The 71211-nt window shown below is 49.7% G+C and overlaps 4 protein-coding genes across 4 annotated transcripts in view; all 4 read left to right on the top strand.

Moving 5' to 3' along the window:
- Window positions 1-5214, top strand: part of LOC149329564 (uncharacterized) — a 6151-nt gene extending 937 nt beyond the window's left edge. Inside the window, exon 2 of the mRNA XM_089560304.1 lies at window positions 3871-5214. Within this exon, the coding sequence (XP_089416430.1) occupies window positions 3871-4974 (1104 nt within the window). The 3' untranslated portion in view covers window positions 4975-5214. The remainder of the gene's footprint in view (window positions 1-3870) is intronic.
- A 14204-nt stretch (window positions 5215-19418) lies between these two features.
- LOC149329563 (uncharacterized) lies at window positions 19419-41277 on the top strand. Its single transcript, XM_089560303.1, has 2 exons — window positions 19419-19992; window positions 39924-41277. Exons 1-2 carry the CDS (start codon window positions 19723-19725, stop codon window positions 41031-41033), a joined length of 1380 nt encoding a protein of 459 aa, XP_089416429.1. The 5' UTR covers window positions 19419-19722; the 3' UTR covers window positions 41034-41277.
- A 6087-nt stretch (window positions 41278-47364) lies between these two features.
- LOC149329562 (uncharacterized) lies at window positions 47365-54373 on the top strand. Its single transcript, XM_089560301.1, has 2 exons — window positions 47365-48222; window positions 53020-54373. Exons 1-2 carry the CDS (start codon window positions 47953-47955, stop codon window positions 54127-54129), a joined length of 1380 nt encoding a protein of 459 aa, XP_089416427.1. The 5' UTR covers window positions 47365-47952; the 3' UTR covers window positions 54130-54373.
- Window positions 54374-61571: 7198 nt separating this feature from the next.
- Window positions 61572-68014, top strand: LOC149329561 (uncharacterized). The gene is made up of 2 exons (XM_089560302.1): window positions 61572-61856; window positions 66661-68014. The coding sequence occupies exons 1-2, from the start codon at window positions 61587-61589 to the stop codon at window positions 67768-67770; spliced, it is 1380 nt and encodes a 459-aa protein (XP_089416428.1). The 5' UTR covers window positions 61572-61586; the 3' UTR covers window positions 67771-68014.
- Window positions 68015-71211: the final 3197 nt, after the last annotated feature.

The following is a 71211-nucleotide window of genomic DNA, read 5'->3' as shown; positions in this document are numbered from 1 at the left end:
TATTTCTTGAGTTTGGTTTATAATTTTTATAAATACGATACATGCCTTCTCTCTTTCTGCGTTAAAAGGGAAATCTACGTGTTTGAACTTTTCTCCGCAATTTTCAGCGGAAAGCGATAAGATTCATTTCCAACAAGCATGCCGTCGTTGCTATTTTTTGCCCACCGCGGCGGCCCTGTTTCGAAATGCGCATGGTTTAGTAATGAAACTGGCACTAGCAAAACCACCAGAACTGCAATCAAGGTCTCCATAATCAGCGACCTGTTTGGCGGTCAATGCACAGCTGCAGGTACTCCAGGATCAAGGGAACATATGAGCGGCGGGCTAATTGCATCGTGGCGCGCTCTAGCGTCGGATTAGTTTACTGGTTTACTGGGGTTTAACGTCCCAAAGCGACTCAGGCTATGAGGGACGCCGCTGTGAAGGCTGCGAAAATTTCGACCACCCGGAGTTCTTTGAAGTGCACTGACATCGCACAGTACATGGGCCTATAGAATTTCGCCTCCACCGAAATTCGACCGCTGAGGCCAGGATGAAACTTGCGTCTTTCGGGTCAGCAGCCGAATGCCCTAACCGCTCCCTTATAAAAATGGTCTACAGACAGTCAGTATACTTCTTATAGACTCTATTGCCTTCCTATAGATATTTATTTTTGTCTATTCATAGTCTATATACTGTCTTTAGAAAAAACTCTTAAAAGTTGGTTTGGTTTATGGGGTTTTAACGTCCCAAAGCGACTAAGGCTATGAGAGACGCCGTAGTGGAAGGCTCTGGAAATTTCGACCACCACTGACATCGCACAGTACACGGGCCTCTAGAATTTCTCCTCCAAAGAAATTCAACCGCCGCGGCCGAGTTCGAACCCGCGTCTTTCGGGTCAGCAGCCGAGCACCATAACCACTTAGCCACCGCGGCGGCCCACTCTTAAAAGTGTATGACCATCAATCTATAGATTATCTATAGGCTGTCTATAACATTTGTATTGCCTATGGATGGTTTTCGAGTATTTGTCTATAGAGAGTTTATAGACTTTATAGACAGAGCCTATGGATATATAGACTGTCTAAAGAAAATTTGTAAGGGCTCACCACCACGGCGGCCCTCTAGCGTCGGAGCAAGAAGCTAATTAATGCATTACCGTTAACGTTCACCTTATCGCTGACACGGATTTATTAGCACTGTTTCTTTAGTCCAATTTAAATCAACGAGGAAGAGAGATAGATTGCCCACCAAGGACACCTAACAACGAACGGAATCTGTCTACTGCCAGAACGTCGCGCTGAATCCCACTGCATCCGCAGAACAAAAGCGATGCCAGGTTAGGGGCTTCACGACATCATGAAAAAAAAAAAAAACAGTCCGACGCCCTTTAACTCGACTGCTTACCGCCGCGGTGGCTCAGTGGCTATGGTGCTCGGCTGTTGGCCCGAAAGACGCGGGTTCGAACCCGGCCGCGGCGGCTGAATTTCTTTGGAGGAGAAATTCGAGGCCCGTGTACTGTGCGATGTCAGTGCACGTTAAAGAACCCCAGGTGGTCGAAATTTCCGGAGCCCTCCACTACGGCGTCTCTCATAGCCTTAGTCGCTTTGGGACGTTAAACCCCATAAAAACCAAACCAAACCTTTTAAGGGAATTTGTCGCTTCCTCTTGAGTTTCTATCCGACAGTAACAAGGCGAGTCATGTGCGCGATGAGATCACCTCCAGGCGGAGCGGTAAAGACGCCCCTTATGCGTGCAGTTGTTCTCAAGGTTATCGCACTCTTGTCGCAGCAGATAACGCGAGTGAAAGCGCGAACCGTGTGCTTAGCAGACAAACTCTTTCGCCAAGATAAAGGCGAACAATCTATTCTTGCAGGAAGCGTCAAAAGGGCTCCTGGAGCGCACTGCTATAGAAAGCAGCACTGCTTCGCCGGGGCCAGTGATAAGGCGAACGTGAAAGATAACGCCCGGGCCTGTAGGATGTAGCGCTTGAGCCTTCACTGTATGCAGCCAACTGCTTGCGAGTCCGCTGCAACAGAAAGTGTAGCGATGCAATTTTAAGGCGAAAGCCTTTAATGACTCATTCTGTCGTCCGTTAACAAAGCGTGTCACACGCGTTTAACCCGGGAACTAAAAAGATAGAAGAAAATCAATGGTTGGTTGGTTTATGGGGTTTAACGTCCCAAAGCAACTAAGGCTATGAGAGACGCCGTAGTGGAGGGCTCCGGAAGTTTCGACCACCTGGGGTTCTTTAACGTGCACTGACATCGCACAGTACACGGGCCTCTAGAATTTCTCCTCCAAAGAAATTCCAGCCGCCGCGGCCGGGATCGAACCCGCGTCTTTTGGGTCAGCAGCCGAGCACCATAGCCACTGAGCCACCGCGGCGGCGTAGAAGAAGAAAATCAATGGTTGCTTCAGATAGAGGAGGGAAAAATGAACCTAGAAACCAGGTTTGATGACTGTAGAATAATTAGTTAATTAATTATAGGCAAAAATGCCGAAATTGCGTCGAAATAGCGCGGACGTCGGTATAGCCACGGGAACAGTGTGACGTCACATCCACCGGAAGTTGTCACGGCATAGTTAAAATTGTCACAGAATGGTCGAAAAAAACGTCGGATTTGTGTCAAATTAGATGAAAAAATGTGCAATTAAGCGTAATTAATACTTACGATCCCCGAAAGGTGTATAATTTGGGCATCGATATAGCCACGGGAACGATGTGACGTCACATCCAGTGTCCTGGGCTTTCGCCTCTTAACACTTTAGTTGCCAAAGTGTCCTCGCAATTTTTCACACCACTAGCACGCTCCGTTCACTAAAAAAACGGGTGGAATGCGCTACCCAATGCACCCCTCTTTAATTAACACATACCTCTGTGCCTAACCAAAGGATCACTTAGATGAAAGTTCAGTAGTTCCAGAAGCGCTTCAGCTGCATTGTCGCACGAGTTATCGAAAGTCAAAGTGCCAGACTTCTCAGTAGCTTCACTGCTGTACTTTTGTCCAAGTTCTACTATGGTGAGGCAGAGAGATGTTTGTTATTTACAGAGGGAGGTTATTTGTATCGGGTCGCGCATTGCACTCGTTTTATGTGAAGTGTTTTTAGCTAGGCTCGACTTCGTTCACATGTCGGGGTGCCTCACTTGTATGACCACTTGCAGTTACATAATACAGTAGTTTTCTCGCATGCGGGTGTAAGGACAAGCGTAGGAAATTGTGTTAATTTTTGTGTTAACACACACACACACACACACACACACACACACACACACACACACACACACACACACACACACACACACACACACACACACACACGCACACGCACACGCGCACGCACACACACCTGCACACACGCACACACACCTGCACACACGCACACCTGTAGACACACACCTGCACACACACGCACTCACACACGCGCGCGCGCGGCGGGTTCAAATAGAAGCTGGCGAGTGCATACCTTTCAGTGGACTTCAAGTGGTCCCAAATATGGCTGTTAAAAACACCACGTGTGTTCCAACATCGTCTCTCGTAGCCGTCTGCCCGTTTGTTCGATTTAAACTATTTCACATGACAGGGAAAACGAATACCTGTCTCGCGCCGCATATATTTTTCCCGGTATCAGACTCGCAAGGTGTTCCCTTCTTTTCCGGGTCATGATCCCTTATTAAGCGTGCTGCACGCAAATCTTAACTTCTTGCGGGGACAAAGCATCACTTGAACATCGTATTCCAGCACTCCTTTTCATCATGTGCTAAAAAGAACGCCGCCTACTGCAGGTTACATTTTGTCTCTGATTTGGTAGCCCCTGAAGATGGACAAAATAAGCCAACGACATTTGCATTTCGAGACATTAATACGGTGACTATTTTGCGTTTTCCAGGTCAAGTGCTGGAACGAAGAAAGCGGGTGCCAGTATGTTGCGACGGCTTCAGGAATCGTCCGGCATTTCCAGTGCGAATGCAGACACCATCCCGTCTGCTGTCCCAAGTGCTCTGCCACCGTCGCCTGCTCCAATGTGATCGCTCACCTCACATCGGGCCTGTGCAATCCGGCGCAGCTTCTCAGATCTCAAGTCGCAGGTCGATCCGGCCACAACGACGTGGCTACATTGGCTGCGTCCTTCAGGGGCGCGCTAGAAGAGCACGCGGGCGAAATCAGAGAATTCCTGGGCCGAGTTGTTGACGATATAAGCGCGCACGGCGACCGCCTCAACGAAATCTCCCACGCCCTAAACTCTTTGAGAGAAGCTCAAGTGACCGTGGGTGAAAGTCAACATCAGGACAGCTTGACACAAATCCAGGGTGAAATCCACGCGTCTAAGGAGGAACTCAAGCAATTCTTGACTGAAACGATCGGTACGCCTAATATTTCGGGAAGCATTGACAGACTGGAGAAAACACTCAAGGATGAATTGATAAGCGTAAACAGTCAAACCAAAGGCTGCTTTTCACAGATTCTAACTGCCATAGATGCACTCAGGGCTGCGTCGAATGAAAACAGTCAGGCGGCAGTGGACCACATCAAAACCTTTCTGCGACACACAAAAGTAGGCTTTTCCTACTGCAGGTTTCTTGTAAAAGATGTGAAATCCCTTCAAGCGACCGCAGTGGAGGAAGGCTCGGATCTCTACAAGAGCGAGATGGTGTACTTGCGGGGTTACTTTATGTCCCCTGGAATTTATCTGAAAAAGAACGGCAAATCTGTGCTACTGCATGCTTGGATGCGCTTGCACAAGAGTGATATGGACGACTTTGTTCACTGGCCATTCGAGCACATGGTCAGACTCAGCATCCTACATCCCGGAGGAGGGGCAGATCGGGTGGTTGAAGAGCTACCTGCTCCTTCTTACGAAAGATTTCAAAGGCCGACAACAGCAAGCAACTTACCCGTTCACTTCCAGGCATCGCTTAATCTGAACAGCCTTATAAGCGATGGTTACGTAGAAGACGACCAGCTTCATGTAAAATACGAGCTGCTTCCATGATCCGCCCCTACTTAAGACATGTTGTAAGAGCCTAAAATCATTTTTTAGGTTAACAAATGCTGGTTTAGGGCTGGCGGTGCTTATTTCAGGATCTGCATGCCTTTGATCAAAGTTAAGTAGCAGTGAAAAGGCTCGTCATACAATTTATTTATGACAAAGTTTTCTCGGTTCTCGGTCATGTATTCCCGGATTTGTTGCGGCAAATGTTTAAATACCTGGAATAAAAGAGTTTTTTTTAAACTGAAATGTATTATTCATCGCTGAGAACCGTCCAAGGTTCCCGGGCAACCATTAGCAGACAGCTAGAGCAAAGCAAGACGATGAGAAGCCTTAACTAAAAGTCTTCGATCTCTTTACAAAACATTCTGAGCAAATTAAGCCGAATGTCTTCGAAAAGTAAATGGCAGCGAAGCAAATTGCCGAACTTTCCCTCCGTCGGAATGTTTACCTTTCGTGTTTGCCTTTTCGTTTGCAAGTGCTGTTTTTCATGAACATGTATGTATTCTATTTTCTTTATATTCTGTCCGCTTAACTTCTTTTGTTGGTATTGGGATGTGTTCACAACTATATATAGGTACAGTTATTGCAGACACATTTTGAAATCATACGGTGTTTATTTATTAACTTAATTGCAAATCTGCTACTGTATAACTCATTGTTCTTTACATTTCTTGATGCCAATTAATATGGACACTACCCGTAGCTGTAACAATACTATTGCCTTGTAGAAGGGTTCATGGGCCTAGTCAAGCTGTCGAGACAGCTTTTAGCTCTTGACCCTTTCCTGGATCCATTATTTCTGGAAAAGTGAGGAATTGGATTGAATTGGAATGGTAGCAAGCCGAGAAATACTTTCCACACTATTGCCCCTGGTGTGATTCGAACCAGCGTAAGGACTGAAAAAGGAATTTCCTTTTCCGATGCCTAAGACAACTCGGCCAACACCACCTTTCTTTTTTTTAAAGCGAAAGCTGTACTGGCCTAGCAGGCGCCAAGGTCACTGGGAGGCCACATTTGACCTCCAAGCGGAGGAGTGGTTGGGGGTGTGTCTGTCACGTCACTACCCACGTGGTTCTCCGCGGCTGCAGTCACGCGCCCGCCACCGCCGTTTTGCCGACCGTCGTCTTGCCAGCTGTGATCACGTGACTAGCCACGTGACTTCGTTCGCTTGAAAAGGCGAAGGCGCCGCTGTCGCCTGCGCGCCTGCCAGTTACTCGCTACGGACGAAGCGAATGGGTTGGAGCCGACGTCTTCTCGTAGGCGGCAGGCCCAGTCTGATTATCCGGCTGACATTGGCAACCGTGCGAGGAATTTAGCGAATAGAAGGGAGCGGAAAAGTGCGAAGCTGTCGACAGAGACCAACGAAGAGCGTGAGCATCGCGGCATAATAAAGCTTTCGCTTGTATATCCAGCACAGCTGAGTTAAGCATCAGCCAATTTTTTATTGCGAAAGCAATACTACTCGCACTTTCAAGCCTTCGCGTGACCCAGCCGCAGTTACGTTTGACCTTTAGCGGAGTGAATATTGGCGACCAACTAGCTCCTTCAGATAGCCCGGCTACAGTTACGCCGCGCCGAGCACCTGCGGCGCTACTGCCGCTGTGACGTCATACCAGCTGTAGATTATGTTTTCTTTCTCTCAGTCGAAACAACATAAAATCAAAACATAAAGGTAGGTAGGAAACACTTTTATTGCTCTAGAAAGGCGCTAGTAGCAGACGAGACAGAAGAGGTCCATCTTCCTTCTTCTCACAGGGTCGGTGCCCCTATTCCAGGGCTCCGCTGAGCTTCGCTGCTCGTTGGGCGTGCTGGATCAGACCTTGTTGGCAACCCAGATCGCCGCTGGAGAGCCGGCTCTCCCACTGTTCTGCACTCGGGTCTTTGCGAAAGCTGTCGTTCTTACTGCATTCCCACGTGATGTAGTACAACGATGGTTTGCTGCCACACCACGGGCAAGTGTCCCGATATTGCGTCGGGTAAATCTTGCTAAGGATATGCAGGTTTGGGAATGTTCCTGTCTGCAATCTTCGCCAATACACTGCCTCTAGTTGATTTAGATCAGGATGAGGCGGCGGATAGCGGATCCGTACCCCCTTATAGTAGTTGAGAATGTCGCAGTACGTAGTACGTATACGTAGTGTCGTACTACGTAGGGCCGACTCGGTCGGGTATATCGTCAGATTGGGAGGAAGCTCGGCTCGTATACACTCGAGCTACCTCGTCGGCGCGTTCGTTCCCCGCTATGTCGGTGTGTCCTGGCACCCAGTAAATGCTATGTGTGACTTTTGGTGGGGTCGCGCTCTGGAGGAGCCGGAGCGCGGCGCGACCTATGCGGCCGTTCATGTAGTTACGGCATGTTTCTCTCGAATCTGTAAGGATGGTAATAATAATAATAATAATAATAATAATAATAATAATAATAATAATAATAATAATAATAATAATGGTTTATTATGTGTTGCTTCGATAACCGGCTACCGCCGCTAGAGCTACGGCCAGCTCCTCCCCTTCGGTTACCGTGCAATCCCTGACTGAGGCGCTAGCTAATTCCTTTAGGTTGGAATCAATAGCTACCGCCACTGTGTTGTTCTGTGAGCTTCCTGTATACGGAGCCGCGTCCGTGTATACCGTTGCGGATTTTGTAGCTAGATTTTGTTGTACATACCTCGCCCGGGCTGCCCTACGGGCCGCATGCAGGTTGGGGTCCATGTTCCGGGGAAGGGAGCGAACCTTTAGCGTCTGGCGAATTGCGTCCGGTATGCTCGCAGTACGATTCTCGAATTTCGCAGTTCCGCCTAGCCCCAGTCGCCTAAGGAGCGAGCGCACCGTAGGAGTCTGCTGGAGCCTAGCTAACTGCGTGACCAGTTGGGCTTATTTGATCTCTTCGAAGGTGTTGCGAATTCCAAGAGCCAGTAGTTTTTCGTTGGAGGTGTTCATTGGTAGATTCAGGGCTGTCTTGTAAGCTTTGCGGAGTATGGTATCTGCACTGTCCACTTCTCCTTTGTTGAGGTTGAAGTACGGGAGGGCGTAACCCACGCGACTGACCACCAGGCTCTGAACCGCTGCTGTTCCCTCGTCGTTTTCCTCATTTTAGCTTCGGTAGTTCAGGGCTTCGCTATTCACCCGGCGTCATTATCTTTGCCGCCGAGGCCTTTCCCCCGAGCAGGTTGAATCAGGAGATTAAAAGGCTCAACTTTGTCGCCAATGGCAGCTTCATGAAGCTGCACCCCGAACATTCGCTGACAATGGATTTTAATAAACCACATCTTACATGTTTTCGAAAAAGAAAGAACATCACTAGCGGGGAAGGCATTGAATTCTTTTTCAGTCGCCCCCATCGCAAATTGGAAAACGAGAAGAAATCCAGTTACTCAATAGAAACCTCCCGATCAAGATGAAGATCGAAGGCAATATCAAAGAGTGGTCGCCCAGGCCAAGCATGTCCATGTACGAGCAAACGGACAAACAAACACGAAAAATAACTTGGGGAAAGTGCCCAGCTGGGGTTGCAATTGCACACGGAGCCCCTTCCCCTAATAAAAATGGTCTATAGACAGTCTATAGACTTCTTGTAGACTCTATTGCCTTCCTATAGATATTTATTTTTGTCTATTGATAGTCTATAGACTGTATATAGACAGAAGTCTACTGAAAGTGTATAGCCCTATATCTATAGATTGTCTGTAGCATTTGTATTGCCTATAGACTGTTCTCTAGGATTTGTCTATAAAGAATCTACAGACTTTGTAAGGACCGAGGCGTTGTTGGGTCGCTTCGGGTTCACTGTCGTCACTTCCGGTTTGGCGACACCACAGGGTATGTGCTATCAAATGACATGACACGTTTGTCATGACCACGCATCACGTTTCGTGCTTAGTCACCCACCTTATCACATACACCGACCATGTGTCACAGGAGACAACACTGACGCCGCAAAAGCAGCTTAACGGTTTTATTATGCTTCGCATAGCTCTTGGAATCGGGCAAGGTTTGACATACACCGCCAGACGGCTCCATGAACTCTTTATGTTGCCGCATAAAAAGAAACGGTATGCTATGGTTTTGAGGGGTTTAACATTGGTTGGTTTAAGCGATTTAACGTCACAAATCGACTCAGGCTATGATGGACGCCGTAGTGGAGGGCTCTGGATAATTTCAACCGCCCGGGGTTTTTTAACGGGCACTGACATCGCACAGCACACGAGCCTCTAGCATTTCGCTTCCATCGAAATGCGACCGCCGCGGCCAGGATCGAACCCGCGTCTTTCGGGTCAGCAGCCCAGCACCATAACCACTGAGCCACCGTGGCGGCGTCTTTAACATTCGAAAGCTGCACATTTGCTCTGAGAGAGCCGTAGTGGAGGGCTCCTGATTAAATTAGGCCAACTAGGGTTTTGTAGGGGCACTGAAATCGCATAGTACGCGACCGTATACATTTAAACTCCATCGAAATGGCCGAAAACGTCATGAATCTCAAGCAGCCGAACGACACCACGGCAGGTGTCAAATATTGGTAATGGCTTAGCTTGGCTGTGCCAGGATATACGTAGCGAAAGACACAGCTGGCGAAGTGAGCGGAGGCCAGCACAACGACGAGGCATGCGGTGTGACGTCATGCCAGATGGTGCGGCGAGCGCGCGGCGAGCGCGCGGCGTCTGCCAGCTGCGGCGGTTGCTAGGCAACAGCTCAAGGTCGGTCTCTGTGCCTCCTCGGAGCACCGCCACAGCGAAATCGCAAGTTCGTGGCCAATGTAGCTATCGCTACAAAAATTTGAGGAAGAACTTTAACTCCGCGTTAAGTCTATGACGCGATAGTGTAATGGGTTAATGCCCATATATCCAGAATTTCATTCTCTTCTTTACATTCATACATCCGTGGGTATCCACTATCCTGCGATCTCAGGTGCTCCCAGCGGCCGTCCTTGTGCGGCGCAGGTTGCTCTTCCCGATCGAAAAATCACTAACTGCCACCTGCCATCGTGTGCAGGTTGTGATGACGCCGCAGTGTCACGTGACCTAGGTGGCCCACTTTCCAGAGTCTTGCTCGTACAACGCTGAAGGCGGATTTTCTGGATAACGGGGCCTTGGACCTATACAGTTATAGCGAAATTTTAACCACGCAGTTTCAGCTGTTCAAGTCAAGTGAAAGTATTTTATTCAGGTATGTACAGATGCCTAGGAGGCAGACATAAAGGCTGCCTTTATGCTATGTTCAATAGTTTAGTTTATTGGGAATTATTTGTTTGGTTTAATGAAACCCTATCCTGGAATGTACATGTTTCAAAGCTAACTACAGAATTAAGTAAAGCTGTTGGATGCCTGTATAAAATTGCACCTCTAATACCTGTTTGGCTTAAGCAAGCAATATATTATGCCTTTTTCTATTCCAGGCTATCGTACTGTATTTTAGTCTGGGGAACCACGACAGCTGCTAACATTGAAAAACTTCACACACTCCAAAAAAGAGCCTTGCGGGCATTAGAAGGATTTTATGGCTTACCGTCAAATTTGCCAACTGCTCCACTCTTTAGAAAATACAGTCTACTAAACACTAAGCAGATGTATAACTTTCGCCTGCTGCAGCATATACACAAAAATCGATTATATGATTCCACCAATGACACCCCGACAATGAGGTACCCCTTCCGCAAAATAATGAAAGTAGTACCAAGAATCCGTACAAACTACGGCAAACAAAGTTTGAATTATCAGGTACCAACTGTTCTCAATGTGTTTAGCGTTAAAACTGAATTTACCATCTCTCTAAATAGTTTTTAGAAGCTTTTGTTAGAAACTGACTCTCTACTAACATGGAAATTTCTTAAGGTCGTCTCGGTTTTGGCGTACATTTTGTTCTTACTTTTTTACTGCATACATGTTACTTGATTAAATTACTACGCTTTTAGTCTTTGGTAAATATTTTTTGTTTACATGGTTTATGTTTTCTATGTTACATGTTGTTTTCATGTTTCTATGTGCTGCGCACCGCTGCCCCTGCTCAGGTGCCGGGACCTCGTCAGGTCAATCGGCCTTTTGCCCCGGCTCCCTCTTTCTGTAAAAGAAACAAAATAAATTTCAATTTCAATGACGTGCCACTTTAGGTTGTAGCGATTCGCCAACAATATGAATTACGAAAGTTTGCGCGAATAAGTTAGAGATGGCCGCCAACTCCAGCTGCTCCGCATCCTTCTAATCCGCGAAAATATTTAAAACGGGAATCCTTTGAGTATATGTGATTACCGATGCACACGATGAAAAAAAAAAGCTCAATGCCGAGTTCACTGAACTTCCTTTAATGGGTACAAGTATACAGCTACTAGCGTTGCCATTAACTACCTCTCGGCGCCAGTACCGAAAGAAGCAGGGACTGTAAACATTGTTTTTGGCTTCATTGTGCTGACAATCTAGAATTGTGCTTTGAAAAATTGGCAGTGGCTTAGCTCTGCTATGCCAGGACATACGCAGTGTGAGGTGAGGGCGAGGTGTCCACATCTCGGTGGACACCTGAACCAGAGGGAAGACGTTAACTGCCCTCTTGGAACAGTGGACACCTCAGCCGTGCTTTAAGCTACATGGCGGTAGTGACAGATGTGCGCTGCACGCGTTGGCATTGACAACGCTCTACACTCCGAGGCCCGTCGCGTCAGAGCGGTGCAGACGTGCGTCGCATGCGCTCCCGCCAAGCAGCTGTTTTTCGGCGTTCAACTTGGGCCTGCGGGCCGGAAACTACCGCGAACAGATCCGGATTCTCCCTCCGTGCAAGGGGACACTGGATTTCGGGCAGACGGTGGACTATTTCACATTTCATGGGACTTTTCACCTCTCGGACGCGTGAGAGCTAGCTAGGCCTAACGCCCAGACCTAGCGTAGCTACCCGTGCATCGACGGGAGCCGGCCCCTGGGGCGGCCCCGTGACCACCACGATGATCAACGCCGTCGACGGAGATGAACTGGCACCCTCGGAATTTGAGAACGGTGAGTGGGAGACCGTTCTCAGCATGCACGACCGCATGAAGAAAAAAGGCGGGAAGCCTGGAAACGCCAGCGGAAACGCTGGCACGAACGCCGCCGCGAATTTCGGCGGGAACGCTGGCGATCACGGCGCCGGGGTGAAGAAATCGACTGCCACTCAGAAAAAGAGGCAAGACCCGAACATCCGAAAAAGGGCACCAATGCCGAAGCTCCCGGAGAGCGACTATAAAATAATCTTCAGGCCCAGAGGCTGGAACTTGAACGATTACGTGCCACGTCACCTACTGCAGGCCACCTGCGCGGCCGCGCAACTACCATACGGAGATGTCCTGGACGAAGACACTTCAAGAATCAACTCCGTGAACAACACGTACACGATCAGCACACCGAATCGTCAACGCGCGAGCACCTACGCGAGGATAAAGACGATAGTTATCGGGGAGAAGACCCTCGCCATGGCACCCTACGTCGCGGCTCCCGACGACGCAATTAAGGGCGTGGCATACAACGCCTATGATATCGGAACACCGGAAGAAGTCCGTCAAGGATTCATCAAACGCAACCCGGACATCGAAGTACTCAACGCCAGAAGAATTGGCAAGTCCAGATCTATTCTCATCACCTTTGGAGAGAAAAAGCTTCCCAGACAAGTCTTCTACTGGGGATCAGTGTTCATCGTCTACCCGTACCGAGAGCGGGTAGAGACCTGCTACAACTGCAGGAAGACGGGACACAGGACGGATGTGTGCTATAAGCCATGGGTAAAGCGTTGCCGCAGATGCGGCGAAGACCATCCAGACCCACCGGAGGGAGAACTGCCGACATGCAAGCCCGAATGCATCGTATGCGGGGGGCCACACAACACCGGCAGCCGGAATTGCAAGTATCGGCTGGCAAAGAAAGCACCTTTTAAAGCCAAGAACGACCTGGGGCAACTTGACTCCGGACACCAACCAAGACCGAAGACCAGGGACCACAGCGGCACCCGCCAAGGCCACCGGGGGAGAAGCAGATCGAGCTCCTTCCCACCATTACCGGGGACCGGAGGCGCCAGCTCGGGTCCTGACAGAGAGAGCAGCTCGAGCAGAGGAAGAGGCTCAAGCAAGGACAGAGACGCGGGCAAAAAGGTGAGCTGGCCAGATAAGGCCTCTTCTTGGGAAACCGCTCGGGAGAAGGAACTGGTAGAGCAGCTCGCTAAGAGGGACAGAGAGCTAGACACCTTAAAGAAGGAAATGGCGGAGCTGAGGAAACTCATTCACGCTAACACAAAACAGCCGAAGGTGGTCGAAAAACCTCCTTTGCAACAATCACAAAACGCGAGTCAGGCGCCCCCGCGTGACACATATGAAGGGGGAGACATTCAAAACGCAATGGATACAGACACCAGAGTCCCCTTGAAAAGACCTCTACCCAGAGAGGAAAACACAGACGACAGTACTCCCAAAAAGGCGGCAGAAAGTCCTAACGAGGACGCATCGGCTAAAACCCACATGAACGTTAGGCCGGACATGAACACACTATTGAAGCGGGTTGACGCTCAAGACGCTAGAATTGATGCCCTTACCGCTAGGGTAGACAAAATAGCCGAACGTGCTGACAATCTGACGGCGGAATTCGTCACGTTCAGGGAACGAACCATGGGTTGCTTCCAGCAAATTCTGGAACAACTAGCAAACATAGAAGCCAGGCTTCCCCCTGTTGCCGGCAACACCCTCCCCTCGCTGCAACCGCAGCAGCAGCCTCTATAGGACATCATGGCCCCTAGCCAACAAATTAGAATCTGGCAGTGGAACTGCAGAGGCTTCCAGTCCAAAAGATGGAACCTGCAGGCACAAATTCAAAAAAACATAACCACACCGGACGTAATCACGCTGCAGGAGGCAAGCGGCATGGTCAAATTAAATGGCTACGCCGCGTACACCCCGCTAGAAGTGCAAAAAGAGCACAAACCCAAGTCGTTCACGGCCACGCTAGTGCATAGAAATCTAACGGCAACACAACACGCACTCGAAAACACAAGCGAGGACTACGTGATGTTAGAAATAATCCCAAACAGAAAGGGGGACAACAGTCTCTTTATTCTGAATATATACAACTCACCGAAAAACCGGGGCACAGGGCTGGCGGACCTATTACGTAAAGCCATTAGACTATCTTATAAGAAGGGATTAGTAATCACGGGGGACTTCAACGCCCCGCATCCGGCATGGGGATATCGAACGGCCTCCCCTAAGGGAAACAAACTATGGACAGAAATCCAAAACTTAAGGCTCACGCTACTAAACAACCCGCAAGACCCCACGAGGATAGGCAATAGCGTCAGCGTAGACACGTCCCCAGACTTGACGCTAGGCAAAGACCTCGAGGGTGAACGATGGTCAAACACAGGACACACCTTGGGTAGCGATCACTACATCATAGAGATTGAAACACAAACCAGGCCGATGAAGGGGAAGCTGCGCGAAACGAAACTGACAGACTGGGACACCCTCCGAAAAGTCCGGGACAGAACCGCTCCGAGGGAGATATTGGATCTAAATCAATGGGTTGAGACACTCAAAAAAGACGTAAACAGTCACACTAGACAGACCCCAACCACCGAACATGACATCACAGACTCGAGGCTAGCCCACATGTGGGAAGCCCACGAGAGCCTCTTGAAGAGATGGAAAAAACAGAAACACAATAGAAGGCTAAAGAAGAGAATATCGACACTCGAAAAACAGATAGAAGACTACACAAACGAGCTTCAGCGTCAACACTGGGGACAAATTTGCGATGAAATGAATGGAAAGCTAGGGTGCAAGAACACGTGGCATCTTCTTCGCCACTTACTAGACCCAGGACAAACAAAGTCGGCGGCACAAGGGCAGCTTAAACGATTGATTCACAAATACCAGGGAACAGCCGCGGACCTAATAGAGGAACTGAAGAGCAGGTACCTTAACACAGACAAAGGGGGTTCATCTCCAGCTTACCAAGGAGCAGAGAACACACAGCTAGATGAGGACATCTCGATAGCGGAGGTATGGAGAGCAATGAGTCAACTAAGAACCACGTCGGCAGCGGGGGCAGATGGGGTAACCAACAAAATGCTAAGGAACCTAGATCTAGTCTCGGTCACGGCAGTCACAGATTACCTAAATGAGATATGGAAACGAGGTAGTCTACCTTCACAATGGAAACATGCCAAAGTAATCTTTATTCCAAAACCCGGGAAGAAACTTGAAGTGGGCAACCTCAGGCCGATATCGCTAACGTCCTGCCTGGGGAAGCTGATGGAACATGTCATATTAAACAGACTCCAGGAATACGCAGAGGAAAGGGAGGTATTTCCTGAAACGATGCTAGGCTTCAGGAGCAAGTTGTCCACGCAGGACGTCATGCTCCAGCTCAAAGCAGACATCATAGACCCGCCCAACAAAGGGGGCGCCAAAACTATACTGGGCCTAGACCTACATAAAGCCTTCGATAACGCCAAACACGAGGTCATACTAACTAATCTGGCGGAGATTACCCCTGGAAAGCGGACCTACGATTACGTAAGGGACTTTCTAACCGGAAGAACCGCAGAAATAAATCTAGGAGATATCCAGTCAGAAACTATTAAGCTGGGAGATAGGGGAACTCCGCAGGGCTCAGTACTCTCTCCTTTCTTATTCAACCTGGCGTTGAAGAACCTACCGCCGCTATTGAAGACTGTCGAAGGTATAAACCATACGCTATATGCGGATGACATAACAATATGGACGCATACAGGAAACGATGGGGAAATAGAACAAAATCTCCAACACGCGATCGATATTGTCCAGGAATACGCAGAATGGGCAGGACTAAAATGCTCGCCAAGCAAATCCGAACTTCTGGTGATCCGGGGGGCTAGCAAACGCGATACCAACGCAGGAGACATTCACGTACTGGTAAATGAGACTCCGGTAGCCAGAGTTGACAAAATCAGGGTCCTAGGACTTATAATACAGGACAATAGAAAGAACACAGAGACAATAAACAGGCTTAAGTCCACAATTAACATGACAACCAGGCTCATAAGGCGAATAGCTAACAAAAGACGGGGAGTCAAAGAGAAAGATCTCTGCCGAATGGTTCAGGCTTTCGTGATAAGCAGAATAGTTTACGCCGTTCCCTACCTCAAGCTAGGGCTGGCGGAACAGAACAAAATAGATGGGATCATAAGGCAGGCATATAAAGCAGCATTGGGGCTGCCCCACTGCACTCCTACGGAAAGACTTCTTAAACTGGGGATCTACAACACCACCACGGAACTATGCGAGGCACATATATTTGCGCAATTAAGGAGGCTTGCGACCTCACCCCCGGGGAGAAAGATCCTGAGCAACCTAGGATTACATGATAAAATTCCGGAAAGAAACGCGCAGGCAAAATTACAGACCAAAGTTAGAAAATTACTCACTATTAAACCACTTCCAAAAAACATGCACCCTGCTTTTCACGAAGGCAGGAGGAGAGCCAGAGCAAAGGCCCTTGAAGCCAAGCTCGAAGGCTCGGAACACACAACCTATGTAGACGCGGCGGAATCAGGGTTGCCAGATGGCTCCGACCTCAGGTAGCCAAATTGGCCTCCGTAGTAGCCCAAATGTAGCCAACAGCGAAATTTTTGCGTAGCCCAAAAGTAGCCAAAAAAATTTGCTTTTTTGACGACATTTCTTAAGCATATTGAATTAATTTTCGGCAAGAATATTTACATATTAGATTTCTTTCCCGCAGATGATGTCTGAGGGGGTGCACACGGCGTGTTCTTTCCGTTGTTACATTTTGCATCCGTCATGCGCGCTAACCAGTGCGGCTAACAGGTGCGCTAACCAGGTCCTAAAGATGGGGCCGCAGTTCCACTTTGCAGGCGCGGCAGTAGGCCATATCACCTGAGGCGGGTGACGCCAGCCAGTCTGCACGTGGAAAAGAACGGCGGCGCTAAAAAACGCAATCGCAGCTCTAGTTTAGGAATATTTCACCTTTTAAATGTTCGCGCGCAGATTAGACACGTCGACAGTGAACATACCTTACTGTATACTTACGCAGCCTCACTTTCAATTGCATGCTTTAAGAGGAAGGTTCTCACAGAGAGCGTCACCTCAAAGCATCGAGCATGCGCCTTTTTGAAGCTACATTCTACGATATGCATGAGCTCAGAATAAATCAAGGATATATGCCATTAGATGATAATCTATGTCGATTTTATCTTCAGTCTAACAGCACCTTCACAATGATGAGAAAAACAATTACCCTTGAATTCCGCCTCCTTTTTCCATTTCTTTTTGTAGTTCCGGATGTACATCTCCCACTTGTCCATTCTGAAAGTTCTCGTAGCGACGGATCTAATGCCATGTCATGCCACTAACTTCCGCCGCCTTCGTTAGTTACAGTGCGTTCCGCACCGCGCCGAAGGATGGCTCCACGGCTCCGCATAAGTGCACACAGATTACGCAACGGACACGGCGCTCTCGCGTCGCTTGCAATGAATCTCGAGGGTTGCACGTGTGCCGCTTGAGGCTGCAGAAAAAGCGTAGGCTCTTGCGAGTGGCACGCTTGCTGTGTCCAGCACGAGAATAGGAAGAAACAGAAAAAGACCTTATTAATGCGTAAGCATTACTTGCCTCATGCGCGAATCTTGAGCATAATGTGTCCGCAGAACCAGAATGAACAATACAAGAAAAGAACATGCCTGGCGGTGGGTTTCCAAACAGCCACCTACCGCAGCCGAAGCGGACGCCCAAACCACTAGGCCACGTCTACGAAACCAGGCAACAGAAGCGAAATAGTAGCATTTAATGCTTACGCATTCGCACCACGTAGGGAGACTTCAGTTATCTTAATGTTTTCTCTCTATTCTGGTACCATGGTTGTCATGGCCACCCGAGGTGCACCGTCAATGGGAGAACGCTCACATGTGCAGACGGCAACAGTCTATATTCAATGGCGCGCGCGCGCGGGTGACGTTAGTTCGCGGATTAAGTGGAATCTATAGGCCGTGAAGTGTTTCCGCGGGGGCAACTTTCACGTAGTGTCAACTCTTTATAAAAGAAATCGAAAGTCCATGATCCTTGACCGCCTGTAATACAAGTTTTCTCGAACGCAGCGTTTACAAATTGTCATTTTGTAGCAGACGCGCTCAATTTCTTTAACCTTATATAGCGTGCATTTTGATTCCAGCATGCCTTTTATTTCTTTCACTGTATAATTGTAACGGAGCACATTATAACTACTTTAACTTTTTTTTTTCACGCATGAAAAAGATGTAGCCCAAAAGTAGCCACATAGCCAAAACAAAATTTCTGACGCCAACTCGGACAACAAGTAGCCCAATTTGGCTATTAATAGCCCAATCTGGCAACCCTGGGCGGAATACGAAGGAGGCGACTCCTTTGTGGTCGTGGCCGTGAACGACTCGGGTGAAACATTAACGGCCGGTTCGGTCAAAACAAAAACTCAGGGACAGCGGAGGAGGCGGCTATCGCCATGGCAATGGCCAGCACCAAAGCAGTCACCATAATTAGCGACTCCAAGGTGGCTATCAACAATTTTGCGCGGGGTATGATCTCCCAGGAGGCAGAACGAATATTAAGACATAAAGACTGGGACCAAAGAGAGGTGGAACTAATATGGGTGCCGGCACACTCGGGGAACAGGGGAAACGAGTTGGCTCACAGTATAGCTCGAGGTTATGTCAGCCGAGCAGTGAGCCGGGTCGAGTCCCCAAATTTCACGAGAGATGCATTCATATCATTTCACGAATACACCAATCAGTTTAAACTGGAAAGGAGGATCTATCCGCCACCAGACAAAAAGCTCGACAAAAGCCAGGAGGTAACGTGGCGTCGGCTCCAGACGCGAGCCTTCTTTAGCCCGTCGAGACTAGCACACATGTATCCAACACAATACAACGCTACTTGCAAACAATGCGGCGAGATAGCCGGATATGACCACATTTTATGGAGCTGCAAAAAGGCGCCGCCACCGGCGGACCTACTACCAGTCCCTTCTCTAGAGCGGTGGGAGGCTATACTGGCCAGCTCAGACCCGTTGATGCAAGTCCGGGCCACTGAGTGGGCTCACAAGGTCGCCAAGAGCCATGGGCTCGAAGCCACCTTGTTTAATGCCCACTAGGGCTCAGTGCTGACAATAAACGTTTTCCAATCCAATCTACACTCCGATCATTTTAAGGAAAGGAAGTGTGCATAATGACTCCCTGGGTCAGTGGACGCCTGAATCGCGCTTATAGGTACGTGGGGTGATGAGAGAGAGATGTGGGCTGCGGGCATTGACAAGGTTGTGCCAGAATCGCCGCGCTGAACCCATAGGCCATCGGCGTTCGTTGAGTTATTGGCGTTGGCGTTGTCGATGTTATACACTCCGATCATTTTAAGGAAAGGAAGGCGAGTGCATAGGGCGAGGCACGCCAGCTGCGCGTAGTGACGTCACTTGCTCCTTGCGCAGCACGGCTCTCCAGGAGCCACGCGAAACTGCTCAACCTCGGCCAGTGTAGCCCAGCTACAAAAAACGGGCATGAAGAATTACGAAAGGAAACAGGATACAAAGCGGTATAGCACCGGCAGAACTGATAATTCACAGATAACTTTCTATCGCCGCGTCACGTGCAAATCGAGATGGAGGAGATACGTCCGCGACTGCCGCCTTGACAACCAGCGACGGGTTGCAAAGATAAGAGCGGGCCTTGCGAGGGGCCCGCTTGGGCTGGGATTCTTTCAGTTGCAGGTAGCCGCGTAAGGTGCTTGGAAGCATGCAGTACACGCTGGTCGGATTTTCAGCGGAGCTCGACTGGAAACCCCTGTGCTTAGTGAAGCCTCTTCCACCGAACAGGGTGTGCGGTGGGTGTGGTTTGGTGCGCCCGAAGTCCGCGCTGCTCCCGTGCGGGCACATGCTCTGCAACTGCTGCTACGAACAGTGCGCCAAAGAAAGCCTACACATCTGTCCTTTCGACGGCTATGAGTGCGAGGACGAGGACATCGAATGGAGGGAATTCTCAGTCGAGGAGCTGCTCAAAAGACAGGTAAGCAAGGGCGGAAGTGAGCGTTTTTGTATTGATATTACACAGTTACACGGACACCCTTACTGCGTGCTTAGTGGACATCGTTGGCATGGTAGCATATCGAAAATGAAGTGCCTATGTCGGGGTGGCCTTATTTCTCATTTTAGATTAATATGCAAGGGTATCGAGTTGCCTCTCACCGGCAACGGCCACTTGTTTTCTTATAGAGGAAAAGATTGCTCAAAACTGACTACATGGTAGAGAACACTTACAATACACAATAAAAATACCGCAGAAACAAGGAATTAGTAATGTGAATAGAACGTTAAGAGATCGGAAGCGGGCGGAGTGGGTGAGGGAACAAACGCGCGTTACTGACATCCTAGTTTAAATCAAGAGGAAGAAATGAACTTGGGCAGGGCATGTAATGCGAAGGCAAGATAACGGCTGGTTAAGGTAACGGAGTGGATTCCAAGAGAAGGCAAGCGTAGCAGGGGGCGGTAGAAAATTAGGTGGGCGGATGAGATTAAGAAGTTGGCGGGGATACGATGGCCGCAACTGGCAAAGGACAGGGTTAATTGGAGAGACATGACAGAGGCCTTTGCCCTGCAGTGAGCGTAGTCAGGCTGATGATTATGAATGTGAATAGCCAATGCCAGGAAAGAGAGCAGGCTATTTCAGTTTAAAACAACAAACTGTCAATTATTGCTATGCAAAGGCAACTCCGTGTGTGGTTTTACTGAGAATATCCTGTCAGGGATCGCATACTGTGCCTTGGCATGACAACATAATCCTTGGTGTTGACGGGGGCTGGGAAGTCGTAACAGCTATCGTCGTTTCATGTCTTTAGGAGCCGGGAAGGTGTTCCCAGAGAGCAGTGACGTTTTTGCCTCAATACATTCTGTGTTGAGTGCCTGCTGCTTCGTGCTGATCTTTCCTACGCTCTCGCACCAGCGTGACCTTCCTAGCCCGAACCTCGCCCGAGAAGGGAGTTGCCGAAGTTGAAGGTTCGCCTTTTGCCCGCAGTCGCCGCTGCAAGCACTTCGTCGTCCGCCGTTCCTCGGTCTGCCTGCGCCCCCTATCGGCGTCTAGCTCGCTCGGCGGTGGTGAAAAACTTTTATCGATACGGAGGATTAAAGTAATGACAAAGCTCAATTGGATCTTGTTTACCGCGAGCCTCGCGAACGCGACGAGTGTCCACCGCATCGCCCATATATGACTCCGGTATGCCATCTGCTGCTCCATCTTCGGTTTATTTTGTTTCTCAGGCCACGCGCCTTGGGAATATTGGTTGTACTCCCTGTTACTGAGCGCTACGTTTCCGAGGAGCAGCCCCTCTGGGGTACACAAAGCATATTGCCACGCGCCTAACGAGCCGCGCGGCCTCCGCGCTGAATCGAAGACGACGACGAAGCGGCGGTGGCCTCTCGCGGCGCGCTTGTTCTGTTTGGTGACGTGGAAGCTGGCTCTATAATTAAAAGAAGGCTCCCAGTTTTGGGTTCTTGCCGACGCCTACCTTCGCGGCTCCTCTGGTCGTGACACTGGTGGAGGTGCGACCGATGCTCCCTACTCCTGAGGACGACTCGACTCGCCCGCCTCTTGTGACCACCCCCGTCCATCGTGCCAGCCGGAGGATCCGAGGCCTGTCCCCCGAGGCCCTCCCTGTTGTCAGCGCGCCTTCAACTACCATTCCACTCATGGCGACGCCACTGCCCGCCCTGCCTACTACCGTCGCTGCAGCCAGCCCCACCTATCTCACCCTTCAGACTCCACGCACGCCTAAGCCCTTTCACGGTGACCTGTTTGAAGATGCCGAAGACTGGTTGGCTCACTACGAACGGGTCGCGACCTTTAACTGCTGGGACGACGCTACAAAGCTGCGTAACGTGTACTTCAGCCTTGAAGACTCCGCACGAACGTGGTTCGAAAACCATGAGACTACTTTCTCTACGTGGCCGGACTTTCGACGTCAGCTCCTGAGTACGTACGCCAACAGCGACCGCCGGGAGAGCGCAGAGCGTACACTGTCCTCTCGAATTCAGCTTCCCAATGAGGGTGTTGCCATGTACGTCGAGGATGTGACGCGTCTTTGCCATCGCGCCGATCCAGCCATGCCTGAAGAAAAAAAGCTGCGGCACCTGATGCGCGGCGTAAAAGAACAGCTCTTTTCCGGCCTCGTGCGGAACCCGCTCAACACCGTCGCGGAGTTTCTGGCCGACGCCGTGCACATGGAGAAATTGCTGCAGCAGAGATCCCATCAGTACGACCGGCAACTGCGTCAAACTCCGACTCTATCAACGTTGGACAGGTTCGACCATGAACCCAGGCCGAATCCGGACTCCCTTCGCGAACTCATCCGTTCCGTGGTCCGCGAGGAGCTGCAGCACATTCAGGCCACCTTTGCCCCTCGCGTCGATTCCGTCACCAGCGTCATCCGCGCGGAAGTCCGGCAGGCACTCAGGGCACAAGACGCTGCAGCTGTGCCGGCGCCGCAACCGACCCCATACGATCCCGCGCCGTACCCGACTCCTGTCCAGCCAGTCACGTACGCGGACGTCGTGCGCCGCGCGGCCCCACCTCCTGGGCCTTCGCCTTACACCGCACCATTGGTCGCGGTGCACTCTGCCCAGCCGACTCCTTACTGGGCGGATCGGCGCCAGGCACCGCGGAAGACTGACCTCTGGCGGACTCCGGATCAACGCCCGCTCTGTTACCACTGTGGTGAGGCCGGCCATCTCTACCGGCGGTGCCCCTATCGCGAAATGGGACTACGCGGTTTTTCCATCGACAGCCCCCGTCCACGCCCTGGAGAGCGCCCTCAAGACATCGCTGAGTATGTCACCCGCCAGCGTAGTTCACCGTCTCCCCCGCGCCGCGAGTCGCGATCGCCCTCTCCACGCCGGTCTTCGCCCTCGGGGTCCCGTTTCGCCCCAGGACAACGTGGTTCCTCGAGCCCTCGTCGGGAAAACTAGCTCCGGCGGCCTTTGGAGGCGAGGCCGCCGAACGCCGTTCCGACGCAAAGCTTCCACCGCCGCAGCAACTGAATCGCCCCGACGTCGCACGCCGCATCGCTGCACAGTTTTCCCCGACGCGCCTTTCGTATCGCCGCGATGCCGCAACCCCGATCGCCGACCCGCTTCCGCCGCCGCACCGACCCAATCGCCCCGACGCCGAACGCCGCATCGCCGAAGAGTTTCCCCCAACGCACCACTTGAATCGCTCCGACAGCGCAACCCCAGTCGCCGACCAGGTTCCGCCGCCGCACCGACTGAGTCCTCCACAACAGCCATCGACGGGCCGTGCTGAAGGCAGGGTCTCCTTGGATATCCCCGTTCTCGTCGACACAAAGGAGGTCGGTGCGTTGGTCGATACGGGCGCAGATTACTCTATCCTTAGCGGACGGCTTGCGACGGCCCTGAAAAAAGTGACAACACCCTGGGACGGCCCCGACATACGCACGGCAGGCGGACATCTTGTCGCACCACTCGGCATGTGTGCGGCCCGGGTTACGGTTCGCGGCTGCACATTCGTTGCCACTTTTCTCGTTCTCCGCGAATGTTCTCGCGATGTCATCCTTGGCATCGACTTTCTTCGCGAGCACGGTGCTATCATAGACCTGCCGAACCGCTTGGTGACGTTTTCTACCGCAATGGCCACAGAAGAACCTGCGCACCAGGGTTCTCGGTCCGCCCTGCGAGTCGCCGACGATAACGTTACGGTGCCACCACGTGCCAGCATTCTCGCTAGAGTTACCTGCGACGAGCCACATAGGGGACTCCGGGTTGTCGAGCCTAATGTCTCCCTCGTACTCACTAAGGGGGTTGCGGTGGCACGGTGCCTTGGATCCCTTCATGACGGTTGTACAGAGGTCCTTGTCACCAACTTCTGCAATGAGCATCGACATCTGCTCCGTGGCACAGCCATCGCTTACGTCGACCATGTTCAGGAAGTGGCCGAATGCTTTGCTTGTGCGGAGGACACACCTGGAGCTGACGCCGAAGCGGTCACCAACGTAGACATAAATCCAGGCCTTCCACCGACGGAAAAGAGGCAACTCCAGGACCTCTTGCGGGAGTTTGGTGCGTGTTTCACGTCGTCGTCTAAAGTGCGCCAAACGTCGATAGTTAAACACCGCATTATCACGCATGAAGGAGCCCGCCCCATCCATCAGCAGCCCTATCGTGTGTCTCCTCGTGAGCGAGATGCTATTCAAACACAGGTCGAAGAGATGCTCACAGACGGCGTCATCCAACCGTCAAGCAGTCCGTGGTCGTCTCCTGTCGTCCTCGTGAAAAAGAAAGACGGGACACTACGGTTCTGCGTAGACTACAGGAAGCTGAACAGTGTGACCAAGAAAGATGTGTACCCGCTCCCGCGTATCGACGACTCCCTCGACCGACTTCGTCAAGCCAAGTACTTCTCTTCGGTCGACCTCAGAAGTGGTTATTGGCAGATAGAAGTTGATGAGAGGGACCGCGAGAAAACCGCCTTCATCACACCGGACGGGCTGTATGAATTTCGTGTCCTCCCATTCGGGCTCTGCTGTGCTCCTGCCACGTTCCAAAGAATGATGGACACCGTTCTCACTGGTTTGAAGTGGCAGACCTGTCTTGTTTATCTTGATGATGTCATCATTTTTTCCGCAACGTTCAAGGAACATCTGCACCGCCTCAGGACTGTCCTCGAAGCCGTTCGATCCGCCAACCTCTCCCTCAAACCAGAAAAATGCCACTTTGGGTTCACCGAATTGAAGTTCCTCGGGCACGTCATTAGTGCTGACGGAATCCGCGCTGACCCAGAGAAGCTTGCTGCCGTTGCTGCCTTTCCGGTTCCCGCCCACAAAAAAGCAGTCCGACGCTTCCTGGGCCTGTGCTCCTACTATCGCCGCTTCATTAGAAACTTCGCCCAGCTCGCCAGCCCCCTGACACTCCTAACCCGTGATGACACGTCATTTTCCTGGGGCAACGAACAGCAGACTGCCTTCGACGAGTTACGACGCCGACTCCAATCGCCGCCCATCCTGGCACATTTCGACGAAGATGCTGACACGGAGGTGCACACGGATGCGAGCAACGTCGGTCTTGGCGCTGTTCTAGTACAGCGGCAAAATGGCGTCGACAAAGTAATTGCCTACGCCAGCCGCGCACTGTCGCGCGCTGAATTGAACTACTCTACTACGGAAAAAGAATGTTTGGCGGTAGTCTGGGCCGCCGCTAAGTTCCGCCCATACCTGTATGGTAGACCGTTTCGTATCGTCACCGACCACCACTCGCTGTGCTGGTTGAAAAATTTAAAGGACCCTTGCGGCCGCCTAGCACGTTGGGCATTACGCCTGCAGGAATTCGATTTCACCGTCACCTACAAGTCAGGCAGGAAGCACACCGACGCTGACAGCTTGTCACGCGCTCCCTTCGAACCTCCTCCAGAAGGCACCACCGATGATGATAGCTTTCTTGGAGCGGTCAGCACGTCTGAGCTCGTTTCCAGACAGCGTGCCGACGCCGAGCTTGGTCTCCTCATCGAACATCTCGAAGGCGGGCGCCCTGCAATACCACGATACCTAGCTCGTGGACTATCATCGTTCTGCCTGCGGAGAGGGGTGCTTTATAAAAAGAACTCTACTTCAAGTCCGACAACTTACCTGCTCGTCATACCGTCCGATCTCCGGGATGAAGTCCTCCTTGCCTGCCGTGATGAACCCACTTCCGGCCACCTTGGAGTTACACGCACCTTATCCCGAATCCGGAAGAAATATTACTGGCCCAACCTAACTTCAAGTGTCAAGCATTATGTCCGGACATGCCGGCAATGCCAGTGGCGGAAAAAACCCGCGCTCAAGCCTCCTGGACTGCTTCAGTGCATCGAGCCACCACAAATACCATTCGACAAAGTCGGCATGGACCTTCTGGGGCCATTTCCTCTCTCGTCGTCCGGCCACAAGTGGATCGTAGTCGCCACAGACTACTTGACCCGCTACGCTGAAACAAAGGCCCTTGCTCGAGGTACTGCCGCCGAAGTTGCCCACTTCTTTATGCACGACATCGTGCTTAGACACGGCGCCCCATCGGCCATCATTACTGACCGAGGCAAGGCGTTTACAGCCCGACTTCTACGAGACGTCTTAACGCTTAGCCATACTGCGCATCGACCAACAACAGCGTATCATCCCCAAACCAATGGTCTAACGGAACGGCTCAACAAAACATTGGCGGACATGATCTCGATGTACGTCGACGTTGAACACAAAACCTGGGATGAGGTCTTGCCGTACGTCACCTTCGCATATAATACCGCGACGCAGGAAACCACCCAGTTCACCCCGTTCCGTCTCGTGTATGGCAGAGAGGTCCGCATAATGCTAGACGCCATGCTGCCGTATGGCGACGCAGAGCTCCCCCCTGAAGCAGGCCACTTCGTGGAACAAGCAGAGCAGGCCCGTCAGCTGGCCCGCTTGCACATCAAGGACCAGCAATCCGCCGATGCCCGACACTATAACCTTCGGCACAGGGACGTGCACTACGAGCCCGGCGACCACGTGTGGGTGTGGACACCCGTGCGCCGCAAGGGATTGTGCGAAAAGTTTATAAATAGGTACTTTGGCCCGTACAGAGTCCTGCGCCGCCTGAACAGCGTCAACTACGAAGTTGTACCCCATGGAACTGTGATCGTCGGCCCTCAGCGTCAACGGCCTGAAATTGTGCATGTAGTGCGCTTAAAGCCGTACTTTTCGCGTGACTGAGCGCTGCGTTCACGCTGTGTTTCTTACCTTTTTCCCCTTACCCCACGTGTGACCTTGACTCTCGCCGCATTTCATTTAGCGCACGTTGTATAGTTCACCTCACCCCTATTCTTCTTGTTTTTGCTCCTCCTCCTCTCACTGTACATACCCCATTCCACATCGAGACGATGTTTTCTTTCGCGGGAGGGAATAATGCCACGCGCCTAACGAGCCGCGCGGCCTCCGCGCTGAATCGAAGACGACGACGAAGCGGCGGTGGCCTCTCGCGGCGCGCTTGTTCTGTTTGGTGACGTGGAAGCTGGCTCTATAATTAAAAGAAGGCTCCCAGTTTTGGGTTCTTGCCGACGCCTACCTTCGCGGCTCCTCTGGTCGTGACAATATAACTGATTATATCGTTTTATTGTGAAAGCAATACTACTTGCACTTTCACGCCTTTGCCGTGCCGCGGCGGCGACCACCATTGACCTTCATTTGACCTTGATTGCATTAGATTGGATTGGACTGGACTGGATTGGATTGGACTGGATTGGATTAGATTAGATTACATTAGATTAGAGTAGATTACATTGGATTGGATTGGATTGTATAACCGATGCATCACCACAAGTCTAACCACAAGCACCACCACCAGCTACACTACCAGCTGAACCATGGCGTAGGTACGGATATTGGTTTCGCAGTTACCCGGCTTAACCAAGCTAAGCCACAGAGAATATTTTTTTTCTATATTGGCTAACAGTGTCGATGACCTTCGCGGCGGCGATAACGAGCGCGGGAGGGCGGAATCGCTGCGCGCAAGGTAGTTTTCACGGCTATAGCCCAGAAGCTTGAGATTGAAAATTGATTGAAAATTGGTTTCCGAGGAAAGATAATGGCGCAGTATCTGTCTCGCATCTCGGTGGACACCTGAGCCGCGCCTTAAGGGAAGAGATCAAGGAGGGACTGAGAGAAGAAAGAGAGAAAGAAGTGCCGCAGTGGAGGTCTCCGGTATAATTTCGACCACCTGGGGTTCTTTAACATGGGAACCCGTCGAAAATAGCGAGGGCGACGAAATGTAGTGGTCCGTTACGTTGCCCACTCCCACCCGAGCGACGCTTCGGACCGAGGTTGCGTGTGGTCAAGACAAGAGAGAGAGAGAGAGAGAGAGAGCATTTTAGTGTGTGAGGGTGTTCAACCCATGGAGGTAAAAAAAACTAGGAGAGAGTGCGCTCAGCCTCTGCAAGCCATCCTCCTCTGACGCCGCTGCCGAGGGCCCTTTTGCGCACTGACTCATGGGAAATAGGCCCTCCTCCACAGTTACCAGACTGCCAGCCAGCGGTGCTTTTTAGTGAACGTCCGTGCTCCGAAGTAGCGCAGAAGCGCAGCGCCTGTGTTGCAGCTTTGGCGGAATGCGTACCGAGCTCGAGGTTGTCTGAAGGCTCCGCGTCTCTGTTGATTACACTCTTGAGTTTTTGGGTGCACTGTAGAAAACTGCAGGTAAACTTTTCATCAAAGGGTGCGGCCGCGACCTCGTCACTGTTCAACTGTGGTTCATAAAGAGAATGGAGAGGAATTCCTTTCGTCGTTATACTCACATACGGAGCGTTTATTTCAGCGCATGCTATAAGCGGAGAACTGGAGAGTAGACGAAGAAACGAGCCTCTAAAAAAGGGCGCAGCGGCTTCCAGAGCACTCACGGCGGACGGACGTGTTTGACGAGCGCTTCGGCGCGCTGCGCAAGATTCTATTTCTCAGGCGGACTTCGGCCCGCCCATGGGCCCGGCACAAGTCGTGACGAATACGCTCGCGCACATACGCGGTTCCGACGTGAAATGCAGCAGTGAAGTATTTCTCTCTCTCTCGCTGTCGAGAGAGTGCCGGCGGCTTTACGTCTGCCCCTGCGCGGGGTCTGCCGGCCACTGCGCACAATCACTTACAAAAAGAAGTAAACTGTATGTATACATAGCCGCGCGCTCGTAGCGTCCTGTCTCGGACTAATCGCGCGCGCGGCACACTGCACTAGCGGCCGGGGTGGGGCGCCCGGCCGCGTATAACCGTCCGAGGTAGCACCCACGGAGCGTTCGTGTCACGGGTGCACTACCTGGCGAAGAGCAAGCGGGAAGTCAAGCCCGCCTGCTCGATGAACGCACAGAGGCTCACCATTGTTCTGTCACGGGTGCGCGCACTGCCGCGCGGCCACAGGAGCGCTTCGAGACTGTCCGGGATGATTCCCAGCGCCCTGCAGGCCGCGAGAATCTCGCGACGCGGCACTGCAGAAGCGGCACAACGAAGGAGCATGTGCTCCAATAGACACTTTTAGTTGGACGTACGCAGTGAGCTTGCGTACGCAACGACACCGCGGGTAACGAATGCGCATGCGCAGAACGCAACGTATCTAGCCGCGCGTTGCGTACGCCCGCCCGCTGTAAAGCATAACGTAGCGTACGCAACGCGGGACGCTACGTGCTGCGTAGAGAACATGGCGGCGACCATCTCGCCCGCTTCGGACCGATTTCACTTCGCCGCTGCTTTCTTCAATGCGATGGCTCGCTCTAAACTGTGCTGTTAGCTTTTATTTTGTCTACTCTCACCCACACGCCAAAATATTAGGGACAAATGCCACTTGTTTTTCAGATAATGAGCCGATTTTTGACCTTTTAAGCCTAACTAACGTTGTGTACGTTTATCGTCATAGCAACCGCACCGGTCGAATAATTTTTTTCAGCCATGTGCCTACTTTTGCACTTCATTAAACATTATCAATTTTTTCCTCCATTAAAAACAGTAATATACTATTCATATTGTCAGAAACTGAAAAATGTTGAGCCGAGCGCTACAGCGCTTTCAGTGTTTGTCACTAGATGGCGACACAACACAACGCGCTACGCACTGCTCTGCGGCGGTACGGCCAACTATAAGTGTGACGGGGGTGTCCTTTACAGCGTACGGAACGTAGTGAGCGTTGCGTACGCATTGTCGCTCGGGGACGGTGGCCGCCAACGTTTTTAGATCCCTTTCAGTTCGAAAGCTGCGGTGCGCGGATTGTCGCCTTCCCGTTTCCTGCCGCGCGGTGGCGCTCGCCACGCTGTTTGCCCGACCAGCGTGGCCCTTCGCGCCTACGCCATCGTCGCCGCCGCCTGATTTGGAGCAGCCAGCAGATATCAGCATGGAAGATATCAGCTCTCCTGTGCCAGTTGTTGGCAGTGACGCTTATCTTACAGTATACAAAAGCTTCAAGCAAGGGTGCTTAAAGCATCCCACCAAAAAGATGCTAGAGTTTACCAACATTGTAAACTAAGCAATCTCGAATTCTTTGAAAGAAGGTCCCGTTTTTGGGGACATTTTTTGGGAGGTGCTAGACGAGCTGCAATCTCAAAACCTTGCTCGGCTTGGATGTGCAGAGCATATGGCCACTTTTACATGCCAACTGCTGCATTTTGTCATAGTGAAACGCATGCACTTCTATGCGAGAGACAACCGTCGGCTGGAGAACAGAGAAAAGGTTATTGCAAATTAAAAAGCTCGCCTTCTGTAGCCATTCCCTCCGTTCCGTGCTTCCGATTTAGTGTGTCTGCATTTAATGCTTGTCTGTGTTCAATGAAATTAACATTCTAAAAATGAAAGTGCAGGACGCTGCTCCCGTCTGTGCGATCATTGCAAATAAAAAGCTCTTCTATAGTTATTCCCTCCCTGCATCCAGCTAAGTGTGTCTGCATTTATAGTTGTGTTCACTGAAATTGGCATTCTAAAGAACGTGCAAAATGCTGCTGGTATGTGCGGTGCTTCGTTGATAATATAGCGCGGAATTTCGTGACTGATCTAGAAGTGGAACGTCGCTAGTTTTAACCTTTCATTGATGTTTCGTGCATTCTACCGAAAAAATATTGATAGCTTTACTCCAACATACGCATAGCGCTAAACGTCGCGAACGCGATGCGATAAAGCGCAATGCAAACGATTGGTATTTTGCGAACTGGCATCACCCTGCGCTTTATCGCACCCTTACTAGCCAGGCGAAACATTTATTTAACCATGAGACTGAAGTTTCAACGTGACAGCTACAAAAGTGCAGCAAATTTGAGTTCGACGTGTTCGCTCCCAATGTTATCGCGGATGAGAACAGGCTGTTACAGCAACTGCCAAGCGCGAGCGCTCCGGCGGCTCCGGGCCGACAGCGACAGCAGCGCCGCGTGGTGAGTGGAAGCGGACGGGGGCCGCTTTCTCGGGCTCGGCCCGGGGGAGCTTGCAAACTGAAAGGGATCTAAAAACGTTGGTGGCCGCTGCGGCGAGCGAGCAGTTTGCGCTCACCACGAAGCCGTCAGTTAACACAAGCAGATGGTCGCGCAGTTGCTCGTAGAACGAAAGAGCGAAACCGAAACCGAAATCCGGCTAAGAGCTACCATGGAGCTACCACTGCCTTGTCCCGTGAGGGCCTATTTGCCATGATTCTTTCCATTATATTTTTTATGACTAGGCTTCAAGATTGTGACGTCATGCTCCCTCCTAGTTTTTCTTCCTCCATGGTTCAACCCCAGCCAAGCAAATAGACGATATGCGAAATGCGCAGCGCCATCTCTCGGCGCTCCGGGAACTAAGTCCTCCATGTTGGCACGGTACAGAAAACGAAACCGCTGCCCAGCGTTGGGTTAAAACGGCTGCGCTTCGTTTGAAAAGTAAAATGCCGATGCAGTGTTGCGCTACCCTCTCCACTGTGAAAAGACACTACGATGCGTGCCAGAACTAGGTGCGTTCAAGCTTTTCACTTTTCTATTTTTTTTTTTACTCCGTCCCAACGTTTTAGTAACACAAAACGCCATGCGAGGTATCATGTGTCAGCACGCGGATCAGTGCGCAGCTTTCGCTTTCTGCGCTGATTTTTGACAAATATCTCGAGGTGATTTGCATTTAAATTAAGATAAGGACCACAGCCTTTGTTGTCTCTGATCAAAATTAGAAGCCGATTTCGTGCATTTATCAACTCTCCGGTCGGGCGTGAATATATACAGACTTGAACAACGTAATAGAGAATGTAATTTTTTTGAGCGGGCCAATCGCTTGTGCCGTGGCGAAATAAGTTCACTCGAAGAACCATATGCCGATTACTGCTTAGTTTGCTACGTGTTCAGTTAAGTTTTTCCCGTGTTCAATTAGTTTTAGAAGGGCGAGCAAACTCTCTGGACCATATACGCATATGTTATACGCGTTAAGGAGTCTTTGTGAAGCAATACACCCTACGTATAAAAACTAAGGTGCGAATGGTTTATTTCTTGAGGATTCCTATACCTTCGATATCTGCGGCGACGAAAATCTAAAAAAAAAAAGAAGCGAATAATATAGCTACTTGAAGGAGGGACGCATGTCTAAGCTAGAAAGTACGTGCAACAGTGTTCTGAAAACGCTTCAGGCCATCAGATTTTATTATCGTTGTGGCAAGCTCCAACAGCTTGCTTCGCAACAAAGCCATTTGTCCAAGTTTGGGAGTAAGCTAATTAAGTTTCGGAAGCAACCGAACATGGTAATTTCGCCCCTGCACACACAGCTTGACCAGCGTATCGAGTCCGTGCATGCACCTACAGCTGTAACATCTTTCTCTAATCAAGCCGCCGCGGTGGCTCAGTGCTTATCTGAAAAAAAAAAAGCTGCGTCTTTGCTTACAATATTTTGAATTATATGCGCATGCCTACTTTCCTCTTGTTAATGTCGACTGACTGCGTCTTAAGCAGGGCGCGGTTTCAACGAATTGTGGCGAAAATCAACCGACGCCGGGCTCTGAAACGGTGACGTTGAAAACCGCGGATGCGCATTGTACATTACAGTAAAGGAATCGAATTACGCAGCTGGTCGAGGGTCTTGTGTGATTATACTGCAATGCACGAAGCTCCTGGCGTCGGCGCGAACGAAAGTTCGCACTGTCACAGAAGTTTGTCAACACACGTGCGCACTCACCGCAAAATAACCGCTCGCTACCCTACCAGATGAATTCGCGTCCACCTGGGAATAAAATAGCCATGATAATGCGTGATGCTTGAACTGGTGCTTTAATGCGAGCATTAAAACGACAACAGCACACGGTCACGGTTCGACTTTCCAACCCACTTTCGAGTGCGGATTATTGCGATCATCAGCGCCAGACTTCAAGCGAAGCTGAGGATGCGGTAGGAGTAAGCTGGCGCTTATTGAAAGCACCTACATTTGGTCGAAGATCAGCTGTGAAAACAACGCAGCAGCTGAAGCTTGCCTGTTGAAATTCCACTCGCAAGAAGAAAGTACGCATAGCAAACGATGCACCAGCTCGACGAGCTCGACCGAGCCAAGATGGAAACCGGAAGTTGTGGGCGCGGTGTTGGCAGACCGCCAAGCAATTTCGCATATCGTCTATTGTGCGAAGCTCATGGAGGAAGGAAACCATAGGAGAGGCCCTCGCTATCCGAGCCGCGTTACAAAAAACGTGCAGGAAGTCACGTGGTTTTGCAAGGCCTACTGGGATTCCTTGGCCAGCGGCGCAGCCAATAGCAGCGTTGGGCGCAGCGGCGTCGTCTGCTTCACGCATCACCCATGTCGGCAGAGCCGGTCGAGTAGAGTTGGAAATTCGCCTTTTTATTCAATCGTTGTGGTCCGCGGGAGGCACAAAGTTCCAGAGGCCTGTAGTCGGTGCCGGTCTTCATTGCTGTGCGCTTAGTTCATTCAGGATGCCGTCTTGACGAAAGCGGTTGTTTTGGAAGCCCGCGACAGCTTTCTCTGAAAAGGCTTGGCGCTGCAGCTTCGCTATTCTTTTTCGGCTTCGCGTTTTGTGCGGTTGCGTCCCTCAACGCTGCTAGTCTTGTTCCAAGGAGAAATTGACAGTGCCGACGACTCATAAAGCGATAGACGACGGTGACACGCTGGTTTATATGGTTACAGCAGCGAGGGAAGAAAAAGCCATTTGGGAGTCGGCGCTTGTTTTGTGTATGTATACGTGTTCTGCGTGTTCCTTCATTTTTGTGTATTTTTCCCGCGCTGTTTTAACCACGAATAAATACAAACTCGTCCAGACCGTGTCCTTGTAAGTATACCCGTTGCGTCTACATTCCCCTATGCATGACGGTCACAATTGTTGGCGACCGATATGCGTGGGCCGCGCTGTGCTCACCGAAGCGTGCAGTGCCAAGAAAGCCGCGCCGCATCCAATGGTATCCGTCAGCAAAGCGATACGCGAAGCAGTCTGAAGCGTACCATATCTGTTTACTGTACGCTGTGCGAGCGATATGTCAACTGCGTGCAAGTTTTCTCCGATATGGACCCTGTGGATCGACCGGTCCGCGCGGCTGTCTCGATCGAGTGCTGTTGTGCGAGCGTAAGGACACATAGCCGGGTTTAGGATGCGCAGTGTTAGGTTTAAAACATTTGCGCTTAAGGGTGGTGAAGTGTAAGGCCATGCCATTGTAAGATTGAGTGTACAGCCTTTGTCAAAAGTTTGGAGCCCAGGGGGGTTTTCTTTTTAGCCACACTCTGTCGTTCTTAATGGATATCTAGCGCTCCAAATTTCCTGGACATAAGAAGATTTCTGCTACTGCCTCCTGCAATAGGTAGGACATACATGAATGCTCCTGGAGTCCCATTATAAAGTTTGGAAGTGAACCCCCTGGGCTCTAAACTTTTTACAAAGACTGTACCTCGCAACTTACCGTTTACCGAGATGCCGAGTCGACCTGCGACCACCTCGCCGAGCTGCAGTTTCTTGCATTCAGGTGATTAAACGCATTAGTGAAGTCCAAAATTTGTAGTTTATTGGAAAATCAAATTATGAGCCTTAAAAAGGTTTGATACAGCACAACACTTATTACAAAACATAGCTTGCTACGTGAAGCAAGCAAAATCTTTTAACAGAAGTGATAACACTCGTGTATGGAAGGAGAACACACATAAAAAGGATTCAACAAATATACTAGAAAGAAGAAGAAATGCACAACTGAATCACATCACTTTGCAACCATGAACTATTCGATCAGAGAGAGTAAAAACATATAGGAAGGCAGTAAATGAGGGCTTTGAGACAGAAAAATATTTGTGGACCATTCTTGCCCAATTGTGTGAAAGCTTTCATTTCTCGGTAGTTGTTTCTGCATCGCAAAGTTGATAAAATTTAAGCAATGTAAATGCAAAGTAATTGGAGCACTGTGTGGAAGTGACTTGAAAAATTGGTAACAGTTGTCCCAGCTGGTGGAAAAAGTGAATCGTTTCCCTCCCTTCTGCTTCAGGTATTCCTTTCTGTAATATATGCAAAGAAAGAGTACCCTGCTGACACTATTTCTATTGTTGCATTGTTGTATTAGACTCTTGTCTGCCTAGCCTGGAACAGTATAGAAATAGCATAGTTTTCTGTTCTGTTTGTTGTGTGCTATGTGGTACTTGTGTGCACATGCTGTTTTATACTTGTGAAAACCACAAGCCAACCAACATAGTCTGCACATAAGACGGGCATTTGAGCTGTGCACAACTAAGGCATGATGACAGCTAAAGAGTGATTAATATAGTGTACAAATTGCGGCTGGTAGAATGATAAGATTTTCCTCTGTATGCATATGTACCAAGTGCATGTGGAAAAGTGTTTTCATCATTTAAGAACATGAATTTGTTGCAGGTTGCAAAACTTATATTTTTTATTTATTTACATATACTGCAGGCCAATGTTTTGGCCCAAGCATATGGGCATACAAATGTAGCATACAACAAGAACATATACAATGCGAGGAAGAACCCATGGGAAACAACACATTTCTTAAAAGAACAACTATATGATAAAACTAACATTGGGTAATAAATGGCAACAACACACCTCATGTATGATATGAATGCAAAATGCGTCACAAATAACTCTTCTGGAAGGAAAACAGGATACGTTAAGTATGCAAAATATGGCTTTCTAGTCCTTTCACAAAATCTTTGCTCTTAAAAATGTTGGGTGGTAAAGAATCCCCTTATACGAGGGGGTACCCAAAAGAAACCGGACTAATTTTTTGAATCGGCTCAGCTTCTGTGGTACCGCGTTTTGCCGCTAGGAGCGCATAGAACGAGCATTCCAGAGTCAGTAAGCCGAGTGCCGTCGCTGAAGGAGGTCAGACTACTTTAGACAGAATTTTAGAGTGACGACTGTTTTGTGCGAATGTCGTTTTTGCAATGGCTGATTTTCGTGAACAGCGTGCGCCGGTGAAATTCTGATTTTTTCTCGGAAAAAGTGGAACGGAAACTCTTGAAATATTCAGAAAGACGTTCAAGGACGATGCTATGGGGACAACTCAAGCGTTCCTGAATTAAATCCTGAATCAAAGCAACAGTCATGCCAATGGAAAACTTCAAATTCACCTCGCCTCAAGGAAGCTCGTCAGGTGAAACCAAACCTCAAAACAATGCTGATTTGTTTTTTCGACGTGAGAGGAATCGTCCATTCAGAATTTGTTCCGCAGGGTCAGACAGTTAACCAGGCTTTCTGCTTGGATGTTTTGAAAATATTGGGCAACAGTGTTCGGTGGAAGCGGCCTGATTTGTGGCAGACGGGTGACTGGTTTTTCCACCATGGCAATGCCCCTGCTCACACAGCCCTGTGTCTACGACAAATTCGGACCACAAAATGGCATGACCTCTGTTCCTCAACCTTCATACTTACCCGACCTTGCCACGTGCTACTTTCTTTGTTTCCTAGAATGAAAAGACAGGTGAATGGAAAGCGTTTCGCTGATGTTGCTGAGGTGAAGAAAAAAACGACGGAGGGACTGTCAAGCATCACAAAAGATGAATTTAAACAATGTTTTGAAAAATGGAATGAAAGATGCGACAAACGTATCATTGTAAGTGGAGAGTACTTTGAAGGATATTGAAGGTCTGTGCTGAAAATGTCAACAAATAAGTTCAAACAAAAATAAGTCCGGTTTCTTTTGGGTACCCCCTCGTATGCTAGAACTTATATGCTAGTGCTTACTCTGTTGCTGTGTGCAGTGGGATGATCACCCCCTTTTGACACTACTAGTTTGAAAGGCCAAAATCACCTTCAGTTGTGTTGAATATCTAGAACTAAAATTGTAAGTATGGTACACTAATTACTCTCTTGATTATTCCGGCTTCTATAGTATGAAAAACATGCACTCCATATTTTTACAAAATACGATACTTCAGTCACCCTGTACCATAAAGGACAGTAGTGCAGGCACGCTAAAGAAAGCTCTGGGAGACTGCTAACTGCAGCCTTTATTCTTGAACATCAGTGACCAATAGTACATGTCCATCTGTGAAGCTACAGCATATAGATTCATGAACAAGAACTAGCATTTGCACTCTGGACATGTACTGCTGATGTTACTTAACTGACTTCTTTTTGAAAATGTGCGTATCGTTCATTTACCACAAAAGACAAAAATCTGATTTTAGGAAGCAGGTAATTTCTGGTTGATTCAGTAGCAATCAAGCTAAATCAAAGCCCTGATTACGCTTGAAAAAACTGACAGTGACTGCCATCAAGCATGAGCCTAAGTCGGTGGTGTACATGACGCATTCACATTACAAAGCTATTCTTTTCAATACTCAGTATGACAGGTTATAATGTACTCTAAATTGTGAGCGGCCGTTTGAATATAATTTTATTTTGACAAAGTCAGACATTTACAGTATTTACTCGTGTAATTTGCGCCCGCACTTAGATTGTGCACCCCAAAAAGTACAAACATTTAACCGGATTAAAAAAAAAATACTCGCATATTTTGCGCACTATGCTGAGCCAGACCACCAGCATGTATACGCGGGTGCGAACTCTGCGCCGTTTACCCGGCTTGCTCGCGCTGGCGGTCGCTATCCCGGACGAACAGCTGCGCGCGCCCCAAATCCAAAACTCTACCGTACCGTTTGCTATACGGTTTGCCGCTAGTCAGCCGGGCCACACGCAAGGGCCCCGTTTTATTGCCCGTTATCTCCTCCCACTGCGGACTTCGCGATTGAATCTTTGCGCGTTTATTGCTTTGAGCTAAGCACGTGCCGTCATGCCACCCCGCGGGGAGCTACATAGCGTGGGCGGGGCGGACGAGTCAACCTTTTTGTTTGCCAGCGAGGGGTGCCAACCTTTTTTTTTTTTAGGACGTGTTCGGATGACTCGCTTGCGCGTAAATTGCGCACCCTCTTTTTGGAGCCCTAATTAAAGAAAAAACGTGCGCAAATTACGTGAGCAAATACGTACGGTGCTCTATATGCCTTATGAAACTTCTTTATGATCTCCTTTGTAAACGAACTATAGTTTTAAGGAATCACAGTGCTCTCTTAGTTATAAAACAGTGACACTTCCCAGGCGCTATGGCCGAGATAACAAAAATATGCACCGCCATGCAGATTACTGCTAGGCGCAAACATTTGCACACTACAAGTAATAATATCAAATGGAAATGATGCCCCAAAGAAACTGTGGTGTGCTCGATGCTATAGATGACAAGTATCTCTTTTTATTTTCTTCTAATGAGGGAGTGCGTAAGCTAATAAATAAATAATCATGTACAGTAAGCAGAATTTCATCAGAGCCATATATAAACCGCAGGCAGTTTAGCAGTAATGACACAATTACTTTTTATCAGTTCGGGAATGCTGTAGCCGCGCTTCTCGATCATAACGTCTAGCTAAAGCCATTTATTCGCAAATCATTCTATTTCTTGCATGAACACCTACAACGTCATATTGAAAGCATAAATGCAGTCAAGCTATACACCTTCTCAATAAGAGCATACCTTTCTAATCTCTTGAGAATGTATCGAGGTGGTTCCTCACCTGAAAGGGGACGGCATCCGCACGTATACGAACAACGAGCGGCGACATCCGATCGAAGTGCTCGGGCAGAAAATGTTTTGAACATACGCAGGTCCATTTTGCTGGTTCCCAGTCGCTTTGGCCTGGTCTAACGGCCTCAGTCCACTGCCTCCTTCGCTCTGGATCTTTCGGAAACCTGTTTGAAAACAATTATTCACTGCACTCGGACAAAGAGCCACCAATAAGGCCGGGGCGGTACGAATACCACGTTCACGCCGTGTCGTGCGTTATGTTCTGCGAGCATGCATTTTACTCATTACGCAGTCAATTAAATACGAAAACAAAATGCAGTATACTTACGTGTGGAAAGTGACGCCCGGTTTTTGTCCTGGCGTGCGCGACCAACATCCAGGAACGCAGCAGCTGGGCATCGCAGCGTCTTTGTTGTCAATGGGAGCAGAAGTCTCACTGTCCGCCGTGTCTGACAGCTGCCGACAGCCTGGCGTGGCGCGAAATCGTCTGCTCGCGCCGCTCGCGGTGATCTTCGCGGCGCTCGCATGCCATTGGCTGAGAAAATGGCCAAGTGTCATGGCGCAGCCCTCGCTTCCGGCTTCAAAAAATGTGACGTAGCAGCCTCTCCTCTTTTCCTTCTTTCCTGCATGGCGAAGATCCACCCTGAGGGTGATCAGAACGACTAGAGCTGGTTACTGGCCGCGCTGGTGGATGGCGCCACGGGACCTGTGTCGACTTGAAATTATCAGTGTGAGGCAAGGCGTCAGGATACAGAAAATTGGATATCTTGGCTAGTTTTCCGAATATGTATACGTTTTTTTTTCGTTTCTGCATTAATGTTTGTTTACAAAAGGAAGGTCCAGGAGTAGTTTCTTAAATGAAAGGTGTAATGGTTTTTTGCGAATTCGAGGCTATTCTAGAATTCGAATCTATGAAGGTTCTAGGTAAAGCATGCAAAGTAGTTTCGCGCTAGCGTTTAAAACGGTGACGTAATCGCCGATTAAAACTTCGACGATGTTCAGGCTTCCCCTCACTACGCTGGAGCAGTAAGAGAAAACTGGTGGTGACGTCACTGTTGCCGAAATTTCAGATGTCCGCTGCCTTCGTCTGCATGCGGCCGTGCGTCTTTCGATATCGCGAAACAACGCTTCGTGAGCTTCCCCTTCGACGCCATTCGTTTTCTTATTGAAACAACCGCTTCATAACTGGAAGCTTAGCCCCACCGTAAGTGACGTCATCATTGCGGCGTTTTTCCTGTCGCTTTGCGCTGCACAAAAGCCCGAAAGCCGACCCCGCTTTAGTCGGCAATTGCGTCAGTATTTCAAATGCTAGTGCAAACAGATTTCGCATGCTTTATCTGCAAGTGCACACATTGGGCTCGTTTAAACTCGTTGGATTCTAAGACCTATTCAGCTGCATTTTAAAGCATAACTAAGACTCAGTATATACAATGCTTTGTTTTCAGGTGAAGTGTTGGAACCAAGAAAGCGGGTGCAAGCACGTGACGGCTGCTTCAGGGATCGCCCAGCATTTCCAGCGCGAATGCGGACACCACACCGTTCGATGTCCCAAGTGCTCCGCCACCATTCTGTGTTGCGGTGTAATTGCACACCTGAAATCGGGATTCTGTGACTCGGTTACTGCTCTGGCACAAGATTCCGAACAACAAACCAGATCAAAGGACGAACAGGGATTTTTGACTGTTTTCCGTGGAGGACTAGAAAAACAGGCGAGCGAGATGAAGGAATTCCTGGGCGAAATCGTCGGTGGCATCAGGGCACATGGCGATCGACTCAACGAAATCTCTCATGGCATAAACAGTTCAAAAGAAACCCTGAGACAAGAACTAGCGGATGGAACCAAGCAAAGCAATGAAAGTTTGGCCCAAATCATGTGTGAAATCAACGCGTCCAACAAGCAAATCGAGTTCTTGTCCGCAAATGTCGATGCAGCCAACCTTTCTGGAAGCGTTAGGAGACTGGAGAAAGCAATGAAAGATGAACTGGCTCTTTTGGCAAATGAAATACGAGACCAATTTTTGAAGGTTGCAACCGCCGTCGAAACAGGCAACACTAGAGGGAACGAAAACGCTGAGGTGGCTATTGGTCACATCAAACTCATTTTGAGACATTCAGAATTGAGCATTTCACAGTGCGTGTTTTTTGTAAAAGATGTGAGAACCCTTCAAAAGAAAGCTCTCGAGGATGGACAAGCTGTGTACGAGAACGAGAAGGTGTATTTGCGTGGCTACTGCATAACACCTGGAGTCAAATTCAGAAAAAACAGTGAAGCGGTGACACTTTCCCCGCGGATGCTCCTAAACAAGGGCGACATGGACGACGATGTTCAGTGGCCATTCGAGCACAAGATCAGGATGAGCGTGATGCATCCCAAACAAGGCGAAGAACGCACGTGCGAGGGGAAAACTACTCGTTGGCGAGAGAACTACAAGAGACCAACATCGTCAAGTAACGGACCCATTTATTTAACTTCGTCGCTTAATCTCAATGACCTCATTAACGACGGTTACGTGGAAGACGAGCAGCTTCGTGTAAAATGGGAGTTACTTCCATAAATGGTGCTTGACAGAAGAGTGGTTTGATGGGGCTGGAGCACAATTTGAGCTGCATCAGTTGAATCAATGTTGCTGTGCGTAGCGGTGGTATCCAATAAGGCTTTCTTAGCAAAGTTTTCATGAAAAATAATTTTCTTTTTTACCAACTGTGTGCCGGTAATCCTAAGTTCAACAATACAGCTATGTCTGCGTCCTTCTTGGCAACAATACACTGTGGCAAAGAATAAAGCATTTGTTTGAACAAGAGTGTCGCTGTTTTTTCCGGAGTAAAAGAATGCGCCATTCCTAAAACCACGTTAATTTTTCCACTGCGGAGGATTTGCTTCCCTTACGGTGCAAATTGTCTCCACAGCGCAATTTCAACGGTTTATTAAGTATGAAATGCTTTCAGCTCCCGACGTTGTCTTGCGGAGGGTGCCCTTTGGGCCAGTACAGAGGACATGGCGGCTGACCTAAACGAACCTTGGCGAAGCTTTCGCCACCTGGTGCTGCGTGTTACGCTTTCGCCGGAGCGGCGCATGCGTCAATACCAGCATCTTCTTGGTCCCGTGGCAGGCGAAGCAATCGCTCGGCGCGGAGTAGCCAAAGTTTCTCCTTGCAACCCGCAAGGCGCAAGCGTAGTAGCCCTGGTGTCGTTTGATAAGCTAGGCAACAGCGCCGCGTGAGTTGTCATCATTACGTAATACCTGCGAGCTCTCGGACTACCGTCTAGAACACTATACTAGAACAAAAGTCTCGTGCCGCCATTTATCAGCACGGCCAGTAGTACGCTGTAATTTGTTGTTCCGTAGCGAGAGCTACACTACGCCAGCTCTTCGAGCCTTCAGCGTGGCACCCCTTGAGCTCCGTAGCCATGAGCCGGTTGGTCACGTGGTGCGGAGCAGCTGCTGCTGCCGGCGAAACAGAGCTGCAACAGCTGTGCGCATGCGCTGTGTCGAGTGTGTGTGGCTGATTAGCGGCTGATTAGCGACGCTCCCCAAGACTCGCGTGCGGCTATCAACGTCTATGAGCCAGCCTTGTTTACGGTTCGCCTTTCCTGCAGTGCATTCCATGCTTACATTATTTCCTCTAACGATCGCATGCAAAGCTGAAGGTCAAATGACGCCTGGATTTGACCTCTAATGGAGGCTCGCCGCAGACGTGGCTTTGTCGTTATACCACTTGACCTGTGGCAGCTGTCACCGCTCGTTCCGCCGCTGTGCCGACCGCTCGCTCTCGCCAAATGTGTCACATGACTAACCACGTGATTCACTCTTGCTGAATAAAGGCCAGCGCTCGCCGCCTAGACACCGCAGAGACATGGAGACAGAAACTGTCACCTGGACGAGTTCTTCGACTAAGCATTGGAGGCTGCTTCTAGCGATCCCTACGACAGACAACGTCACGAAGCCCCGTTGGCTAGAGATAAGTCGCGAAAGCGGGCTCGTACAGTTGATGAAACCGATGAAGAACGGGAGGTACGTCTGGAGAGGCAGCGGGAAAGGGCAGCGGATGCTGCCAACGTCTCCGCGTGGACATCGGCCATTGGTTCAGTTCCCTTTCGCTACGTATAACCAGCCGTGCTGAGCCACAGCCATTTGTTTTTTCGTCGGTAAGTGTTTCGGTGAGCACCTTGAAATGACGGCAGCAGAGACAGACATGAGCCAACTAGGTTTCCGTTGCTCTTTCAGGGAGTTATCGGCTATTTGAAGACATTAATTTTACGCACGTGTTTGTTTTCACTGTACCTGGTCCCTTGCATCCTGGCAAGCTTTCGTAGACTGCTAAAAGGAAATGGCTGATTTTCACAGAAAATGCATTGCATTAGAAAAGATTGCCGCCGATTATGTTACTTCCTAATGCTTAATTTGAGCGCAGCTCCTCAGCTGTTTCAGCTTTTCGATAGGCTGAGGCAAAGAATTCGAGCAAGATATGTATGTACAATTACAGACAACTTGTTATTTTTCACACACACTCCTTCTTCAAGAAACAGTCCACTAACAGAAACACTGCACTAACACGCAGTGGCTAAAGGCGGCGGCTATGCGTTTCGGCTTGGGCGTACCAGAGAAACGGCGCCAGGAGCGCGCGCAGCTAGAGCAGCGCGCTGCCCCGGCTGCGGAGTAGGGTGCCTCGATGCCAGCGCCACCGTCGGCGCAGCGCTGGCATCGAGGCACCCTAGCTGCGGAGCTGGTTACGACGGGCAACGGCGACGCCGCGAAACGCAGGAACGGCCGCCAAAAGAGCTGCACTCTAAGAAAAAAAAAAACAACGCACGAGCTAGCTCGCTTAACTCTTGTGCTTGCAGTGACTTCTTCCAAAGCAACACACTTTCGTTCACTACTACTCCAGCCGAAAACTTCGCAATGCAGCAACTAAGCCGTGATAGGCGAGGTGGAGAACAAAGAGCCTCGTAATGAACAGCGCTTGACAGCGCAGTCTCTAGTAGACACGAAGTACTTTTGTTATTTGCAAACTCCTTGTCTTCATGCTATAGATCGTGACAATATGACTTGGCTGGTTAACTCGGAAGAAAATAAAAATGGCATCGCTCAAGACCCATGCATTGCGGCTGATTTTCTCCGAAGAAAATGTTTGCATATGAAGCGGTCGGATCCAAACCGATGTCTAAGTTCCTGCAACCGCCATTGAGGTCTCTGCTGACGGGGCGGTGAAGCTAGTTCTAGCAACGCTATGGCCATCTTATACTCCGTTTCATACATAGCAGGCAACGCTGCCAAAGCTAGCGCGCCTGTTCGCGCAGGCTAAGTCCGCACGCAAAAAGTAGTTCGCCACACAACCAATGCGAACGCAAACATATTTCGTAGCGACAAATATTAAGTGCCGTGACTGGCACCTCCTTGACTTCGTTTTACCTCTTGCCACATTTTCGCCCTGCGACTCGTCGAGATTTCGAGAAGCAAAAAGTGCACGTGGCGGTATGATACGCGGCTGGTAGGTCGAATCGGCCCTACTCAATCCGCGCCCAAAAAGTAGTTCTCTTCGTGAAAACTATGGCCAGAGAGCCCGAACACTGAGTGCCTCACAGCTTCAACTGTCATTTTCAATGCTACCACATCGTTTTATACCGCTGTTTGTATTCGTCCAAACAATGACCGGAGTTTCGAGAAGAACGAATGATACGTGGCGGAGTAATATAGTTTCGCGGACCTCCTACTTCAGCAACCTCCGCAGCGTTGCCTGCTATGTATGAAACGGAGTATAGATACGCGCATGAGAGATATCCTTGCACGGCACGTACTGAGTGCATGTGGCTCTATCCTTATCTGTCCCGCGTTTCAGTGAAGTTGGAAGCTTGCTCAATTTGTTTGGCGTGGAAAACAACACCGAATTTGTTCGCAATCACAACGCACTTTACGCGTTACGTCACGCATTCGCCCCTAGCAACAACTGCTGCTCTTCGAAGGGCGAAGGGACGCCCGGCTCCAACATGCTCAACTATATCAGTAGCCGATAGCACGCTCCGGGGTGCTGGCGGCGAATAAAGGTCCGTGAATGAGTTTCATAATCGTAGTGCTAGCCTGTCGCATGGCGTTCCTGGGATAACAATCTTCAGCACTTTGTGCCCCACATCAGTTTGCACATGCCGATAGCGATTGCGTATGATATAAAGACGATCCCCAGGTAGCGCAAGGTAATGGGGTAATGGGTAATGGGGGATCCCCAGGTAATAATAATAATAGAGATTTATTCATCAAAACGATGAAAAGGGCCGAGGAAAAAAGCCAGCAAGGCTTGACGAGCCCTCGGCCCCTCCACATACAAAGGCATCAGGGGAACAAAGAATACATATTGTGCATGGGACCCAATACCGGAAATGGATGGCTTCACTGTGGTCCTTGGTATGACCGACCTCTGCCATTACATTTCCAGTGTTGGGCCAATATTCTGATATTCCAATATTGGGCCAATTTCCAATATTAAATGTTTCATTGTGGTCCTTTCTGAACGTTGCTATCACGGCGTGAACGTTATCACGGCATGCTGACAAACGGGCTCAAAGCACCAGATGACTCCAAGGGCGGAAGTGCCTCGCTGTTCTATGTCGGCGCTGCATTGCCCTGATTATCCAGGGCGACACACATTTCAGCGTTTACATTCAATAAAGCAAGGTGGGGTGAGACTTTGAAAATGAGTTTTAAAAGTTGGGTGTGCAGCAGTTGTAATAAAACCTATGGGTATAAAATTTTGCTAGGAATATAAAAGATAGACGCAGCCTGCATCACAGCTCTAAACTAGTTTTAAAGTTGTTTAGTATTTTTATTTTGTTTTGATTTTTTCAAGTAATGTGCCTTTTTCTTAAAAATCTACTGTCCACAGAGTGTAGAACTTTTGTACGAAATTAGCAACCAAAGCTTTACGCAAGTTAAATTAAAATTATGCGCTGCTAACAAACACTATATTTGTTGTTTTTATATTTGTCGTTGCGATAAAACTGCCACATATGAATGGTTGTAAGAAAAATACAAATGCATCTAGGCTATTGATTCTCGTTCCAGTTTTGCAAATGCCATTAATTACCATCGGTGAAAAATTTTGTTTTCTTATTACCTATGGGTCCCGAGAAAAAGGTACCCAAACCTCCAAGAATGGTGTTTTGAGAAAAACGCCAGTGTAGTCTCTGAAAACATTTTTATTCATCAGCACTTCACTTTGCAGCAGACGGCCCCATGAGCTCTTTATGTTGCCACATCAAAAGAAACGGTATGTTATGGTATGAGGGGTTTAACATTGGTTGGTTTAAGCGACTTAACGTCTCAAATCGACTCAGGCAATGATGGACGCCGTAGTCGAGGGCTCCGGATAATTTCAACCACCCGGGGTTTTTCAACGGGCACTGACATCGCACAGCACACGAGCCTCTAGCATTTCGCTTCCATCGAAATGCGACCGCCGCGGCCGGGATCGAACCCGCGTCTTTCGGGTCAGCAGCCCAGCACCATAACCACTGAGCCACCGTGGCGGCGTCTTTAACATTCGAAAGCTGAACATTTGCTCTGAGAGAGCTGTAATGGAGGGCTCCTGATTAAATTAGACCAACTGGGGCTTTGTAGGGGCACTGCAATCGTATAGTACGCGGCCGTCTACATTTCACCTCCATCGAAATGGCCGAAAGCGTCATTAAGCTCAAGCAGCCGAAAGACACCACGGCAAGTGTCAAAAATTGGCAATGGCTTATCTTGGCTATGCCAGGATATACATAGCGCAAGACACAGCTGGCGAAGCCAGCGGAGGCCAGCACAACGACGAGGCACGCGGTGTGACGTCATAGCAAACGGCGGCGGCTCCATGGCAAGGCGCGCGGTGTGACGTCACGCTAGATGGTGCGGCGAACGCGCGGCGTCTGCCAGCTGCGGCGGTTGCTAGGCAACAGCTCAAGGTCGGTCTCTGTGCCTCCTCGGAGCACCGCCACAGCGAAATCGCAAGTTCGTGGCCAATGTAGCTTTCGCTACGAAAATTTGAGGAAGAACTTTAACTCCGCGTTAAGTCTATGACGCGATAGCGTAATGAGTTAATGCCCATATATCCAGAATTTCATTCTCTTCTTTACATTCATACATCCGTGGGTAGCCACTGTCCTGCGATCGCAGGTGCTCCCAGCGGTGGGCCTTGTGCGGCGCAGGTTGCTCTTCCCGAGCGAAAAATCACTAACTGCCACCTGCCATCGTGCGCTGGTTGTGATGACGTCGCAGTGTCACGTGACCTCGATGGCCCACCTGCCAGAGTCTTGCTCACGATTTTTCTGACACGCCGAAGGCGGATTTGCTGTATAACGGGACCTTGAAAATATCGGGTTATAGCGAAGTTTTAACCACGCAATTTAAGCAGTTCAAGTGAAGTGAAAGTGTTTTATGGAGGCAAGTACAGATGCCTAGGAGGCAGACATAAAGGCTACCTTTATGCTGTGTTCAATAGTTTTGTTTATTGCGAATTATTACGTGACACTTTAGGTTGTAAGGATCCGCCAATAATATGAATTGCGAAAGTTTGCGCGAATAAGGTAGAGATGGCCGCCAACTCCAGCTGCACCGCATCCTTCTAAATCGTGGAAATATTTAAAACTGGGAATCCTTTGAGTATATGCGATTGTGTTCAGGAATGTCAAAACAGCGCTAAATTCTACACAAACCACACAGAAAGACGGACAGTACAGCGCCCATCCTCTCCTTCTTTGTGTGGTTTGTGTAGAATTTAGCGCTGTTTTTACTTTCCTGAACACAATGTCACACCAACTAGCCCAGCAAAATGTACTGTTATTGTGATTATCGATGCACACGATGAAAAAAAAAATCTCAGTTCCGTGTTCACTGAACTTCCTTTCATGGGTACAAGTACACAGCTACTAGCGCTGCCATTAAACACCTCTCGGCGCAAATACCGACAGAAGCAGAGAGACTGTCAACATTTTACTGTGGCTGGCTTCATACTGTACAGAGGGCAAAACACATGCCTAGAACAACCAAACTGTGTGTTCCGGAGCTCCCAAAGCCGCTGCGATCAAGAAAGGAAAAAAATACGATGAAATTCTAAGAGTTTAAGTGCACATGTTTACATCCAGATAATTTTTAACTATATCTTATCGCTAGTTATCACGCGATACGCCCGAAACACGCTCAGAGCGTGTTCTAGACATGCGTTTTGCCCTCTGTACCTACAATCTAGAATTGCGCTTTGAAAACGGGCATGAAGTATTACGAAAGGAAACAGGATACAAAGCGGTATAGCACTGGCCGGACTGGTAATTCACGGATTAATTTCTAACGCCGCGTCACGCGCAGACCGAGATGGAGGAGATACGTCCGCGACTGTCGCCTTGACAACAAGCGGCGGGTTGCAAAGATAAGAGCGAGCCTTGCGAGGGGCCCGCTTGTCGTGGGATTCTTTCAGTTGCAGGTTGCCGCGAACGGTGCTTGGAAGCATGCAGTACACGTTGGTCGGATTTTCAGCGGAGCTCGACTGGAAGCCCCTGTGCTTTGTGAAGCCTCTTCCGCCGAACAGGGTGTGCGGTGGGTGCGGTTTGGTGCGCCCGAAGTCCGCGCTGCTCCTGTGCGGGCACACACTTTGCAACTGCTGCTACGAACAGTGCGCCAAAGAAAGCCTACACGTCTGTCCTTTCGACGGCTACGAGTGCGAGGACGAGGACATCGAATGGAGGGAATTCTCAGTCGAGGAGCTGCTCAAAAGACAGGTAAGCAAGGGCGGAAGTGGGCGTTTTTGTATTGATATTACACCGCTACACGGATACCCTTACTGCGTGCTTAGTGGACATCGTTGGTATGGTAGCATATCGAAAATGAAGTGCCTATGTCGAGGAGCCTTGCTTCTCGAATTTAGATTAATGTACAAGGGTATCGAGGTGTCTCTCAGCGGCACCGGCAACTTGTTTTCTCATAGAGGAAAATATTGCTCAAAACTGACTACATGGTAGAGAACACTTGCAATGCACAATAAAAATATCACAGAAACAAGAAATTAGTAATGTGAATAGAACGTTAAGAGATCGGAAGCGGGCGAAGTGGGTGAGGGAACAAACGCGGTTTGCTGACATCCTAGTTGAAATCAAGAGGAAGAAATGGGCTTGGGCAGGGCATGTAATGCGAAGGCAAGATAACCGCTGGTCCTTAAGGGTAACTGAGTGGATTCCAAGAGAAGGCAAGCGTAGCAGGGGCGCCAGAAAGTTAGGTGGGTGGATGAGATTAAGAAGTTTTGCGGGGTTACGGGGGCTGCTGCTGGAAAAGGATAGGGTTAATTGGAGAGGCATGGGAGAGGCCTTTGCTCTGCAGTAAGCGTAGTCAGGCTGATGATGATTGATGATGATGAAATGTTACCGAAACTGACGTCAGTCATAAGAGACATGTTTGCCGGGAACCTCTTGTTTTGCTTATTAAGGCGAACTCACAAGGGCAGCTTGGCGTTTTGCTGCATAGCCGACTAGTCTCTTGCACAAGAAATGACTACAGGGCACACAAGAGTTAGGTGGGCGGGGATGAGATTAAGAAGTTTGCGAGGATACGGTGGCCGCAACTGGCGAAGGACAGGGTTAATTGGGGAGACGTTGGAGAGGCCTTTGCCCTGCAGTGGGCGTAGTCAGGCTGATGATGATGATGAATGTGAGCAGCCAGTGCCGGGAAAGAGGGCAGGATATTTCAGTTTAAAACAACAAACTGTCAATCACTGTTATGCAAAGGCAACTCCGTATGTGGTTTTACCGAGAAAATATCCCGTCAATGATCGCGTAATGTACTGTCGCGATCACAATATTGCGGGACGTGGGAAAGCGTTCTGCGCCACCTAACTGCGTTCTGCGCCACCGAACGGCACATCGGCGCTCTTTCGCCCCTTGCGGGCATCTCTGTGCCGTCACTCCTACCTTACGCGCACCGTATACGTAGCTAACAACCGGCCCCAGGCGCCGCATCGGTATCTGGCAAGCATCTCCCTAAGCCGCTGATAGGTGAAGCAGATCGCGGGTTGCCTTTCGCGGCGCAGCGACTCTTGGTAAAGAAGAGGGAGCGTACACTTATGTTTTCTGTTTATTATCGGCCTCCTCGCAGGCGTGACCATCAATTTTCAACGGTCAAGCGCTGAACGAACGGGCCACACGGCTCCGAATGCCGGGATGACCAACTGCTTATGAATGCGAGGAGCGTTGGTATACCAAGCCTTCCGCGAAAAATACGATTACGTGAAACAGAAAGAGGAAAAATATAACAATGTTCGGCAACAATTCCCTCAGGTGTGTCACGCGTGACCTGCACTCTGCGAAGCTAATGCCCCGTGAACTTGGCCTCGGCGTTGCTTACTGGTTGTAGTTGATAAAGGGGGGGGGGGGGGGATGGAAGCTTCAGAAGTCACCGTTTTGGGGAAGTGTCACTCATAGTGTGAACGCAGCAAAACATAGAGCACGCCACTGCGGGCCCCTTCCCCTTTACGCAAGCTGCTTCGCGAAAAGCGGCAACTATCTGTTTCGCCCTTCTCAGCGGCTGGAGCGAACGCTAGCCAGATATTTAAGCGGCACCTGGCGCCGGTTCCGATCTACGTCCGCCGTGCGAACCGTAGGAGTAAGAGTAAAGAGATGCTTGCGAGCACGGTTGCGAGGAAAGAACGAGCGGGAGTGCGACGTTAGGTGGCGCGGATTGCAGTTTCGCCACGCTTTCCCACGTCCCGCAATATTGTGATCGCGACAGTACCTTGGCATGACAACAAAATCCCTGGTGAGGACGGGGGCTGGGAAGTCGTAACAGCTATTGTCGTTTCACGTCTTTAAGAGCCGGCAATGGGTTCCCAAAGAGCAGTGATGTTTTGGCCTCAATACATTCTGTGTTGAGTGCCTGCTGCTTCGTGCTGACGTTTAATACGCTCTCGCACCAGCGCGGCCCTCCTAGCCCGAAACTCGCCCGAGACGGGACTTCTCGAAGTCGAAGGTTCGCCCTTTGCGCGCAGTCGCCGCTGTTGCCGCTGCGAGCACTTCGTTATAGTGACTTCGTCGTCCGCCGTTCCTCGGTGTGCTTGCGCCCCCTATCGGCGTCTCGCTCGGCGGCGGCGGTGAAAAACTTTTATCGATACGGAGGCCTAAAGTAAAGACAAAGTACAACTGGATCCTCCGCAAGTGTCCTCCGCAAGTACAAGTGTCCTCCGCATGGCTCATATATATGACAGCGGCATGCCATCTGCTGCGCCATATTCGGTTTATTTTGTTTCTCAGGCCACGCGCCTTGGGAATATTGGTTGCACTCCCTGTTACTGAGCCCTACGTTTCCGAGGTGCAGCCCCTCGGGGGGTAGCGAAATCATAGAACCGATTGTATCGGCTAATGGTGTCGATGACCTTCGCGGCTGCGATAGCGAGCGCGAGGTGCGGAATCGCTGCGCGCATGAAGGTTTTCACGGCTAGTCCAGCAGCTCGAGATTGAAAATTGATTGAAAATTAGCTTCCGAGGAAAGGAAATGGCGCAGTATCTGTCTCGCATATCTCGGTGGACACCTGAACCACGCCGTAAGGGAAGGGAGGAAGTTGCGAGTGAAAGGAAGAGAGAAAGAGATGCCGTAGTGGAGGTCTGCGGTATAATTTCGACCACCTGGGGATATTTAACGTGGGATGGCAGCCCACGCGGCGTTATGGCCTTGCTCAGCTTGTGCCACCACGCAGGTCTGTGCGTGCTCCTCTTTGGGGCTTCTTTCGCGCCCTGTGCTGGCTTCGCGCACTACGAGACTACGAAAGTGACCTCCGCGATCAGCTCCGGCAGCGCTTGATCGCGAAGGCCACGCACCGAAGACTGTTATTGACGCATGCACCACTCTAGTGGCGGTGCATCTGCTAGGACCTTTGCTCAAATCGTTTCGATACCATCCTAAAGACAGGATTGCGCGCATATACCTGGTTTAACTAAGTTAATTTTATTTTATTTTTTGCGGTTACGCTACCGCTTACCTTAGCCATTGTTTTTCGCTCATGCGCGCCTGTAAAAGTATTATATAGTACCCGAGTGCTTTTTATTTTTCATATGTCCCGCGCGCACAGTCGGCTGTCGCGTTAAATTTTGCTCAATACGGCTCGTTCGATGTACTGAGCAGAGTCATTAAAAAAAAAAGCATAAACCGAAACATTAAAGTAACTCTTTCAAGTATGAATGAAAAATGGCAGCGCTTTTCAATTTCCATAAGACCGAAGCGAACGTTACTAGAACCTAGTCTAGTAACGTTGGCCGCAGCACTCTTTAGTAATGGCGATCAACCGCACACTGTTTTCTTTTGAAAATGTTTGCGTTAAGCCAACATTTTCTATGCACTTAGCACATCGCGATAGCGGTTTGACATAGCATCCACTGCACCGGCACGTACCCGTTTCTTGTGAATGACGTGAAATTATCAGTGTGAGGTAAGGCGCCGGGATACAGAAAACTGGGTATCTTCGCCAGGGTTTCCGAATATGAACGCTTTTTTTTCGTTTCTGCATTAATGTTTGTTTACAAAGGAAACTGTCCAGGAGTAGTTCCGTAAATGAAAGGTGTAATGATTTTTTGAGAATTCGAGGCTACTCTAGAATTCGAATCTATGAAGCTTAGTATATATAAGTTGGGGAAGGAGCCTGTCTGTAGCTTCCGCCATTTTGCGGCTTCTTCCTTGCTTAGCAATACCGCGCCACATGCCCTTGGTGCGAAGCGAGGCCAACACTATACCACATAACATGGGAATGCGACAGAAACATATCGTTCCACAAACACGACACACCAAGTGCGGAGCAATGGGAGAGCCGGCTCACCAGCTGCGAGCTAGAGGCCCAAAGGGCACTCATAGCACACGCAAGCGAGGTGGCCAGACTCAGTGGAGCCCTGGACTAGGGGACCACCCAAGGCTAAGGAGGCAACCTCAAGACTTGAAGAGAAGACTTGAAGAAGACCTCCACCGCAGGCTAAATCTTATAAATCAATAAAGTTTCTACTCACTCACTCTATGAAGCTTTAGGTAAAGCATGCAAAGTAGTTTTGCGCTAGCGTTCAAAATGGTGACGTAATCACCGATTAAAACTGCGACGATGTTGAGGTTTCCCCTCACTACGCTGGAGGACTGCGGGAAAACTCGTGGTGACGTCATTGTTGCCGAAATTTCAGATGTCCGCTGCCTTCGTCTGCATGCGGCCGTGCGTCTTTCGGTGTCGCCAAACAACACTTCCTAAGCTTCCCCTTCGAAGCCATTCGTTTTCTTATTGAAAAAACCACTTCTTAACTGGAAGCTTATCCCCACCGTAAGTGACGTCATCATTGCAGCGTTCTTCCTGTCGCTTTGCACTGCACAAAAGTCCGAAAGCCGACCCCGCTTTAGTCGACAATTGCGTCAGTATTTCAAATGCTAGTGCAAACAGATTTCGCATGCTTTATCTGCAAGTGCACACATTGGGCTCGTTTAAACTCGTTGGATTCTAAGACCTATTCAGCTGCCTTTTAAAGCATAACTAAGACTCAGTATATACAATGCTTTGTTTTCAGGTGATGTGTTGGAACCAAGAAAGCGGGTGCAAGCACGTGACGGCTGCTTCAGGGATCGCCCAGCATTTCCAGCGTGAATGCGGACACCACACCGTTCGATGTCCCAAGTGCTCCGCCACCATTCTGTGTTGCGGTGTAATTGCACACCTGAAATCGGGATTCTGTGACTCGGTTACTGCTCTGGCACCAGATTCCGGACAACAATCCAGATCGAAGGACGAACAGGGATTTTTAACTGTTTTCCGGGGAGGACTAGAAAAACAGGCGAGCGAGATGAAGGAATTCCTGGGCGAAATCGTCGGTGGCATCAGGGCACATGGTGATCGACTCAACGAAATCTCTCATGGCATAAACAGTTCAAAAGAAACCCTGAGACAAGATCTAGCGGATGGAACCAAGCAAAGCAATGAAAGTTTGGCCCAGGTCATGTGTGAAATCAACGCGTCCAACAAGCAACTGGAAATTTTCTCCGCAAGCGTCGATGCAGCCAACCTTTCTGGAAGCGTTAGGAGACTGGAGAAAGCAATGAAAGATGAACTGGCTCTTTTGGCGAATGAAATGCGAGACCAATTTTTGAAGGTTGCAGCCGCCGTCGAAACAGCGAAGACTAGAGGGAACGAAAACGCTGAGTTGGCTATTGGTCACATCAAACTCATTTTGAGACATTCAGAATTGAGCATTTCACAGTGCGTGTTTTTTGTAAAAGATGTGACAACCCTTCAAAAGAAAGCTCTCGAGAATGGATACGCTGAGTACGAGAACGAGAAGGTGTATTTGCGTGGCTACTGCATAACACCTGGAGTCCAGCTGAGAAAAAACAGTGAAGCGGTGACACTTCGTCCGTGGATGCGCCTAAACAAGGGCGACATGGACGACGTTGTTCAGTGGCCATTCGAGCACAAGATCAGGATGAGCGTGATGCATCCCAAACAAGGCGAAGAACGCACGTGCGAGGGGAAAACTACTCGTTGGCGAGAGAACTACAAGAGACCAACATCGTCAAGTAACGGACCCATTTATTTAACTTCGTCGCTTAATCTCAATGACCTCATTAACGACGGTTACGTGGAAGACGAGCAGCTTCGTGTAAAATGGGAGTTACTTCCATAAATGGTGCTTGACAGAAGAGAGGTTTGATGGGGCTGGAGCGCAATTTGAGCTGCATCAGTTGAATCAATGTTGCTGTGCGTAGCGGTGGTATCCAATAAGGCTTTCTTAGCAACGTTTTCATGAAAAATAATTTTCTTTTTTACCAACTGTGTGCCGGTAATCCTAAGTTCAACAATACAGCTATGTCTGCGTCCTTCTTGGCAACAATACCCTGTGGCAAAGAATAAAGCATTTGTTTGAACAAGAGTGTCCCTGTTTTTTCCGGAGTAAAAGAATGCGCCATTCCTAAAACCACGTTAATTTTTCCACTGCGGAGGATTTGCTTCCCTTACGGTGCAAATTGTCTCCACAGCGCAATTTCAACGGTTTATTAAGTATGAACTGCTTTCAGATCCCGACGTTGTCTTGCGGAGGGTGCCCTTTGGGCCAGTACAGAGGACATGGCGGCTGACCTAAACGAACCTTGGCGAAGCTTTCGCCACCTGGTGCTGCGTGTTACGCTTTCGCCGGAGCGGCGCATGCGTCAATACCAGCATCTTCTTGGTCCCGTGGCAGGCGAAGCAATCGCTCGGCGCGGAGTAGCCAAAGTTTCTCCTTGCAACCCGCAAGGCGCAAGCGTAGTAGCCCTGGTGTCGTTTGATAAGCTAGGCAACAGCGCCGCGTGAGTTGTCATCATTACGTAATACCTGCGAGCTCTCGGACTACCGTCTAGAACACTATACCAGAACAAAAGTCTCGTGCCGCCATTTATCAGCACGGCCAGTAGTACGCTGTAATTTGTTGTTCCGTAGCGAGAGCTACACTACGCCAGCTCTTCGAGCCTTCAGCGTGGCACCCCTTGAGCTCCGTAGCCATGAGCCGGTTGGTCACGTGGTGCGGAGCAGCTGCTGCTGCCGGCGAAACAGAGCTGCAACAGCTGTGCGCATGCGCTGTGTCGAGTGTGTGTGGCTGATTAGCGGCTGATTAGCGACGCTCCCCAAGACTCGCGTGCGGCTATCAACGTCTATGAGCCAGCCTTGTTTACGGTTCGCCTTTCCTGCAGTGCATTCCATGCTTAAATTATTTCCTCTAACGATCGCATGCAAAGCTGAAGGTCAAATGACGCCTGGATTTGACCTCTAATGGAGGCTCGCCGCAGACGTGGCTTTGTCGTTATACCACTTGACCTGTGGCAGCTGTCACCGCTCGTTCCGCCGCTGTGCCGACCGCTCGCTCTCGCCAAATGTGTCACATGACTAACCACGTGATTCACTCTTGCTGAATAAAGGCCAGCGCTCGCCGCCTAGACACCGCAGAGACATGGAGACAGAAACTGTCACCTGGACGAGTTCTTCGACTAAGCATTGGAGGCTGCTTCTAGCGATCCCTACGACAGACAACGTCACGAAGCCCCGTTGGCTAGAGATAAGTCGCGAAAGCGGGCTCGCACAGTTGATGAAACCGATGAAGAACGGGAGGTACGTCTGGAGAGGCAGCGGGAAAGGGCAGCGGATGCTGCCAACGTCTCCGCGTGGACATCGGCCATTGGTTCAGTTCCCTTTCGCTACGTATAACCAGCCGTGCTGAGCCACAGCCATTTGTTTTTTCGTCGGTAAGTGTTTCGGTGAGCACCTTGAAATGACGGCAGCAGAGACAGACATGAGCCAACTAGGTTTCCGTTGCTCTTTCAGGGAGTTATCGGCTATTTGAAGACATTAATTTTACGCACGTGTTTGTTTTCACTGTACCTGGTCCCTTGCATCCTGGCAAGCTTTCGTAGACTGCTAAAAGGAAATGGCTGATTTTCACAGAAAATGCATTGCATTAGAAAAGATTGCCGCCGATTATGTTACTTCCTAATGCTTAATTTGAGCGCAGCTCCTCAGCTGTTTCAGCTTTTCGATAGGCTGAGGCAAAGAATTCGAGCAAGATATGTATGTACAATTACAGACAACTTGTTATTTTTCACACACACTCCTTCTTCAAGAAACAGTCCACTAACAGAAACACTGCACTAACACGCAGTGGCTAAAGGCGGCGGCTATGCGTTTCGGCTTGGGCGTACCAGAGAAACGGCGCCAGGAGCGCGCGCAGCTAGAGCAGCGCGCTGCCCCGGCTGCGGAGTAGGGTGCCTCGATGCCAGCGTCACCGTCGGCGCAGCGCTGGCATCGAGGCACCCTAGCTGCGGAGCTGGTTACGACGGGCAACGGCGACGCCGCGAAACGCAGGAACGGCCGCCAAAAGAGCTGCACTCTAAGAAAAAAAAACAACAACGCACGAGCTAGCTCGCTTAACTCTTGTGCTTGCAGTGACTTCTTCCAAAGCAACACACTTTCGTTCACTACTACTCCAGCCGAAAACTTCGCAATGCAGCAACTAAGCCGTGATAGGCGAGGTGGAGAACAAAGAGCCTCGTAATGAACAGCGCTTGACAGCGCAGTCTCTAGTAGACACGAAGTACTTTTGTTATTTGCAAACTCCTTGTCTTCATGCTATAGATCGTGACAATATGACTTGGCTGGTTAACTCGGAAGAAAATAAAAATGGCATCGCTCAAGACCCATGCATTGCGGCTGATTTTCTCCGAAGAAAATGTTTGCATATGAAGCGGTCGGATCCAAACCGATGTCTAAGTTCCTGCAACCGCCATTGAGGTCTCTGCTGACGGGGCGGTGAAGCTAGTTCTAGCAACGCTATGGCCATCTTATACTCCGTTTCATACATAGCAGGCAACGCTGCCAAAGCTAGCGCGCCTGTTCGCGCAGGCTAAGTCCGCACGCAAAAAGTAGTTCGCCACACAACCAATGCGAACGCAAACATATTTCGTAGCGACAAATATTAAGTGCCGTGACTGGCACCTCCTTGACTTCGTTTTACCTCTTGCCACATTTTCGCCCTGCGACTCGTCGAGATTTCGAGAAGCAAAAAGTGCACGTGGCGGTATGATACGCGGCTGGTAGGTCGAATCGGCCCTACTCAATCCGCGCCCAAAAAGTAGTTCACTCTTCGTGAAAACTATGGCCAGAGAGCCCGAACACTGAGTGCCTCACAGCTTCAACTGTCATTTTCAATGCTACCACATCGTTTTATACCGCTGTTTGTATTCGTCCAAACAATGACCGGAGTTTCGAGAAGAACGAATGATACGTGGCGGAGTAATATAGTTTCGCGGACCTCCTACTTCAGCAACCTCCGCAGCGTTGCCTGCTATGTATGAAACGGAGTATAGATACGCGCATGAGAGATATCCTTGCACGGCACGTACTGAGTGCATGTGGCTCTATCCTTATCTGTCCCGCGTTTCAGTGAAGTTGGAAGCTTGCTCAATTTGTTTGGCGTGGAAAACAACACCGAATTTGTTCGCAATCACAACGCACTTTACGCGTTACGTCACGCATACGCCCCTAGCAACAACTGCTGCTCTTCGAAGGGCGAAGGGACGCCCGGCTCCAACATGCTCAACTATATCAGTAGCCGATAGCACGCTCCGGGGTGCTGGCGGCGAATAAAGGTCCGTGAATGAGTTTCATAATCGTAGTGCTAGCCTGTCGCATGGCGTTCCTGGGATAACAATCTTCAGCACTTTGTGCCCCACATCAGTTTGCACATGCCGATAGCGATTGCGTATGATATAAAGACGATCCCCAGGTAGCGCAAGGTAATGGGGTAATGGGTAATGGGGGATCCCCAGGTAATAATAATAATAGAGATTTATTCATCAAAACGATGAAAAGGGCCGAGGAAAAAAGCCAGCAAGGCTTGACGAGCCCTCGGCCCCTTCACATACAAAGGCATCAGGGGAACAAAGAATACATATTGTGCATGGGACCCAATACCGGAAATGGATGGCTTCACTGTGGTCCTTGGTATGACCGACCTCTGCCATTACATTTCCAGTGTTGGGCCAATATTCTGATATTCCAATATTGGGCCAATTTCCAATATTAAATGTTTCATTGTGGTCCTTTCTGAACGTTGCTATCACGGCGTGAACGTTGTTATCACGGCATGCTGACAAACGGGCTCAAAGCACCAGATGACTCCAAGGGCGGAAGTGCCTCGCTGTTCTATGTCGGCGCTGCATTGCCCTGATTATCCAGGGCGACACACATTTCAGCGTTTACATTCAATAAAGCAAGGTGGGGTGAGACTTTGAAAATGAGTTTTAAAAGTTGGGTGTGCAGCAGTTGTAATAAAACCTATGGGTATAAAATTTTGCTAGGAATATAAAAGATAGACGCAGCCTGCATCACAGCTCTAAACTAGTTTTAAAGTTGTTTAGTATTTTTGTTTTGTTTTGATTTTTCTAGTAATGTGCCTTTTTCTTAAAAATGTACTGTCCACAGAGTGTAGAAACTTTGTACGAAATTAGCAACCAAAGCTTTACGCAAGTTGAATTAAAATTATGCGCTTCTAACAAACACTATATTTGTTGTTTTTATATTTGTCGTTGCGATAAAACTGCCACATATGAATGGTTGTAAGAAAAATACAAATGCATCTAGGCTATTGATTCTCGTTCCAGTTTTGCAAATGCCATTAATTACCATCGGTGAAAAATTTTGTTTTCTTATTACCTATGGGTCCCGAGAAAAAGGTACCCAAACCTCCAAGAATGGTGTTTTTGAAAAACGCCAGGATAGTCTCTGAAAACATTTTAAGCATGAAATGCTTTTAGCTCCCGTTGTCGGCAGTGTGGTGACGTCACGCCGAGACCGAGAGCCATCATCCGGGCACTGAATTCCAGTCATCCGGGCTCTAAAACGAGAACATCCGGGCACCGTACGAGACTTAACGAGATTTAACGAGACTCTCTAAGCTCTCCTACGCGACCGGCATGCAAGCGCCGGTTGGTCTCCAAACGAGACAAAAAATAACTGCTGCCAGTGCCTTCTCAATGTTTATCAAGATATCAGTGGAGCTGTGGGTTTGATAATGCACGGAATTATAATTTCCGATTTCTAATAACGCATGCAAAAAGCACATAAATGCCATGTTGCACTTCGTTGTCGTACGTGATCCGGGGGAGAAGCGCTGCGTTCAAAGGTCAAGGCATCGCGCCGAACGGATGGTGGCGTTCCTTCCTTCCTGTACGGTGCGGTTCGGGTGTCCACCGAGATGACATTAGGCCCGTAAACATTTCATGCTTACTCTACTCTCGTTTACGGGAGAGGCAGAGATTTTTTTATTCATCAGCACTTCACTTTGCAGCAGACGGCCCCATGAGCTCTTTATGTTGCCACATAAAAAGAAACGGTATGTTATGGTATGAAGGGTTTAACATTTATTGCATGGTGTAAGCGATTTAGTCTCTCAAATCGACTCAGGCAATGATGGACGCCGTAGTGGAGGGCTCCGGATAATTTCGACCACCCGGGGTTTTTCAACGGGCACTGACATCGCACAGCACACGAGCCTCTAGCATTTCGCTTCCATCGAAATGCGACCGCCGCGGCCAGGATCGAACCCGCGTCTTTCGGGTCAGCAGCCCAGCACCATAACCACTGAGCCACCGTGGCGGCGTCTTTAACATTCGAAAGCTGAACATTTGCTCTGAGAGAGCTGTAATGGAGGGCTCCTGATTAAATTAGACCAACTGGGGCTTTGTAGGGGCACTGCAATCGTATAGTACACGGCCGTCTACATTTCACCTCCATCGAAATGGCCGAAAGCGTCATTAAGCTCAAGCAGCCGAAAGATACCACGGCAGGTGTCAAAAATTGGCAATGGCTTAGCTTGGCTATGCCAGGATATACATAGCGCAAGACACAGCTGGCGAAGCCAGCGGAGGCCAGCACAACGACGAGGCACGCGGTGTGACGTCATAGCAAACGGCGGCGGCTCCACGGCGAGGCGCGCGGTGTGACGTCACGCCAGATGGTGCGGCGAACGCGCGCCGTCTGCCAGCTGCGGCGGTTGCTAGGCAACAGCTCAAGGTCGGTCTCTGTGCCTCCTCGGAGCACCGCCACAGTGAAATCGCAAGTTCGTGCCCAATGTAGCTTTCGCTACAAAAATTTGAGGAAGAACTTTAACTCCGCGTTAAGTCTATGACGCGATAGCGTAATGAGTTAATGCCCATATATCCAGAATTTCATTCTCTTCTTTACATTCATACATCCGTGGGTATCGACTATCCTGCGATCGCACGTACTCCCAGCGGTGGGCCTTGTGCGGCGCAGGTTGCTCTTCCGGAGCGAAAAATCACTAACAGCCACCTGTCATCGTGTGCAGGTTGTGGTGACGCCGCTGTGTCACGTGACCTCGTTGGCCCACCTGCCAGAGTCTTGCTCACGGTTTTTCTCACAACGCCGAAGGCGAATTTGCTCTATAACGGGACCTTGAACCTATCGGGTTATAGCGAAGTTTGAACCACGCAATTTAAGCAGTTCAAGTGAAGTGAAAGTTTTTTATGGAGGCAAGTACAGATGCCTAGGAGGCAGACATAAAGGCTACCTTTATGCTATGTTCAATAGTTTAGTTTATTGCGAATTATTACGTGACACTTTAGGTTGTAACGATTCGCTAATAATATGAATTGCGAAAGTTTGCGCGAATAAGGTAGAGATGGCCGCCAACTCCAGCTGCACCGCATCCTTCTAAATCGCGGAAATATTTAAAACTGGGAATCCTTTGAGTATATGCGATTGTGTTCAGGAAAGTCAAAACAGCGCTAAATTCTACACAAACCACACAGAAAGACGGACAGTACAGCGCCCATCCTCTCCGTCTTTCTGTGTGGTTTGTGTAGAATTTAGCGCTGTTTTTACTTTCCTGAACACAATGTCACACCAACTAGCCCAGCAAAATGTACTGTTTTTGTGATTATCGATGCACACGATGAAAAAAAAAATCTCAGTTCCGTGTTCACTGAACTTCCTTTCATGGGTACAAGTACACAGCTACTAGCGCTGCCATTAAACACCTCTCGGCGCAAATACCGACAGAAGCAGAGAGACTGTCAACATTTTACTGTGGCTGGCTTCATACTGTACAGAGGGCAAAACACATGCCTAGAACAACCAAACTGTGTGTTCCGGAGCTCCCAAAGCCGCTGCGATCAAGAAAGGAAAAAAATACGATGAAATTCTAAGAGTTTAAGTGCACATGTTTACATCCAGATAATTTTTAACTATATCTTATCGCTAGTTATCACGCGATACGCCCGAAACACGCTCAGAGCGTGTTCTAGACATGCGTTTTGCCCTCTGTACCTACAATCTAGAATTGCGCTTTGAAAACGGGCATGAAGTATTACGAAAGGAAACAGGATACAAAGCGGTATAGCACTGGCCGGACTGGTAATTCACGGATTAATTTCTAACGCCGCGTCACGCGCAGACCGAGATGGAGGGGATACGTCCGCGACTGCCGCCTTGACAACAAGCGGCGGGTTGCAAAGATAAGAGCGAGCCTTGCGAGGGGCCCGCTTGTCGTGGGATTCTTTCAGTTGCAGGTTGCCGCGAACGGTGCTTGGAAGCATGCAGTACACGTTGGTCGGATTTTCAGCGGAGCTCGACTGGAAGCCCCTGTGCTTTGTGAAGCCTCTTCCGCCGAACAGGGTGTGCGGTGGGTGCGGTTTGGTGCGCCCGAAGTCCGCGCTGCTCCTGTGCGGGCACAAACTTTGCAACTGCTGCTACGAACAGTGCGCCAAAGAAAGCCTACACGTCTGTCCTTTCGACGGCTACGAGTCCGAGGACGAGGACATCGAATGGAGGGAATTCTCAGTCGAGGAGCTGCTCAAAAGACAGGTAAGCAAGGGCGGAAGTGGGCGTTTTTTGTATTGATATTACACCGCTACACGGATACCCTTACTGCGTGCTTAGTGGACATCGTTCGTATGGTAGCATATCGAAAATGAAGTGCCTATGTCGAGGAGCCTTGCTTCTCGAATTTAGATTAATGTACAAGGGTATCGAGGTGTCTCTCAGCGGCACCGGCAACTTGTTTTCTCATAGAGGAAAATATTGCTCAAAACTGACTACATGGTAGAGAACACTTGCAATGCACAATAAAAATATCACAGAAACAAGAAATTAGTAATGTGAATAGAACGTTAAGAGATCGGAAGCGGGCGGAGTGGGTGAGGGAACAAACGCGGTTTGCTGACATCCTAGTTGAAATCAAGAGGAAGAAATGGGCTTGGGCAGGGCATGTAATGCGAAGGCAAGATAACCGCTGGTCCTTAAGGGTAACTGAGTGGATTCCAAGAGAAGGCAAGCGTAGCAGGGGCGCCAGAAAGTTAGGTGGGTGGATGAGATTAAGAAGTTTTGCGGGGTTACGGGGGCTGCTGCTGGAAAAGGATAGGGTTAATTGGAGAGGCATGGGAGAGGCCTTTGCTCTGCAGTAAGCGTAGTCAGGCTGATGATGATTGATGATGATGAAATGTTACCGAAACTGACGTCAGTCATAAGAGACATGTTTGCCGGGAACCTCTTGTTTTGCTTATTAAGGCGAACTCACAAGGGCAGCTTGGCGTTTTGCTGCATAGCCGACTAGTCTCTTGCACAAGAAATGACTACAGAGCACACAAGAGTTAGGTGGGCGGGGATGAGATTAAGAAGTTTGCGGGGATACGGTGGCCGCAACTGGCGAAGGACAGGGTTAATTGGGGAGACGTTGGAGAGGCCCTTGCCCTGCAGTGGGCGTAGTCAGGCTGATGATGATGATGAATGTGAGCAGCCAGTGCCGGGAAAGAGGGCAGGATATTTCAGTTTAAAACAACAAACTGTCAATCACTGTTATGCAAAGGCAACTCCGTATGTGGTTTTACCGAGAAAATATCCCGTCAATGATCGCGTAATGTACTGTCGCGATCACAATATTGCGGGACGTGGGAAAGCGTTCTGCGCCACCTAACTGCGTTCTGCGCCACCGAACGGCACATCGGCGCTCTTTCGCCCCTTGCGGGCATCTCTGTGCCGTCACTCCTACCTTACGCGCACCGTATACGTAGCTAACAACCGGCCCCAGGCGCCGCATCGGTATCTGGCAAGCATCTCCCTAAGCCGCTGATAGGTGAAGCAGATCGCGGGTTGCCTTTCGCGGCGCAGCGACTCTTGGTAAAGAAGAGGGAGCGTACACTTATGTTTTCTGTTTATTATCGGCCTCCTCGCAGGCGTGACCACCAATTTTCAACGGTCAAGCGCTGAACGGACGGGCCACACGGCTCCGAATGCCGGGATGACCAACTGCTTATGAATGCGAGGAGCGTTGGTATACCAAGCCTTCCGCGAAAAATACGATTACGTGAAACAGAAAGAGGAAAAATATAACAATGTTCGGCAACAATTCCCTCAGGTGTGTCACGCGTGACCTGCACTCTGCGAAGCTAATGCCCCGTGAACTTGGCCTCGGCGTTGCTTACTGGTTGTAGTTGATAAAGGGGGGGGGGGGGGGGGGGATGGAAGCTTCAGAAGTCACCGTTTTGGGGAAGTGTCACTCATAGTGTGAACGCAGCAAAACATAGAGCACGCCACTGCGGGCCCCTTCCCCTTTACGCAAGCTGCTTCGCGAAAAGCGGCAACTATCTGTTTCGCCCTTCTCAGCGGCTGGAGCGAACGCTAGCCAGATATTTAAGCGGCACCTGGCGCCGGTTCCGATCTACGTCCGCCGTGCGAACCGTAGGAGTAAGAGTAAAGAGATGCTTGCGAGCACGGTTGCGAGGAAAGAACGAGCGGGAGTGCGACGTTAGGTGGCGCGGATTGCAGTTTCGCCACGCTTTCCCACGTCCCGCAATATTGTGATCGCGACAGTACCTTGGCATGACAACAAAATCCCTGGTGAGGACGGGGGCTGGGAAGTCGTAACAGCTATTGTCGTTTCACGTCTTTAAGAGCCGGCAATGGGTTCCCAAAGAGCAGTGATGTTTTGGCCTCAATACATTCTGTGTTGAGTGCCTGCTGCTTCGTGCTGACGTTTAATACGCTCTCGCACCAGCGCGGCCCTCCTATCCCGAAACTCGCCCGAGACGGGACTTCTCGAAGTCGAAGGTTCGCCCTTTGCGCGCAGTCGCCGCTGTTGCCGCTGCGAGCACTTCGTTATAGTGACTTCGTCGTCCGCCGTTCCTCGGTGTGCTTGCGCCCCCTATCGGCGTCTCGCTCGGCGGCGGCGGTGAAAAACTTTTATCGATACGGAGGCCTAAAGTAAAGACAAAGTACAACTGGATCCTCCGCAAGGGACCTCCGCAAGTACAAGTGTCCTCCGCATGGCTCATATATATGACAGCGGCATGCCATCTGCTGCGCCATATTCGGTTTATTTTGTTTCTCAGGCCACGCGCCTTGGGAATATTGGTTGCACTCCCTGTTACTGAGCCCTACGTTTCCGAGGTGCAGCCCCTCGGGGGGTAGCGAAATCATAGAACCGATTGTATCGGCTAATGGTGTCGATGACCTTCGCGGCTGCGATAGCGAGCGCGAGGTGCGGAATCGCTGCGCGCATGAAGGTTTTCACGGCTAGTCCAGCAGCTCGAGATTGAAAATTGATTGAAAATTAGCTTCCGAGGAAAGGAAATGGCGCAGTATCTGTCTCGCATATCTCGGTGGACACCTGAACCACGCCGTAAGGGAAGGGAGGAAGTTGCGAGTGAAAGGAAGAGAGAAAGAGATGCCGTAGTGGAGGTCTGCGGTATAATTTCGACCACCTGGGGATATTTAACGTGGGATGGCAGCCCACGCGGCGTTATGGCCTTGCTCAGCTTGTGCCACCACGCAGGTCTGTGCGTGCTCCTCTTTGGGGCTTCTTTCGCGCCCTGTGCTGGCTTCGCGCACTACGAGACTACGAAAGTGACCTCCGCGATCAGCTCCGGCAGCGCTTGATCGCGAAGGCCACGCACCGAAGACTGTTATTGACGCATGCACCACTCTAGTGGCGGTGCATCTGCTAGGACCTTTGCTCAAATCGTTTCGATACCATCCTAAAGACAGGATTGCGCGCATATACCTGGTTTAACTAAGTTAATTTTATTTTATTTTTTGCGGTTACGCTACCGCTTACCTTAGCCATTGTTTTTCGCTCATGCGCGCCTGTAAATGTATTATATAGTACCCGAGTGCTTTTTATTTTTCATATGTCCCGCGCGCACAGTCGGCTGTCGCGTTAAATTTTGCTCAATACGGCTCGTTCGATGTACTGAGCAGAGTCATTAAAAAAAAAAAGCATAAACCGAAACATTAAAGTAACTCTTTCAAGTATGAATGAAAAATGGCAGCGCTTTTCAATTTCCATAAGACCGAAGCGAACGTTACTAGAACCTAGTCTAGTAACGTTGGCCGCAGCACTCTTTAGTAATGGCGATCAACCGCACACTGTTTTCTTTTTGAAAATGTTTGCGTTAAGCCAACATTTTCTATGCACTTAGCACATCGCGATAGCGGTTTGACATAGCATCCACTGCACCGGCACGTACCCGTTTCTTGTGAATGACGTGAAATTATCAGTGTGAGGTAAGGCGCCGGGATACAGAAAACTGGGTATCTTCGCCAGGGTTTCCGAATATGAACGCTTTTTTTTCGTTTCTGCATTAATGTTTGTTTACAAAGGAAACTGTCCAGGAGTAGTTCCGTAAATGAAAGGTGTAATGATTTTTTGAGAATTCGAGGCTACTCTAGAATTCGAATCTATGAAGCTTAGTATATATAAGTTGGGGAAGGAGCCTGTCTGTAGCTTCCGCCATTTTGCGGCTTCTTCCTTGCTTAGCAATACCGCGCCACATGCCCTTGGTGCGAAGCGAGGCCAACACTATACCACATAACATGGGAATGCGACAGAAACATATCGTTCCACAAACACGACACACCAAGTGCGGAGCAATGGGAGAGCCGGCTCACCAGCTGCGAGCTAGAGGCCCAAAGGGCACTCATAGCACACGCAAGCGAGGTGGCCAGACTCAGTGGAGCCCTGGACTAGGGGACCACCCAAGGCTAAGGAGGCAACCTCAAGACTTGAAGAGAAGACTTGAAGAAGACCTCCACCGCAGGCTAAATCTTATAAATCAATAAAGTTTCTACTCACTCACTCTATGAAGCTTTAGGTAAAGCATGCAAAGTAGTTTTGCGCTAGCGTTCAAAATGGTGACGTAATCACCGATTAAAACTGCGACGATGTTGAGGTTTCCCCTCACTACGCTAGAGGACTGCGGGAAAACTCGTGGTGACGTCATTGTTGCCGAAATTTCAGATGTCCGCTGCCTTCGTCTGCATGCGGCCGTGCGTCTTTCGGTGTCGCCAAACAACACTTCCTAAGCTTCCCCTTCGACGCCATTCGTTTTCTTATTGAAAAAACCACTTCTTAACTGGAAGCTTATCCCCACCGTAAGTGACGTCATCATTGCAGCGTTCTTCCTGTCGCTTTGCACTGCACAAAAGTCCGAAAGCCGACCCCGCTTTAGTCGACAATTGCGTCAGTATTTCAAATGCTAGTGCAAACAGATTTCGCATGCTTTATCTGCAAGTGCACACATTGGGCTCGTTTAAACTCGTTGGATTCTAAGACCTATTCAGCTGCCTTTTAAAGCATAACTAAGACTCAGTATATACAATGCTTTGTTTTCAGGTGATGTGTTGGAACCAAGAAAGCGGGTGCAAGCACGTGACGGCTGCTTCAGGGATCGCCCAGCATTTCCAGCGTGAATGCGGACACCACACCGTTCGATGTCCCAAGTGCTCCGCCACCATTCTGTGTTGCGGTGTAATTGCACACCTGAAATCGGGATTCTGTGACTCGGTTACTGCTCTGGCACCAGATTCCGAACAACAATCCAGATCGAAGGACGAACAGGGATTTTTAACTGTTTTCCGGGGAGGACTAGAAAAACAGGCGAGCGAGATGAAGGAATTCCTGGGCGAAATCGTCGGTGGCATCAGGGCACATGGTGATCGACTCAACGAAATCTCTCATGGCATAAACAGTTCAAAAGAAACCCTGAGACAAGATCTAGCGGATGGAACCAAGCAAAGCAATGAAAGTTTGGCCCAGGTCATGTGTGAAATCAACGCGTCCAACAAGCAACTGGAAATTTTCTCCGCAAGCGTCGATGCAGCCAACCTTTCTGGAAGCGTTAGGAGACTGGAGAAAGCAATGAAAGATGAACTGGCTCTTTTGGCGAATGAAATGCGAGACCAATTTTTGAAGGTTGCAGCCGCCGTCGAAACAGCGAAGACTAGAGGGAACGAAAACGCTGAGTTGGCTATTGGTCACATCAAACTCATTTTGAGACATTCAGAATTGAGCATTTCACAGTGCGTGTTTTTTGTAAAAGATGTGACAACCCTTCAAAAGAAAGCTCTCGAGAATGGATACGCTGAGTACGAGAACGAGAAGGTGTATTTGCGTGGCTACTGCATAACACCTGGAGTCCAGCTGAGAAAAAACAGTGAAGCGGTGACACTTCGTCCGTGGATGCGCCTAAACAAGGGCGACATGGACGACGTTGTTCAGTGGCCATTCGAGCACAAGATCAGGATGAGCGTGATGCATCCCAAACAAGGCGAAGAACGCACGTGCGAGGGGAAAACTACTCGTTGGCGAGAGAACTACAAGAGACCAACATCGTCAAGTAACGGACCCATTTATTTAACTTCGTCGCTTAATCTCAATGACCTCATTAACGACGGTTACGTGGAAGACGAGCAGCTTCGTGTAAAATGGGAGTTACTTCCATAAATGGTGCTTGACAGAAGAGAGGTTTGATGGGGCTGGAGCGCAATTTGAGCTGCATCAGTTGAATCAATGTTGCTGTGCGTAGCGGTGGTATCCAATAAGGCTTTCTTAGCAAAGTTTTCATGAAAAATAATTTTCTTTTTTACCAACTGTGTGCCGGTAATCCTAAGTTCAACAATACAGCTATGTCTGCGTCCTTCTTGGCAACAATACACTGTGGCAAAGAATAAAGCATTTGTTTGAACAAGAGTGTCCCTGTTTTTTCCGGAGTAAAAGAGTGCGCCATTCCTAAAACCACGTTAATTTTTCCACTGCGGAGGATTTGCTTCCCTTACGGTGCAAATTGTCTCCACAGCGCAATTTCAACGGTTTATTAAGTATGAAATGCTTTCAGCTCCCGACGTTGTCTTGCGGAGGGTGCCCTTTGGGCCAGTACAGAGGACATGGCGGCTGACCTAAACGAACCTTGGCGAAGCTTTCGCCACCTGGTGCTGCGTGTTACGCTTTCGCCGGAGCGGCGCATGCGTCAATACCAGCATCTTCTTGGTCCCGTGGCAGGCGAAGCAATCGCTCGGCGCGGAGTAGCCAAAGTTTCTCCTTGCAACCCGCAAGGCGCAAGCGTAGTAGCCCTGGTGTCGTTTGATAAGCTAGGCAACAGCGCCGCGTGAGTTGTCATCATTACGTAATACCTGCGAGCTCTCGGACTACCGTCTAGAACACTATACCAGAACAAAAGTCTCGTGCCGCCATTTATCAGCACGGCCAGTAGTACGCTGTAATTTGTTGTTCCGTAGCGAGAGCTACACTACGCCAGCTCTTCGAGCCTTCAGCGTGGCACCCCTTGAGCTCCGTAGCCATGAGCCGGTTGGTCACGTGGTGCGGAGCAGCTGCTGCTGCCGGCGAAACAGAGCTGCAACAGCTGTGCGCATGCGCTGTGTCGAGTGTGTGTGGCTGATTAGCGGCTGATTAGCGACGCTCCCCAAGACTCGCGTGCGGCTATCAACGTCTATGAGCCAGCCTTGTTTACGGTTCGCCTTTCCTGCAGTGCATTCCATGCTTACATTATTTCCTCTAACGATCGCATGCAAAGCTGAAGGTCAAATGACGCCTGGATTTGACCTCTAATGGAGGCTCGCCGCAGACGTGGCTTTGTCGTTATACCACTTGACCTGTGGCAGCTGTCACCGCTCGTTCCGCCGCTGTGCCGACCGCTCGCTCTCGCCAAATGTGTCACATGACTAACCACGTGATTCACTCTTGCTGAATAAAGGCCAGCGCTCGCCGCCTAGACACCGCAGAGACATGGAGACAGAAACTGTCACCTGGACGAGTTCTTCGACTAAGCATTGGAGGCTGCTTCTAGCGATCCCTACGACAGACAACGTCACGAAGCCCCGTTGGCTAGAGATAAGTCGCGAAAGCGGGCTCGTACAGTTGATGAAACCGATGAAGAACGGGAGGTACGTCTGGAGAGGCAGCGGGAAAGGGCAGCGGATGCTGCCAACGTCTCCGCGTGGACATCGGCCATTGGTTCAGTTCCCTTTCGCTACGTATAACCAGCCGTGCTGAGCCACAGCCATTTGTTTTTTCGTCGGTAAGTGTTTCGGTGAGCACCTTGAAATGACGGCAGCAGAGACAGACATGAGCCAACTAGGTTTCCGTTGCTCTTTCAGGGAGTTATCGGCTATTTGAAGACATTAATTTTACGCACGTGTTTGTTTTCACTGTACCTGGTCCCTTGCATCCTGGCAAGCTTTCGTAGACTGCTAAAAGGAAATGGCTGATTTTCACAGAAAATGCATTGCATTAGAAAAGATTGCCGCCGATTATGTTACTTCCTAATGCTTAATTTGAGCGCAGCTACTCAGCTGTTTCAGCTTTTCGATAGGCTGAGGCAAAGAATTCGAGCAAGATATGTATGTACAATTACAGACAACTTGTTATTTTTCACACACACTCCTTCTTCAAGAAACAGTCCACTAACAGAAACACTGCACTAACACGCAGTGGCTAAAGGCGGCGGCTATGCGTTTCGGCTTGGGCGTACCAGAGAAACGGCGCCAGGAGCGCGCGCAGCTAGAGCAGCGCGCTGCCCCGGCTGCGGAGTAGGGTGCCTCGATGCCAGCGCCACCGTCGGCGCAGCGCTGGCATCGAGGCACCCTAGCTGCGGAGCTGGTTACGACGGGCAACGGCGACGCCGCGAAACGCAGGAACGGCCGCCAAAAGAGCTGCACTCTAAGAAAAAAAAAAACAACGCACGAGCTAGCTCGCTTAACTCTTGTGCTTGCAGTGACTTCTTCCAAAGCAACACACTTTCGTTCACTACTACTCCAGCCGAAAACTTCGCAATGCAGCAACTAAGCCGTGATAGGCGAGGTGGAGAACAAAGAGCCTCGTAATGAACAGCGCTTGACAGCGCAGTCTCTAGTAGACACGAAGTACTTTTGTTATTTGCAAACTCCTTGTCTTCATGCTATAGATCGTGACAATATGACTTGGCTGGTTAACTCGGAAGAAAATAAAAATGGCATCGCTCAAGACCCATGCATTGCGGCTGATTTTCTCCGAAGAAAATGTTTGCATATGAAGCGGTCGGATCCAAACCGATGTCTAAGTTCCTGCAACCGCCATTGAGGTCTCTGCTGACGGGGCGGTGAAGCTGGTTCCAGCAACGCTATGGCCATCTTATACTCCGTTTCATACATAGCAGGCAACGCTGCCAAAGCTAGCGCGCCTGTTCGCGCAGGCTAAGTCCGCACGCAAAAAGTAGTTCGCCACACAACCAATGCGAACGCAAACATATTTCGTAGCGACAAATATTAAGTGCCGTGACTGGCACCTCCTTGACTTCGTTTTACCTCTTGCCACATTTTCGCCCTGCGACTCGTCGAGATTTCGAGAAGCAAAAAGTGCACGTGGCGGTATGATACGTGGCTGGTAGGTCGAATCGGCCCTACTCAATCCGCGCCCAAAAAGTAGTTCACTCTTCGTGAAAACTATGGCCAGAGAGCCCGAACACTGAGTGCCTCACAGCTTCAACTGTCATTTTCAATGCTACCACATCGTTTTATACCGCTGTTTGTATTCGTCCAAACAATGACCGGAGTTTCGAGAAGAACGAATGATACGTGGCGGAGTAATATAGTTTCGCGGACCTCCTACTTCAGCAACCTCCGCAGCGTTGCCTGCTATGTATGAAACGGAGTATAGATACGCGCATGAGAGATATCCTTGCACGGCACGTACTGAGTGCATGTGGCTCTATCCTTATCTGTCCCGCGTTTCAGTGAAGTTGGAAGCTTGCTCAATTTGTTTGGCGTGGAAAACAACACCGAATTTGTTCGCAATCACAACGCACTTTACGCGTTACGTCACGCATACGCCCCTAGCAACAACTGCTGCTCTTCGAAGGGCGAAGGGACGCCCGGCTCCAACATGCTCAAC

Source organism: Amblyomma mixtum, chromosome 9, assembly GCF_055824585.1.
Source record: "Amblyomma mixtum isolate Tamu chromosome 9, ASM5582458v1, whole genome shotgun sequence".
Classification (NCBI taxonomy): Eukaryota; Metazoa; Arthropoda; class Arachnida; order Ixodida; family Ixodidae; genus Amblyomma; species Amblyomma mixtum.
The sequence above is the reverse complement of the archived record's forward strand: the minus strand, read 5'-3'. Positions and strand labels throughout refer to the sequence as shown.

Bases quoted from the DNA above. Each gene is read 5' to 3' on its own strand.
- LOC149329563 (XM_089560303.1), top strand. From the start codon at position 19,723: ATGCAGTACACGCTGGTCGGATTTTCAGCGGAGCTCGACTGGAAACCC. The intron at 19,993-39,923 runs GTAAGCAAGGGC...CTTTGTTTTCAG, and splicing joins AGGAGCTGCTCAAAAGACAG to GTGAAGTGTTGGAACCAAGA.
- LOC149329562 (XM_089560301.1), top strand. From the start codon at position 47,953: ATGCAGTACACGTTGGTCGGATTTTCAGCGGAGCTCGACTGGAAGCCC. The intron at 48,223-53,019 runs GTAAGCAAGGGC...CTTTGTTTTCAG, and splicing joins AGGAGCTGCTCAAAAGACAG to GTGATGTGTTGGAACCAAGA.
- LOC149329561 (XM_089560302.1), top strand. From the start codon at position 61,587: ATGCAGTACACGTTGGTCGGATTTTCAGCGGAGCTCGACTGGAAGCCC. The intron at 61,857-66,660 runs GTAAGCAAGGGC...CTTTGTTTTCAG, and splicing joins AGGAGCTGCTCAAAAGACAG to GTGATGTGTTGGAACCAAGA.